At 26.1% G+C, this 53,043-nt stretch overlaps 2 protein-coding genes and 2 non-coding genes across 4 annotated transcripts; 1 reads left to right on the plus strand and 3 right to left on the minus strand.

Annotated features, from left to right (window-relative positions):
• The first annotated feature begins 8,405 nt into the window (after positions 1 to 8,405).
• Positions 8,406 to 45,908, plus strand: LOC114127669 (cationic amino acid transporter 4). Its single transcript, XM_027991984.2, has 10 exons — positions 8,406 to 8,813; positions 14,591 to 14,759; positions 19,859 to 20,107; positions 37,719 to 37,886; positions 39,822 to 40,109; positions 40,984 to 41,234; positions 43,396 to 43,611; positions 43,703 to 43,925; positions 44,306 to 44,467; positions 44,557 to 45,908. Exons 2-10 carry the CDS (start codon positions 14,612 to 14,614, stop codon positions 44,757 to 44,759), a joined length of 1,908 nt encoding a protein of 635 aa, XP_027847785.1. The 5' UTR covers positions 8,406 to 8,813; positions 14,591 to 14,611; the 3' UTR covers positions 44,760 to 45,908.
• On the minus strand, positions 22,119 to 22,190 carry Trnae-uuc (transfer RNA glutamic acid (anticodon UUC)). Its single transcript has one exon. It is a non-coding gene; the product is annotated as a tRNA-Glu (tRNA).
• On the minus strand, positions 32,220 to 32,291 carry Trnae-uuc (transfer RNA glutamic acid (anticodon UUC)). The gene has a single exon. It is a non-coding gene; the product is annotated as a tRNA-Glu (tRNA).
• Positions 45,909 to 47,509: 1,601 nt separating the features above from the next.
• Positions 47,510 to 50,342, minus strand: LOC114127712 (uncharacterized). Its single transcript, XM_027992035.2, has 3 exons — positions 50,177 to 50,342; positions 50,035 to 50,109; positions 47,510 to 47,903 (listed from the first exon to the last, which is right to left on the minus strand). The coding sequence occupies exons 1-3, from the start codon at positions 50,207 to 50,209 to the stop codon at positions 47,673 to 47,675; spliced, it is 339 nt and encodes a 112-aa protein (XP_027847836.2). The 5' UTR covers positions 50,210 to 50,342; the 3' UTR covers positions 47,510 to 47,672.
• Positions 50,343 to 53,043: the final 2,701 nt, after the last annotated feature.

Here is a 53,043-nt window from a genome sequence, read left to right on the forward strand (position 1 = left end):
TGAGTACAAAATATGTAATTAGAATTTTAAAGGTATGTTTAACAAAAAATACTCAATGGTACTATATGGTAAGCTACATTGGATACACATTTCATATTATGTTCATTAATGTTTCTTTTGACTTTTTCTTATTTATGATGTAACAATGTGCGTCGAATGAGTATAGGTACTAGGTAGGCATAATGGATACATTATTGTTATTTCTTTGAAGCTATATGTTAATTTTATTATACGATCTACAATGTGTTTTATTTTATTTAAAAGAATATTTATTCTTTTTACAATTTATATTTACAATAGCTCAATAGGTACATTAGACGAACAATAAACAGAAATAAATATACACATATATTATATATGAAAAACGAGAGAGGGGACAAATCCAATAGTAGCAATTCTGATATGTGTTTAGATTAAGAAACACGATAAAGTGATCAACCAATAATGTATTTAGGAGATTTTCCAGAATTATTCTAAAGAAGAATAGTGATCGCTAGTCATGTAGAGTTGACCTAACACTTATGTACAATTATAATATGTAGCATTAATGTGGGTATATAGGTGCATTCGTTTTAAAGCATAATATTAATTGTTTATAATAATATTACATAGTTAACTGTTCTGTAGTTTTTGTTATCAATAATATCTATAGTTGGTACCCTATTTGGGTATAGTATGTATATTCTATTTTATTTTTGAATTTATAGTTTTCGAGATATGTGGAGGGTGTGGTGTGTCTTCTGTTTGCGACAAAGTATATTTAAGAGTCTGCGCATTAAAATTCATGAGTGCGCAGTGTGAAATTTGTGTCCTTATAATTATTACACACAAGCATATTATAACCTAAAATATAAATGTTAGGTATTATATTATATTATAGTATATTATGTATAACGTAGTTATTTATACTAAACTATATATTATATTATATTATGTAAGAATAACGTTGTTATGTTTATTGTATACTAAACTATATTCTGGTACTATAATACATCGAAGGTTTTTTTGTAACAAGTGCTGGTACATTACAGCAGTTACTTTCAAATAATATATTAAATAATAGTTTTGTTTTTTTTTCTTTTTATGTATTGTTCGTATCAGAAATTTTCCAAATGTATTACAAATGTATTCGTATATTATATTATTCCTTGGCGACCCGCAGTGATCTCTCGACCACGACTCGAGTTTTACGTCCCCCTATTGAATCGACCATAATATTACGTACCATTATATTCCCTGTAATATGGAACACATATGGTTTATAGGTGCCTAGACATATGAAATGTGTTGGCTGTATATACTTATACGCTTGAAATAAGAAAATTATGATTTAAACCGTATACGTTCACAAACGAATGAAATAATTATCTTAGTTGTTATTTACTTGACATTTGACGAACCGCAGGTTAACCGAGTGAATAATATCATCACATTTTACGTTTTAAAAAAGAATACTATTGGTAAGATAGTTTTTTGTGTCAATTATAATATAGGTAATCAATTCGCAGTAGTGAAATATTGTAATCATTTCCATTGATTCGTATGGAGGGCACATGTGCAGCATAAATACATTTTATCTATATATTTTGTGTTATACCCAATGTTATATTTTTATTGAATATATTTACAATAAATTATCATAGTTATCGCCTATCAGTATATTATGTTAAAATTATGTTAATATATTATATACGTATTCATTATTTACACATATATAGATATTATACAGGGTGATTCACTGTATTTGAATGCGGTCAAAAACTTATTTTTGAACATTTTAATGTTTCTGTGTATTAACAAGCTATTTCACCATTAGTTAAAATGTACTAAACAATTTGAAATCCTATTACTTGAAATTAAAGATTTAATTAGCCAATTAGGTATAAGGCTATAATTGTATATATAAATGTCCTAAATTGTACATAGTTATTTAAATTGTTTTAATCAAATATTATGCAGTTTAAATATAAAGCAGATAAAATGAGTATAGTAGGTGGATAAAGTTTATATAAGAACTAAAATACTATGTCTATTAGTACCTATAAGTATATTAATTACGTATGTGAAGTTTAGAAATCAAAAATTAATATTTTTTTTTTTTAATATATGCTTACATTATAACTTATAAGTTATAACCTGTAAAGTAATGTATTACCCATCAAGACCTATAAGTGAATCAGTGAATGTGATAGGCACTATTATGATATAGCCTTTTATTTTAAACTAAAATTGGGCAAGGTTATATAATGCACTTTTTTAAAAAAAAAATAATTAATATTATTGGTATAATCAGCTTAATCAACGACTTATAGGTACACTGAAAATTGTATAAGATATTGTACAATTATACCTATGTATACTCAGATCTCTGTATACCTAAATAAAAAAAAAAAAAATAATGATGGATATTTTTTACTTTTTAACTAGAAAAGAGCATTTTCCGTATATTGATTTCAATCTTATATTTACTTTGAACATTTAAATAACGTTTATATATTGATTATAAATATATACCATATTAAACATTCATGTATTTCCATGTCTATATCATATATACATCCACTTATACGTTGTATTCACTTACCTATTCGTCAAAATAAATCTTGCTCTTACATTAATTTGATCTGCCTAATGCCTATATAACTCATAAATACTAATATATCAATAATATTGAATTATACGGTTTATATAATAGGTACAATGTACATAATATGTCCTACACAACTTCTTTTCTGAGGTTAGCTATTAGAATGTATTAGTTTTACAATGTAAGAGTTTTATATTGATTTTTTTGTTTTTATGTATGTTCACTTATCACGTTCTGGAGTAACAAAAATCATCATTGGAGATGCTTTTTGTTAAAAAAAAATTGATCTTGTTAGTACTTAGAAACGTCTGGTATAGAAAATTCACACTATTTTTTTCTTATAGGTATTTAGAAAAATACAGCAGACTACTTTATAACCACGATATTTCGTTTGTATAATCGATATAATAAAATATAATCTAGACTATCATAATGCATAGCGGACGAGAGTCAGGCGCGCGTTTAAACACGTTGAGATGATACATTTAAACGGGCTGTACCAGTTATGCTATGCGTATACGAGCAATGTTATATATTTAAATATTGTCGTTACAGCTTTTTTTTTGTTGTTGTTCATAAATAGGTACCTATTTATTAGGTTCGTAATGGAAGTGAAAAAAAATAGTATTTAGTAACTGGAAGAAGTGCTCAATGATGAAGGATATAACTATCGATTAATTAGAATTCTTAAATAAATTAAATAAATCATATCATCTTTAATTAACAAATTAAAAAAAAAAATAAAAATTAATAAGTGGGTCTCACTCTGGTGTACATCATACGGTTTCGAATGAATCACTGTTATGGATGTGTTAAATTTGAATTCAATGATACATTATTGCATACGAAAAGTGATTCTGAGTGGAGACGGTTTGTCAGAGTGTCAGCTTTTAGCACTAAGTATATATTTTCATGATATGTTTTTTTTTTATTCATTTAAGTGATTTATTTTAATTTCAGTATTACCTCATGCTTATATCATTTTTTACATTATAAATATTTAATTATTATAATAATATGTATTTATATCAATTTATATTTTAAATGACTCAAAATTTAATAACATCTTTCTGAAAATACCATAAAACAGTAAGAGTAGGTTTTTAATATATATCATAAAACAAATAAAAAATATCATTGTATATAGTTAAATTCATAATTATACATATTTTAAACTATACCTAATATAGAAAATGATAATATAAACAATTTTAAGTTTCTACTGTTATTTGTTTTTGAATAATAAAAAATAATAGTGAATCAATTCTGTCAAAAACTGGTTTAATATAATTAAATAATTTTTTAATTGGGCCAATATATTTTGCATGTTCTCTTTTTTTAAGCTACTTATTGTCTATACAGTTATAAAAAAGATATAAGATATATTATTGTAAAATCAATATATTCATTGCTCCGCTTGGAATCTAAATAATATAGGTAATATATATATCGGCACGCATAGGAATGAAGTAAGAAAATGATTTACTTAAAAACATTTTTTTCTCTTTTAAATAATTCTTGTGTATTGTCTGAAACAAATCATAGTAAAAATCCGTGCCTAAAATATACACTATACCTATACAAATCAAGCTTAAATGATCCATTGTAATTTTTATACTTAAAAAAGGTATTCGTGCTTAAATTAGTTAAAAAGTAAAATAAAACAACCTTTGGTGTAATTTGAAAGTTAAAAAATGTACCTAACTCGAACGAGCAGTGCTTGTGGATATATTATTGATGTACTTATCCTCTTTATAGAGTGATAACTGATTTGTAATAAGAATATCATTTTTCACCACAGTATACAGTATAACTCTTTGAAGATTACATTGTTACTATAAATGATTTTTGTGTTAATAAAATATATTATCCTCACAGAATTATTTTGATTGTGTAAATTGTATGTTTGACTATCAGTAATACTTAACAATATCCATATAAAATTATAATAAAATTTATGATTTCAAACTTTAAATTTTATCACTCGTTCTAAAATCGGTGTGTTCTGATATTCGATTTTAAAACAATGACAATAACACATCATGTTAAAAAAAAACTATACCACTCTTGCTGACGTATTCTCAAATATTTTTAGTAGCTATCACTGTAATTTTTCATTATGCTTAGAAAATCGAAAAGTTATCTATTAAAAGTAACGCCCATGCTGATTCTATAGCAAAAAAAAAACATAATGTTCGCAGAAAGAGTAAAAAAAATTAAATAAAATCATTATAAAATAAACTCTTTATGCAATTTGTGAAATCTTGTAAAATTTGTAAAATCATCTTAAATGCAATTACCATACTTATAGTTCATTACAATAAATAATATAATGATGATAATAATAATATCAATTATATTATAGCCTATAGATAAAGTTATAAATTTGTAATATTTTTCATGGAACATTTTAAACCGTTTGAATATTTAACTTGTAAAACAAAAATGTATACATTATTAATATTTAATCATATTAAAACTTATAGATGAATATGGCGAACCATGAATTTAACATTTAATACTTAATCAAGTAACTACTCGCCGATCATAATTATACTGTATTCAAGGTTATTTTAAAATACTAAGCTAGTTACCATAAAGCATTAAAACTGTATTATGCTAAAACATGTTACAATGTGGAAATAAACAAATGAAAAATAAATAAATAAATTTAATAATTAATTAGTAAATAAGCACATTTTTTCAGCTGTATTTATTTTACTGGTATCGCTTATTATTCATCTTATGACATTGGAATTTATTGTATTCTTATTAATTTCAATATTTTTAAGAAAAAACATTTTAAGACCACATTCTATTATATTTGCTGTAATATTTGAATGTAAGATTATTCAAAATTGTATCAATTTACTAATATATTATTTTTATATTAAAATATTAAGTAGGTAATCTATAAATAATTCTGATATTTTAAAATTATTTAATTACCTATAACTTTTCCAAAAGACATAATTTATTTTTAATTTTACTCATCTTAAAATAACAAATATAAGATAGTAAAAGTAAAACAAATACATGTGATTAAAATATTTAGTTACTTATTATAGGAGGTAACCTAAACGAATAAGTGTCATATATTTGTCTCCTAAAAAAGTATATATTAAAATATTGGAGATACCTTTGAGTTTCTTAGTTCATTATTTTGTCAATTTTTAAATTGAATAATGAGCTTCATTTATATTTATAAATACATTTAACTTTTCCAAAGTAAACTTTGTTAAACTTAAGTCAACAGAACAATATGTCAGCATGCAACAGATCACTTCTAAAATATACTGTAAAAATAATCGATATAATGATCTTCAATGCAGTCTTTCGGGTGAAATAATTCATAATACCTATTTATAGTGTTATATATCCACAAAAGATTAGATAATAATCTAATAAGTTTGTCTATTTTTACAGTTTTTTTCTTTTCCTTTTTAGATTTTGAATGAATTGATTTTACAATGATGTTTGTCTGTGTCTGTGTCTGTGTCTGTGTCTGTGTCTGTGTCTGTGTCTGTGTCTGTGTCTGTGTCTGTGTCTGTGTGTCTGTGTTTGTGTCTGTGTCTGTGTGTCTGTGTACAGCATAACTTGTCGAAATAAATGAAATAATGCTTCAAATTTAAACTTCAGGGGGGGTTTTCAATGTTAATATGAATATCCTTGGTGCATTATAGAGGTAAAAGTAAGAATTTTCTAATAGCTTTGAAAAAAATCAATTTTTTATATTGTTCTAACTCAAAAACTAAACTAATTTCTGTAAATATCTGAAATTGTCACCAAATGTTTATATTAGTGTTATCTATACATAGTTAAATTTTCATAATTTTTTTTAAACTATTTATAGACGACCATTATAGTGACCTATTATAGGTACAGCAGACCGTTACTCACTTGATCACCTTTTTTTCAATAATAATAATAATAATAATAAATATATTCTAAAACTTGTGTATATAATATATAATAATTTTTGGTTATATAAATTATTGAATTATTTCTATATCAAAGTTTATAAACATTAGTAACATTTTTAATATGCCAGAATTGTATACATTCTACATCTGATAATTTTATAAAATGACATATTTCAGTAAATTTTGTAAATAATAGTTTAACACATATTACATAATATATTAAATAGTTTGAAACAACTCAGTAGTCTTTATAGTTAATTTTAATCAACTATTCGAGTTCGTAACGCCAAGTAGTTGGTATAACATGTTTTCTAGAAAATCAATAAATACCTAGATTCACACGGTTTCAACAATAGCTTCAAAGTCGAAATAATAACATGACAGCGCAGATATTTGTTTACTAATATCAACTCCAATCATCATATACCTCTATTATGGGTATATTAATTATTAGTACATATTTAGTACCTATTAAACACTTTATTATATTATAATGGGAGTTGGTAATGCTATACCATAAACAATAATATAAACGGTTGTAGGCACTTATAATACGGTTACCTACATAGAAAAAAATTAAAACCTCTGACAGTTTGTATTATTTCAGGTAGAAAATAAATATATACATTTTAAATGTTCACATAATTTATTATTACACATTTAAATATACAAATAATCCTATTCCTATAGTTGTATTGTACATTTTTAATAGAAACAAATAAATAATCATTAATGTCAGTGTACACATAGGTAATATTTAAATTATTGGTTTTTTAGAAATCATGAGTTTCTGTGAATAATTATGAGGTATGATATAAACACGAAAATTCAATTGATTTAATAAATGTTTTATTTTAGTAGTATATAATGTACCTATACAGGCTTTGTGAACTATTGATACATTCACTGCTGTCAATCATCATTAATTTAAAAGTTAAATGTATGGCAAATTATTTCAATCGTGTTTTTATTTAATTCTCTTGCTGCATTCGGAATTCGTGAATATATTTTAGAACAAGGTTTTGTACAATTCAATCTTATCACATATCTTGTGAAATATATTTCTTGGTTTGTTTTCGCCGTAAAAAGTGTCCGCAGTATGCAAATCAAACAATATCGAGAATACATTGTACAAAGTGTCTATATGTTTACTTCTATATACTAATGTAAGCATAACGACAATCGCACCCCGTACAGTATACTGCGTGGGTTATCCGACGGTACGATCATGTGCCTTGAGAGTTTGTTAATGAACGAGAATCTCAATCGATTATATTATTAATACTTTAAAAGATATGAAAGAGGGATGAACACGTTAGAATATACGTCGTATAGTCGATATCGCGTTATAATATGATATATATTTTAAGCAATATAATATAATTTTTGTCGCTGCATTCGACTGAAAATGATGTTATGATATAGTAATTATTATTATTTTGTTCATGCATTTACCTACCTTTTCCGAGTACCTATATACCTAATAATAATACATTACGATCGTGCGTGCGGTTACTCAAAGGTAATAACATAGGTAGAGGTATACGTCTTATCTGTACGGTGGTGTAAAACTGCCGCCCGCGGCAGTGGCGTATACACATATATATATACGTATACGACGTTCGTTCGGCCATACCAACGGTTAGACGAGACCCAAGTTTGCCCTCCCTTAGGAAAAAATCCTGTCGTAACCATTGTGGTTTTCGGCAGTGTTGGCATCGGTCGCAGTCGCAGCAGCAGCAGCTGCTGTCGATCCATCGCGATTATACGATATCTATGAACCTGTGCCCAGAACTATATACGGGTGATATTGTGCGACCGTACGCGGCCGGCGACACGATGGAGCCGCGCATGAACGGAACGAACGACCCCCGGACCGCGTTCGCAAATCGATTTTCCGGGTCCCGCTGCAGTACGTCACGCAGTGCGTCCGTACCGCCGTCTAGTAGTCGTCGTTTAAAAAAGAAAAAAGAAAAGAAACTGGAAAAAAAAAACAACGAAAATCCCACGACTATTGTGCGCCGACGGTCGCAAACACGCACGAAAAAACCGCGGACAGTCGTCGACGTCGTACGCGATATTCGATAATATAATATATATTATAATGACGTCGGATTAGACACATACAGTAAATAATAATAACAATCGACCACAGTGTGTTGTGGTGGCCGCACGACGCACCCGCAGTTGCAAGGACGGAAAACAAAATATTATAAATGGAAAATATTATGCGTGTCGCCGATTTGCATTGACCGTCGTGCCATATATATATAACGCGCTTTATACCGTATAGTCGTTGTTTGGTAAGTAATTTTGAACCCTTATTTTCTATATTATACTTACGTTTGTCCGCCGCGACGACTCGCGCGAAGTAGGTATGGTTATTATTAAACCGTCTGTTATCGTAGTTCGCCACACTGTGCGCCCTGTGTAATATCAATTATGCGTCGTGTAGCTTATCCGTACGCGGGGTGCATTCGTAGGATTTATGTCCAAGTATTATAAACGCGACTTGTCGAAATTCCGTAGAGTGCACTCTGTATGCATCGATAAAAATGCCTATAATGCATATTAAGTATATACTGCACCTACACTGTACACCTACACTCCATTTTTTCCCGTCGTTTTAACTACCTATCTTATATTTAATATTATTTTCTCTCCACTCTCATGAATAAAACCCGTTCCGCTCGCTGATTTTTGAATATTATAATGTATATTATTTTGATTACCTTTTGGAACATGATAATAATACGGTTATGAATTGTTTCCTCCTAATAAGAAAACGTTACATTGTTTACAATGCTTCGTGTTATGGCTATAATACGTAGGTATGTGTAGGTATGTTTGAGCTTAACTACCTATCTGATGGCGCCTTTTCAACCGTTTCACGTGTGGATGTTTTTGAAGAAATAGCGTGAATCCGTTGCGATTTTTCTTTTTTGACCGATGGTTTGTAGTTAGTTAGTACAGCAGTTCTTTGAGAAACACGTATTACAATAATTTCGATAGATACGAGTAATGTTAAAACCGGCAGTTCTTAAACTCGGGGTCACGGAAAAATAAATAAATCGACATTTTTTTTTTCAATATTAATTTTACAAAACGATATTAACTATTACAAAATTATAATTTGAAAATTGATGTTAATATTAAATCGGTATTCGCTATTTTCTGTAATGCTTTACAGAAATTATGAAGTCGATTGTACCAGTACAACCTATATCTATTATTTAGTTGATAAAAGTGCTCGTCGGATGGCAGAAATTAAATAAATTATGATAGCATAGTCATACGAAAAAAATATAATATATCATTTATATATATCAAGAGAACATTTAATTCCCAAATATTTAATGCAACATACGAAGAAATAATGAGCTCATATATAATACTACAAGAGTTTACTCAACTATTCAGATAGGTATGCGTTCGCTTTCTCTTCGTAAAATATTTTTTAATTAAACATTTTAAATAAATCATAAAAAACTCTATAAAAGTTTGGTTCTGTTTGATAGTTTCTTATATAAATATTTTAATATTTTTAAAGTCAGAATTTCAAACATTCCTCTGTGCAACGTCAATGGTTATAACAATAGTTGTAATATTATGCATAGTTTTTCTTTATACTTAAACATTAAACATGTTTAATACCATGTTTTATGTACATTATTGCTATGGAAACACTTGGGTATTTAGTGGCTATTATATTTTGTTTTATGGTTTCGTAGTTACAAAAACTTATTTATATGAAAGAAATGTTTTTAATAACCATATATTTTGAATCATACTATTGATAGTAAGGTGATTTAATATTATTGTATAAGTAAATCCTGTTTTTATTTTGTCCATGCAAAGCTACCTATTAATTTTATTCTCGTGTTTTTATCCCCATGATTGACCATTATAGTTTTATTGTTTAATGACGGTAACGCATCACACTAATTGCCCAATAAAGTAATTTATACATTAATTATAAAAACAAATGCTGTTTTAATTAAGATTTGTATACAAATTTTCCTTATGTAGGGAAATTCTTAAAGTTTATAAAAATATTTTCTTATTCTAGCCAAAAATAATATTTTTAATCAGTGATTTGAGTATTTAAGTTGACTCGAACAACGATAAAAAAAAAATGTACTTATGTAGTAATAGATAGGTACAAAATAAAATACAAATATAATTCATTTAATGTTTATTAAGTACAGTTATTTTTTAAAAATTGTTCGACAATAATTTAAGTCAGTGTTTGCAAAGCGTTTATAAAAAAAACAATTCAAAAATTCAAAAATGCTTACTTATAGAAGATTTATTTAAATTCCTATTAATAATATAATAAATTATATAGGTTATATATATTTAATATGTATACACTAAATTACTAAATATAAGTAGATGTGGAGTGTACTACAAGGTTTTTTTTTTATGAATACTATATCCTAGTTTATCATAGTATATATGATGTATTTTTTTTAATTAATGTTAACTTAATTATGTATTTATAAGTTTATATTTTATATTTTTTGATAATATCAAATTAAACTATACAATTATTCCACGCAGTAAATGATACAACATTATAATAATTTAAAAGGATAAAACCTTATTTACATAAATTAATATTAGTTTAGGTTCTTAATTTTTATTTATTTATTCATTCTTAATTGTATTTAATTAAAAATATTAAAAAATCGTTTCTATTGCTAGACAACAAATACTATGCTTATTTCGGATAAAAACATTTTATGTTACATTACATTTTTTACTTAAAATCATTTATAAATAATAAATAATTTATAATAGCTAATTAAAAAATTAAATAAAAAAAAATATATAATAAAACTAAAAAAAGAGCACCATTTGTAATAATTTTTGGTGCTTAATTAGATTTAGAAATTATGGCATTTACACTACTATCCAAAAAAGGTGTGCTATCTGCATAAAAATAAGAGAATTTATTAGACAACCTATGTAGGTTTTAGACTTTTAGCGTCTCCACTCTCCATAGCATGTAAAGTATGTTTTTTATTATTATATATTGGTATAATATTACTATGTCTGAAATACAATAGCTTCTACAACACACTTTAATATACTTAATGCATTTACAAACATATAAAATATAAGTCCCTTGAATGAAATCAATTTTTCTATGACCTAAAAGTGAATATTCTCATCTCTAAATATTTTTTTGATTGGGGTAACTATTTTAACATTTTTTTATATATATAGGAGTTGGGGGCTATGCTTCTTTATAAGCCACCTCTTAATACGCCTATATGGTTTATAATATTTAATATAAAATATGTAATAATAACTATAATATTTTTATTAGTACCTATATAATTAAATAAACGTAATAAAAATCAACAAAAAATACAATTTTCACAAGAAAAAAAACCATACGTTAGGCTGGCTAATTCTGATTTAAATATATTGACCGAAATATAAGTACTGTATTTTCTTACAAAGCTAATAATATATTAACTAAACACAATGTAATAATATGGATACATATAATATAATATATTTACATTAGTATAAATGCAGTAACGCGTCCTCGTACAACGTCTTAAATATCTCATCAGTTACATGTATAAGACATATGGATACATAATTTATGTAGGTACCATATATTTCCGAATCTGTTAAATGCATTTATGTATTGATATAGTATGTATGATATGTAAGTAGTATGACATTAATTGAGATTAAGTATACTTATATGTGTTACCACTTACCATAAAATAGGTGCGATAATTCAGAATGAGTAGAATAAATAACAATTAGTATTATCTACAAGATTAGATACAACTACCTATAACTTAACCTTATACCTGAACTACGCATAAGCATGGAGTCATAAGTTATAAGTTATAAGTCATTAATCATTATTATTTATATCAAGTATAATATGTATGTATATTGTATGTAATATATTTTATTTACTTTTTTAATACTAAACCATGATTATATACCGGATACATTATAGGTAATCGTTTTTATTGATACACAGAATTCCGAGATATTATTAATTTTTCTCTACTAAGTAATCAATCTTAGGTATATGTATATAGATTTTAAATATTATCCAATATTCATAATATATTATTTTAGTATTAATCATTATACTCATATGTTGGTATAGCTGTGTGTGGCATATAATATATTATTTTAATTTAAAAAAAAATACATTGATGCAATAAGAACCAAAATTTAATAAGTAATAACAAGTATTATGTACTAAAATAAAAGGTTTGACAACGATAAGATACTATTAATCCTCTATGATCGAAAAAACTTATATTCTAATTTCTAATGCTTCAGTCTTTATACATGCATATATAGCAGAAAACGAGTAAAAACGATCAGATAGCAACTATAATGAACTCATAATTAATTAACCTAATGTTTATTTTAATTTTTAAACTTAACCAAAATTTAGGTTAAGTATTTCTTTTTTTTGTTGTTGATTTTAAAAAGCACACAGTCATTCACGATAAATTTATCTTAATAGAACAGTAACTATAATTTCATTCCACACATTGTTTATTGATAGAATACAATAGATTTTATTTAATTGACTTATCTTATAAAATGTTTGATGATGGATGTTTAAAACAAATATATACAATGTAACTTAACTTATTATTAAAATATTCTTATAATGTATAGTACATTATTTAGAATCGTTTGAAATTGAAAAACCCAATAGTTTAGTAATCATTTACTATATTCAATATTTCAAATTAGAATCTGAACTAAGTAAATATACTATTGTTGACTTGAGTTTTATAAGCATAAAATGTTCATTTATTATATTTTAAATCCAAACCTAACCTTTTATTGATTAGATATTATGATTTTTATGACTTAGAATTCTCATTTATAACAATTTTTTTGGACACAAGATGTGAATAATCAAAAATAAATATAATCATTAATAACTAATTAAACACATAAGTATTTTATTGAAAATTTCATTTTTATTACTCATTCTCCATCGAAAATTCACATTGAGATTAACACTGCCAGCTACTAGCCAGAATTAGCGGTACTGGAATTCCAGAACTTGGTCATAACTGAATATTATTTCAGAGAATTCATTACCTAAACCTACGTAAACAAAAGGACGCGGTTATGCTCAGCTTATTGTATCACCATACAAACATAATAATATGCATTATCATTCCACCATGGCAAGATTTAATTTCAAATTATAATACCTCATAATAACGTCTCGCCGTTTGGATAATTTACAAAATTGTATACTACTGATGCTAGTGCTAGTAATTGAGCATTTTTAATCTGTTTCAACGCTATGGTCTATGACGCATATTTATGAACTGTGTAAAAATAAATTTATTTTAAATTTGAGGTTGGGGAGTAAAATCAATAATAGAATCAATCGAATTTGACTTTAAGTTTACGCAGGGAATGAAAAACCTAAGATCTAAGATACATATAATATGTAGGTAATGAGATATTTCAAATTCAAAATCCAAAATTTTTATATGAAAAAAGTTATATTATATTCCTACATAATACCTATACGTTATAATAATTATTTTATATCGTCAATAAAAATGACGCTAATATTTGATAAAAATAGGATAATCGAATGTTAAGTGATTGTTGTTATATCATACTCAATTCAAAATTAAATATAATTTTAAATCTGGGACTGAATTGTCTTTAATTACTCTAACTCCTCTATAAGCAGATATCCAGTTCTGGTTTTTTAGGCTTCTATAATATATGATACTTTGTCACTGATTTACAATTTAAATTAGATATTTCAAATTTAATTTTAGTAAATATTTTAATATTTATTTTGTATTGTACAATAAAAAAAAAAATTGGCAATTATGTCAGTTATATGTATTTATATATTCATTTATTAAAATTAAGTTGTCGAATTTATAGCTTAAATTGATGGTGTGTTACTGTGTTATATTATAAAAATATTTTTCTCCAAAAAGAAAAAATTGAAATCTAATTTTTGATAATTATTCAATATATTATAGTATAAAAATATTTGTTATAACTATTTAAATAAAATGTTTATTTTATTTTTCAGAGTTAAATAAGCTTATTCATCATGCCGGGGTCAAGGCACAAAATATTGAGCCATGTGTTCAGTGGCTTTTCCGAAAAGATGGGCCGTACAAAAGTATTGGATATCGGCACGCAGGCTATCGAAACACCACTAAAACGATGTTTGACAACATTTGACATAACTCTTTTAGGTATATCCAAGTATTTCAATATTTTAATACCTAACGACGTCTCGACAAAATCTACATATTTTATTGTACTGAATTTTGTTATTTAGTTACATACATACAATATTCAAACAATATAATACTTCTACGGTATTTTAATATTAAATTTATAGCGCATGTTGAAAAAACCAAATTATGTATTGTATTAATATACAAAAACAAAATTTGGGCACTTATTCATTGGCACTTGAGTAGTGCAGTTTGAATGAGTTACGTTCAATGAGCAATTCTCATACGTGTATTTCATTTTAGCTTTCGAAAATTGAATATTTTTTTGTTTGTAATATAGAGGATTGTTTTTAGTTAGGTACCTACCATGCGGTACTATGAGATTTTTTTTTAAATAAAATAAAATTTAATTTATTGTTCATTATTCAAAATTTATACATAGTTTTTGGAAATCGATTAAAATGGTGTGAAACCAAAAGTTTAGTAGGAATTTATTACCCATTATTATATATATATACCTATAATTATAAAGTCCTAACTGGATATTCTTTTATAAGTGGTTGTCTACACACAAAAAATATAATTACTTTTTAACAGGGTTCGGAAGTTATAGTACCAAAACAAGCTCATTTTTAAAGCTTGAATATGCACTTAAAAATAGAAAAATAATCCATAAGAAATTTCGTTCACATATAAGTATATTTTATTGGAGTTATATTGTATATTTGCTTTATGGTACAAAAATATGCTATTATAACTATGATGTTTTAAACGCCAAATCAGAAAAATACATTTTTCTCATAGGAATAATATCAAGAAAGTATGAAAGAAATTTATATCTTACTTTTGGTGATCTGTGACCAAATTATGCATTTGCTAGAACTTCCTAGCTATTAGTTACCTATTTTAGACTAATATTATCCGCTATAGGTAAATTTCCCATCTAGTTTTCACTTATACAATATCCACTAGGTCAAAATAGGGTAAAACCATTAGTTGTTTATAAGCTTTAAAAGTAATTAAAAGTAATCTATTATTATACCTAAAAATAGTTGATAGTTGAATTTTTTCATTCTAATTTAACTTAATTGATAAATACGCTCTAAAACTTCAATAAATGTCCTAAAAAGTAAAAAATTAAAAACTACAAAATTAAAGTTAGTTATACAGATTCATATGACATGTGTTATTAAAACACATTTTAAGCTAGAAAAGCATCTTCTATAATGTTCCAAAAACACATGAAAATCATATATTTATTTATCAATTGTTTAACATACTTGATTTTAACCAGTACAACACTTTTACAATACACCTATAGTATCTAAACAAGAATTAATAGTTAGATGAAATTACCTATAAATGTATAACATGTACCTATATTGTATACTTAATAAACTATTTTGAATCTTCTTAATTTTCTTAATTACCTACTATTTATTATAGATTGGGTTTTAAACAGTGAACGCCACGCAATAACATTTTATTTTTGTACTTTTGTACCATTCTATATTTAACAAAAATAAATAATGTTTGTTATTGATTAAGTAATGGTTTTTATCTAAATACATAAGTGTAGATTTTATTATTTACGCTTTTCAGAACATTTATATCTGTAAAATAGTTAACAATAACATTCTTCAATGATTGTATTTATTTATTTACTAACTTATTTCAAGATAAATTCTAATAATACAAATAGTAAAATGGTTAATGACGATAATAACAATAAATATATCTATTGTATTATCTCGAAGAACATAATTCATTACAAAAATACAAGATATTAGGTATTATTGTGTAATATTATATTAGCTATATCTACCTATTGGTACCTACTCCTTAGTCGTTGATAATGAATTATGTTCAATAAGATATTAATAGTAAGATAATACGATTTACCTAATACTTAATAGCATTTAAATATATATTTTATAATAAAAAAATCTATAATATAATATTTATTGATAATATAACAGAAAAATTTAATTAAACTTATCGCAGAATTTATAACAATACAAGTACTATGCAGTGTGCCACACAAATTTAGTTATATGATTGAAGAAATTGAGAAATACCTATCATTATCCGACAGTCACCAAAGTATATATTTTATTATTTTTATTTAATACAACCGTTGACATTTTAAAGTTAGTTGGAAAATATCTCTCATTCTTATACTCACATATTATATTATACTACTAGGCCTTTCTATTTTATGTACATTTGGTGACCTTGACTTAAGGAGTAAAGGATAGTTTTGAAAAGATTAATGCAAAAGCGTTTCTGATATACTTAAATAATTCTAACTAATTGTGTTTTATCAAATTAACATTATTACAATAACGTTTTCGTATAGGTACATCGCATTTCAAGCAGTGTTTGTGCTCTGGGAAATTCAACAAAAAAGTACCTACTATATAGGATTAAAGGGTTTAATCTTTATTTGTAAATATCTTCAATTACTGGTAGGTAGGTATATAATTTCGTATAGATAATTTTTGGAAAAATTCTGCGCTACAAATTTTGGTGAATATACCTAGTACCTACCCTGGTAGACAGATGACCTATCGATATTCCACAATTTAGATCATACACCTAAATGTGTTTTATGTGTATGTTTCTTATTATTGATCCGTAATAAGTGGTCGAATGCAACCAATAAACATATATTATTATATTAACAATGTTAGGCATAGAAATTTATATAATTATCTATAGATAAAACCATATGTATGTATCAATATAATCATCTAGATGAGATGAATAAATAGAATAAATAAATACAAATATAATAATACTTTAATAACTGATACAATAACTATAGTTAATTATACAAAATTAATGATAAATAGAAATTGAAATAATTATTACATTGGTATTTCATATATTGTTACATCATGACGTGTACAATACATTATTTAAGTAGATGCGATACAGCATTTAAATAGTAGGTATATAATAATATTTTATTTTTATTTCGTCCAAGTTGTGCATACAATGTTGTCAAATATATCATGGTAAAAATGATTCCTTCAGGACACTAGGAATTTTACTGGCTGTATTAAATTACCATTCAACTACGACTGGGGAGGAGTATAGAGTAGAATTATATTTTAGAAATATTTGTCTAACTATATGAAATATTAATTTAATACAATTATGCTGGGTTGGATGAACAATCACTAGATATTTATTGAATCAATAGCGAACTTATATGGTCCCACGAACATAATTAAGTGTGCCGTGATTGGTCTATTAAATTTGATTGAACCATTAAATTCGTCAATTTGTTCTTGCAACTCGGCAGTAGTTTTAGAATATTTTTTTTAGATCTAAAAATGTTAGCACTTGTGGTTTTGTAGATATTATGTTTTAACTACTGTTATATAAATATCTGATAACTATATGAAAAATTATAGTCTAATGCTTTCAAAAACTTCATTACAATTTTAAATATTATTATTGAATATACCTACGAGATTACATTATGTGAGAAATAATGATATGAATATAATCAATAATCAATGCGTATACTGTTTTACTGCATGAATCTATAATATAATAATTAATTTATAATTCAAAAGATTACAAGTTTTATTATTTAGATAAGATAGTGGATAGAACTTTAAAAATTATCAAGATGAGATAAAATATACGAAAAAAGTATCTAGGTATACATAATACCAAATATTGATCACGGATAATTATACATTATATAGGTACATCGTAATTTATAGATAAATCATATTATTAATATTTTTAAGAACAAATATTATCGATCAACGATATGTTTTAAAATACCCATATAAATTGGACATTTATCTTATGTTATCGTCATTAATCGTTTTGATATTTGAATTATAATAATTTATGTTTAAATAAATTAAAATAATACCAACACTGAATAATGGTTTTTGTTAACTGCAGTTTTATTTATGTAAATTATAAATGTTCTGTAAAGTGTGGATGAATATTTTTGTCGTACCTATATAGATAGAATAATACAATATTACTTTATCAATAACAAAAGCTATACATTTTTTATCAAAATACTTCAGATACATATGTAAGTGCATATTGCATTATTGCATAAATGACGTTATTTCTTACTGCTTAAAACTCAATCTACAATAAACAGTATTATTAGTATTGGGAAGGTTTAAATGCATTTATTAGGTATATACAGTGTGGATATACCTATATTATATATTACTATTTTAATTTGTAAATGGGTTGTGATTTACATACTTAAATATATTATTGACAATAATAAATTATGCACTATATTTTTGATATACCTATATATATGTATATTATAATATAGAAATCACAACATTTTTTACAATATTATAAATTGAATTGTTTATAAAAACATAAAAATGTGTTTTAATATTGTTATAATACCAGATTAGTTACTTATATTTACAAGTTCATAATAAAACTATAATTTTAAAGTAAAAAATAATTACATATATCTTTGTACTGCATAATAATATAGTTAAATATGTGACAAAATTATTACCTTACATATTGTATCGGCTTCAACGATCGCCGGAAAATGTCGGCATTCTTATTTAATATTTCATTATTTATATTACAAATGCTTAACAAATTAGTAAGCTCATTATTCGCGAAAATTGCTGCTTTTTGGTTACATTTGTAATGTAATAATACTTGTAGGTACATCTGCATAGTAGGTAAATACACTATAAATTATAAAACTGAAAAGTATCAAATCGATGTGTATAGGCACACCATTCGTCTGCGTTAAATGCAAAACTCGCTATAGGTAGATATTCTCCGAACAGTCCAAACCATAATATCGGGTACAAAATGATAATGTGTATGGGTTAAAGCCTTATAGGGACCTATCTGTCGTAAGTTCGCCGACAGAGTATAATATACCGCCTACCTACACATAATTATTATTATCATTATACAATATTATAATTATTAAAACACTGCAGTTGTTATTAATATTAGCGTTAACCAAGTATATTTTGTATTTTTTTATTTTCGTGATAATAACATAAAAATATAGACCGCGTTCGTCAACCGTATATACCTATTACAAACAATATAATCATTTAATATTTTACTCTGTTTCGCAGGAATCGGTCACATGGTCGGTGCCGGGATATACGTGCTGATCGGCACGGTCGCCAAGGAAATGGCTGGTCCTGCGATCATCCTATCGTTTATGTTGGCTGGCGCTGCGTCCATGTTGGCCGCATTGTGCTACGCCGAATTCGGGACCCGCATACCAAAAGCCGGTTCCGCGTACATCTACACGTATGTGAGCGTCGGCGAGTTTTGGGCATTCGTTATTGGATGGAACATCATACTCGAGCACATGATTGGTAATGCTTAGTTGGAGCGAGACGATCCGAGGGAGAGACCGAGACCGCTATAGACCGGTAGTGCATGTGTTTGTGTGCGTGTGTGTGTGTGTGTGTGTGTGTGTGTGTGTGTGTGTGTGTGTGTGTGTGTGTGTGTGTACCGATCGTTTATCTCGTGTTTATCGGTCGTGTGTGTGTGTGTGTGTGTGCGCGCACGAGTGTTTAGATCTTTTGTGTTTGGGTCATGTGAGTATATTATATAATATCACATGGGTAGCACAATAATATTATTGTTATTGAATTCGTCGTTCTCACAAAATGTTGACTGTACCTACACACGGTTATAAAAAGAAACTGCATAGTTGTTTGAAAACGACTAACTATATAGGTACATATAATATTTATAGTTATTATAAACGAAAAAGTATTAAAATTAAAAACTGAGAAACTCGTAGATAAATTATTGTACGTCTATGTACCTACTTCGTTTTAAAGTCGTTGTATTATCGTACGTAATAGCAGATTTTTATTTTTAAAGATCTATACTGCAAGGGTAAATATTGTGATGCACTACTGCTTACACCTTCACAGCATCACACACTGCATTGTGTCAAACAATTTAAACAATTTTCAGTCATTAAAAAACCTCGTTATTTTATAGGATTTTTTTCATCGTAATCGTTTGTTTGTTTTTACTAGTTTTAAATCATTGATATACCTACGAATTTTAAAATTCAAACTTCTAAGCAGATTAATTTGTAAGGATGTTTATGCATAGAAATCGATTATTGAATCTACAGTGACCAGTGGGACTGTATGTCTGTATACTTAATAATACTTGTCATGTAATATAATATTTAGGTAGTTATTATTAAAACTATAGTTGATCAACATTTCGTGGAATACAACATTTTACTCATTTTAACTTTAATAAGTAGGTACTTAATACTTACAGTAGAACCGGAAACTTTGTAAAATGCAGGAGTCGATGGTGAATTTTTGATAATTTACAAAATTATTAAAATAATTATAATATTAGTTTAATTATTATAGATGAATGGCCTATTTATAACTACAGTAGTTGAGTGTTGCATTGTTTGGTATAATATTCATCTGTGTATATGAAAAAATGATTCTGAAAACATTTCGGTCTAAACTGTGGTTGTAGTAGTGCATTTATTTAAAATTCTTGACTGTTAACGAAAGTTTTTCCCAACTCTCAGAAAAAGTCGAAAAACAATATCTTGTTCGTTGTATTTGGCAGTAGGCTTATTGATTTTAAATTCCTAGAATATATAGTAAACTAAGGACACAATAAGTATCTACACTCCTTTTACTTAGAAAAGCGTTGATAGACAAAATCGAAAAAGATAAAATGTTATTGAATATGACTACAGGTCGGTAAGTAATAATAAATAGGTGAATGTGTGAATTTGGATTCAATGAATTATTATTCTATACGAAAAATGATATTAAGTGGAGATATTCTGTAGTCAGCTTAGTATATTTTTTATGTTATAGTTTTTGATATTATTATTAAATGTTTATAAATAATTTAAAAATAGTCAAAACATTTTGAAAATTTTATAATATTGAAAATGATCATATACCTAACTCATAAAGTATCTATATATTTGGTAAAAATGTATAGTATATCTATACAGTTAGGTATACGTTTTTAAATTACAATAAAGTATAAAAAGAAGAAAAGTAATTTTACCAATGAATATTCAATGTCGTAAAGATTTGAACTGAATTAGTGGGACTTTCCGATAGGAATTTCTAACTACAAAATAATTTTCAATATTTTTTAGTTGGTAAATAAACAACATGCCTATGAGGAATCTTTTATTATAATATAAATACCTTATATACTAATATACCAATATAATTACCTTACAAAAAAAAAAAAAAACATACAACTACAAATTATTGTTGTAAAACTAATTTTTCTACATATATATTCTTCTCCTTCCGCATCTCTTAGAATCTAATATCTTAAAAAACATTGTAATAAAATTGAAAAAATTTATTCCGGTACCGGGAATCGAACCCGAGCCTCCTGGGTGAAAGCCAGGTATCCTAGCCACTAGACCATACCGGATTGGTGGCTACTTGAAGCTAAAATTAACTATATTAAAGTATAAATATATTAATATATATAGATATTTTAATTCATTAATTTGTCTTTTTATAATAAAAAAAAAATAAAAAATTGGATAATTTACTAATATGCCTACATATTTTTATTTTATAAAATTATATACTTACTATATTAAATCTTTATCTAATCCACGAATAAAATTATAAATAGCGGAATGATCAACCATCGTTATCGAGAACTATTTGGATATTATCATTTATCAGGCACTCAGTGAGTAGTGACTAGTGTTATCTACACTAGTCGCTGTACCTATTTTCAATAAATAATTTTACCATAGCAAATATTATGTTATAGATCTATATGTATACTTATTATTGTTGTGTATTAGAAAATCAGGTATATTGCTTTTAACTTTAAAGCATTTACAGAACCAGGAATTAAGACTCAATGACACTATGGAATAAACAAATTTTTCATTTCAATGTCTAAAATATACCTATATTAATAGGTTATTATAAACATTTAAAAAAAAAAAAAAAAAAATGAAAATATACACAAGTAAACTTTTAATAAGTTAAATAATAATAATAGATAGCTAGGTCTACAATTAAAATAGTTAATGAAGTTTTGGTTTCTTTAAAAAAAAAATTAATTGTTATAGGTAGGTACATAATATGTATCTATATATTTCTATTTAAATAGGTATCTGATTATGGCAAATAGTTTTTTATCTTTTCTTCTAACTTAATATCTGTAGTCAAATCAGATACAATGAATAATATCTACACATTTTTCATGAATAATGATGATTTCAAATAATTGTTTACACGTATTATAGACAGAAAATATAATTTTACATTATTTGTATTTATTTTGACTAAGGTACTGGTACACATTACACATAGGTATATTATGTTAAAATTACTTTTATGTTTGGTAATGACGTTTCTTGAAACAGTAAAAACCATGTGATGAGTTATTACTTTTTTTTTCAACTAATAAGCATTTGATAATAAATTATTAACGTCACGATTTCAATTTATAAATTATTTTTAACTGTGTCATTGTAATTCTTAAAAAAATTAATAATTTGTATAAATTTCTATTGTATGTATCATTAAATTTTTTTGGAATAATAATACTTTAAATGTTTCCGTCCCTCAACACTCACTATTGCCGCTTACAGTCAATGATCCTTTTGTGCCCAGGTTAAAGCGGCCTTGAACATTTATTATTATAATACTAATATAATATACTATCTATTATACTAGGTAATATTTCATTTATTATTTATACTTCATCGAGGTACATATTGTGCCTATTATACCTATTACCCATACAATACGGATCAGTGATTACCAACTGCCAAGAGAAGACTGAGAAGTGCTATGATAAATTCTTTTTAACGTGTATAGATTGTGTGAAAATCAGCAGATTTCTATTTCTCAGAGGCTGTCGTAATATCAATAATACCTGTGGCTTTCTTATTATTATACCTATAGATTTACTAGGTATTTATTTAATATACAACCTACCTAGTACCTAGTACCTATATAGTGGCTACTACAGCCTATAGGTTATAGGAAATACGGGCGTGTTATAAAGAGTGTACAGACAACTCGATTGCTCTCTTTTGTTTATTTTTTTACTCGGAAAAATTATATTACGATTTCATAGCAATCTAACAATATTTTTCTTCCCCAATATAGGATAATTTACTAAGAAGAAATATAATAATGTGTACTGGGAAATTGTTTTCACAATCATAATTAATAGTTGGAATAGATAGAGACGAGTGGACGTAAGTATTAGATGTGCAGTATATCAAGTAATGGGTAATGGGTGTGTGTAGATGTGAAGAAACAATGAACATAACATATTATTTTATTTTATGTATTTTAATTTTTAAGCGCAAGTTATTGTTGTGTATTTTAATCTGTAGAAAGGAAAGACGAGAATGCGAGTAATATCAAATCTAAATAAATGTACAATAATTTATTTGTTCATTGAATAATTAAATTCTTACCAATAAAAACGCTTTCATTGAGTGTTTCTCGTATCATTGAGTAGACATTATAATAGTCAATATTTATAAATTAAATTAAAATTAAACGATGATTAATTGCATATGAAAATTGATTCTGAGTGAAGACGGTCATCAAATTATATTAGGTACCTATATTATCTATATATTTGCTATTAACTATATAGTAATTTATTTTACCGTTGTCTATTAGTAGAGTACGGTAATTTAAATAATTATTGCCAAAAAATTACATTTATTATATTATTAATTTTTAATTATTATAATAGTAGGTAGGTATATAATATTTTAGTATATTATATTATAAAAATATATTATAATATAAGACTTTGGTATATTGGTATAAATATAGGGAATAGCCCTAAATCTATTTAAGACATTTTGAAAATGTCATTGTAATATTGTGTACCTATTTATAACAAATTGATATAGTTACCATGGAGTTTTAAATTTCCACAAAAAATATTTTTGAATTACTTACTAAAAGAAAACTAAATTTAAATTCATGATTTATTTTTCATTTATCTAATTATATCTTATTGTATTCTCTACAATTTGAACCAATTCTGGAGTTTTAGTAAAAATCATTTTGGAGGTTTTTCATCGCTATGGTTGTTTCTAAGTTAGAAAAATATACACCTGTATCATCTGCAAAAGTAGCTAAGCAAGTGTGTTAGTAGTTTAAGGAATATCAGTTGTACATAAAATATGTTGTATAATGTAGGGGTGAGGACACTGCTTTGCGGTAAACCTGCTTTCATAATATAAGATGGACTCCGGACAGTTCTTCTTCGGAACGTATCATAAATGTACCTATGATGGTCGAGAAAGGATTTGAGGACGTTTTTGAGTTACATAGAAAAAAAAATAAATTGATTTAGTCTTTCCTTAATTTCTGTTTTATTTCCCCCCCCCTCCCCGTTATTACGACAAATACTGCTGGGAAGTTTTTTTTTTGATCTTTCTAGAGTATAATCTAGATCTAATTTTTCTACAAAAATCACCGTCTACGTTCAAAATCTAACCGTTTAAAGTTTCTTCCCACATGAAAAAAATAAAAATGGAGATTTGAATAAATAAATACATTTATTCCCCTGAAATCTAAAAGACCATAAATTATTGTAAAATGATATACGTAATGATAAATATAACATTTGTTTATTTGTAAAAATAAAAAATATAAAAAGTAAAATACATAGGTACAAATTTAAAACAATATATGTATGGTTATATAATATATATTATTCCTTATATAAATTATAACTTATAAGCATTATATAGCTTATAATGAGAAAAATATTACTACATATTGTGTGGTTAAAAAAGTAACGTTAAATATAATTAAGTAGTTAAATGTAACTAGATAAGAAATAAGTATATCTTCAAAATGTTGTAAATAATAGTTATAACTGTAATAAAATAAATATCGGTGTGGGTGCGTACGTTATTGAGTTTACTGACTTTATGATTAAACAGTAGGTACATAGAAGCAAATTTAACAATAAATAATAATTTTATCAATAATTGTCTCTTCTTTCAAAATAACATTAGATAGAATTATATTAGATTTCAGAATTTTGGAATTATATACAAAATGATTATTTATTGTTATTATTCTTTGTTGACGGAAAAACACAGTGATGGATAGAAATTAAATTGCGATCAAATACGTATTTTTGAAATTCTAGTGGTCCAATAGTCAACAAAAAATCAAAGTATTAACATACTATTTAATAGCTGGTATTCATATTACATTTAATAAATTTGTTCATTATAAAAAATAAAAACATTTAAGTATTAGGTACAAAGAGTTTTTAAAAAAGTTAATAATTATATTTTTTTCTATCCTAATTAACTATAGTTTTAAATATTTAAAAAAACCTACGTTTGATTTATTTAGATGTCTTAAAAAAAATCTCGATTTAACAAAAATCTATGTTTTCAAATGTCTACATATAGCTCAAAAAGATAAGCAATTATAATATCATGTAATTAAAAATGCTATAATATAAATAATGGAGTGATATTTTCAAGTACCTATCTATACTAATTTTTACGATGCTAATAAAATTTATATTTGGTCAAAAATTGACGTATTAATTAATAATTATTATATATATTTCGTTTATAATTTTTCACTTTATTCTATTAGTTATTTTCAGTTATTTTATGAATGTACTGGGAATTGTTTTAGTTGACAAATAGAAAACTACTGTATATAGTGTATACCCATTTTTATAATAAAAATTACTGTATACTAGTATACCTACATCTAATAACATTTATTACCATAATAATAATCAATAACAAACAAAATAATAATAAAAAAGCTAAGAATTAAATATTTTTTAAAATTTCGACATTTAGCATTGGTGCCACATTTTGGAAAATTCTAGAGGTCTTCGGTTGTACTTGTCTGGTGTACCTATATACCAGACGGACAAAGTATACGCGAAGCATTGATAATCTATTACCATTTTTTATAACATATGTGCTTATATTGTTTGTAATTTTTTTTGTATAGATTAAATATTTGTTTTCAAAAGTAGTTCAACATTATTGTGTAGCGTGTTACAGTTTAGTTATATCTGTATCTATACTGATAATTTTTGTCTTGATAATATGAAGGTCATCAATTAAATTAGGTGCCTATATTAAATTTTGTTTACTTTTGTTTTAAGCCTACTACTATCTACCTGGCTAGTGGCTACCAACACAACACACACTGCCGAAAAATTATCTAGACATTATAGAGTTCAATAATTTGTTATTTTAATATAAGTTAAATAGTTATTTGCATGTGTTTGATAGGTCATTTATCGATTGCGGGTTCAATCATTCGCCGCCAATACTGATATTGAAATAATTGTGGACCAGTGTTTCTTAAACTTTTTGAGCTCACAGAACACTAGACAATAATATTATTTTATGTGGAACCCCTATGAAAATTGTTTTCAAAAAATGTGGGTATATTAAAATATTATACGATGATAAACGGTAACAGTAACCACTACACGTGGAATACTTATAAATAATCTCCACAGAACCCTCATAGTTTAAGAAACACTGTTATAGACTTTATAGAAATAACAACATTATTAATAATGCACGTGTCTTTAAATTGTTCGACTATAGAAACAGTATGCCTAAATGATCCTAAGTTTGCACGAAACTCAGCTAAGGCGCTGATATAATTCCGTCGTTGAATATAACTGACCACCGAACTTATACTCAATCGTAGTTAGTATTTAATGGCTTGGCAACACATCATTGTGCCGTTCTTGCTATTTTTTTATTATATTTTTGTCACAAAATATACAGTTATTATTCTATAAATTGAAAAATCAAATGATATAAAACAACAAATTTACTTCTGAAATCATTACAAATTATAAAAGCAGATACTTATAGGTATTTAAAATTAAAATTATTAGGTGTAGGTACTACAATATTAATACTCTATACTTTTACAAACATATTATATTTAGGTGATTACATATTGTAAAATTATCGAGTAACTTAGCTTTATTAAAAATATATCTGACGTGACTTATTTATAGGTATAACTTTGATAATAATTTTTGATAGAATTTCAAGTGTGGAAATTCAAATACTTCATGTTCTGCTGTAGTCAACAACGGAACGAAATGATGCAAATATTGATAATGTGCTGGACCCTGTATGATGAGATTTTTTTATACTTACCTATACTTAATATAATAATATAATATAATCATTAATCACCATAGATTCATAGGCCACAGAATAAAACGTTTCACTTGTTTCTATATTTTGTTAATATTGTTTGGTAAACTCAATTAAAATGTCTGTCATTACTCATTCCTACCACCATAATAATAATAAACTCCAATGTAAAATATAATATACATTTTACATTGGTATTATTGTTTTTTAAATAAAATAATAATAGGTACTTAAATATAAATTAAGTTGGTACTTACAATAAATATTTAAATTTCTATTTTTTTATAATGTGGATGGCAAACATTTTTGATTTATCATGTTAACATTTAGAATAGTGCAACGCGATAATGCAATGTATAGGTACAACCAATATAGTATAATATATAGTATATACCTATATTATACCTATGTTTTTTTTCAAAAGTTATATTTTAGATATATGTTAAAACCAATTATAAATTGTTTTGCTCGTTACAGAAAAACAATTCTGAAAACTAGTCACTGGATAAACATAAAATCTGCTAAACGTATATTTTGTCACGCATGTAGATATAAAACTTTAAAGAAGGGCGTCAATTTCTAAGCTATAATGCAGTAAACTATAAGTGAACCTTTTAAGTATAAAAATCAGATTTCAAAAGAGTAATTACTTAGTTAATTAGTTACCTAATAGTCCTATTATAAGTTATTTAAAGTTGTGAATTTTTAATAAATGGAGTAGCAGACCTGCAATATTTTACGAAATTCCTACCTAACCTTTGCTTACTCCACTTGACTTCACTCGTAAAAACTTTAAATACCTAGTTATAAATTATAATAATAATTAACTGCTCATTTTAAATTAGATTATATATATATTTATATATAGTATAAGTACATACCTAAATCTAAATTCTCAAAAAAATAGTCTGATTTAGAATATGAAACAAAAATTATACTGTTGTCATTTAGCAAAGCAAAAACCTAAAAATGGTAGATTTGTAAGGTTAAACATACTATTTTTTAATGAATTTAAATTAGGTATCACCCAATTATCATGCGTTTTCAAAAGGATATAAATACTTTTTGAGGCAATGAATGCTATTTCTTCTAAAAAAAAAAACACTATAGGTACATTATTTTCTCTCCATATATTCATGATTTATAGATAGAATATATTTTTGTGTACATTACGATATAGCAAGGGAACCATGTTTACTATTGCAAATTTGAACATTAAGAAATATTCTGTGTAAACAAGTTTAATATTATTTTTCATATAATTTTGTAAAAGGTAGACGATACATGAAAATTTCAACATATTATTATAATCGCAATCTTTGTAGTATAATATAGTTTGGTCGAGAATGGTTGTTGACTGTTGTTTATTCGAACAGCGATTTGTGCGCAAAAGTAGGACAGAGGCGGCAGTCATATATATATTAATCCACTATTTTGAAACTTTCAAGGCTTCAGGAATAAAGATTTCTTATTGGAGAAAAACATAGTACTTAAATATCCCTACTTATATTTTACCAAAACTCTTACTGTGTCTATGATCAACCAATTATATGTGTACATATTAAATGGTTATAGTGTTTACAGTTTGATGTCTTGTACTTCTGCCAAGGATATTTATCGAGAAATAAATATTAAAACATTATTGGCCATTACGAAAACTTAAATTATTCTAATCGACGAGAAAATATTCAAAATAAATTATGTGTATAAATATAATTCATGATTAATATTATTCAACAGACTTGTTTTAAATTTGTGTTTGTATATTTTTATTATATTATTTAATTTAACTAGCTAATTTTTGGGCAGTATCAGAACTATACATAAATGTTTGCTATAAATATATAATAGCTAGGTTTCGAGTGTACCTCATCATTGAGTGCTTTGGTCACTGTGATTGTATTAAAACTTAAAAGGTGACCGCTGACCATATTTATTAAACAAAAAAGAGGGAACAAACAATGCTGACTTAACTCTACAAATTACATTAAAAAAAAAAATTATTTAATAACCTTAGATTCCGAGAAGGAGAATGAATTTATAAAAAAAATTGTGGTCAATTGGTTAACATTTTGCTGTAGGTATAGTACTATAGTATAGGTATAGGTATCGACTGGACCTAGAACATAGAGTATATCATCGTATAATAAATGATCGGGTAATAGATGTGTTAAATTTTAACGCAATGATAGGTATCATTGTATAGGGAAAACGATTCTGAACGGTGATTTTTCAGCCAAGGATATTTTTTCCATTGGGTGGTAAAAAAGGTGGTTTATGTTTTGATGAAAAACAATAGGTGCACTGACGTATGTTTCAAGTCTAATGACTAGTAATTTTAACTATAGCAAAAATCTAAAGTTAGATGATAGTAAATTTTTATTTTACTAATGAATTTTTGATTTCGTAAAAATTTAAACTTAAAATAATTTTTTTTTAATTGGCTGACACAACTTCTTTTATAATTATTATAAAACAAACTTATTGAAAATCTTGTATTCAATTTTCAATTCTTAGCTACTTGTACAAAATTTTTTATAAATTTTTAGTAACAAAATAATTTGCAAATATTCATGATTTTTAAGATTTTTTTAATATATGAATTTCAAACGCTAATAAAAAAAAATAATGTGCCTAAATTGTATTTATCGTTAGGTTTTAAAATTTCACTTTTTTGTGACATTTTTTTGAAAATCGGAAACCACCCCTGATGTTTGAAATTGAAGGACTATTTCGATAAGTATTATGGTATACACAGATAAACAAAAAAAAACCCACACACTCACATTGTAGAATCAATACATTCATCACTCCGTTTAAAATCTAAAAATTAAAGAAAAACGGGAAATTTTATGATAAACCAGTTCAATAAAATGTATTTCTTTATTTGTTATAATTCAAAAATTAATAACCGTAGAAACTTGAAATTTTCACTTATTATTAGTATTTATAAAATCATTTTCTATGTATGATAAAATTTTCGAAATATGTTGACACTCTGAGCTATTTATAAATATTATAAATTTTTGATTTTTTTTTTTTTGATAAATGTCAATTAAAATTTTTTTGCAGTGTAGAAATGCTTGAACAATGAACATGTATACAAAACTCCCCATAATTCTAATTACCTATTAATTACTAAATATTATTCAAATTAACATGCCTAGCATAGTTTTTTACTAATAGTATATGTAAAAGTTACAAAAATTATAATGTAATAACTAGGACTCGGATTTTAAAGCATATGCTTCTTTTTTTTTATACATATGAGATAGAAATATAATTTTTATACATAAATTTGTTTTACATCGTTATTTGATTCCAAATAAACCAATTTATTTTTATTTTTTAAATTATTTTAGCCGTGGGTTTTTATATACGTTTATTGTGCTATTGTAATACAAATAAATTAATTAATAAGAAATGTGAAAGCTCAGAATGCAGATATTGGATTACCTATTATTGTTTTCGTTATCGGCTTGTTTATTAAATGTATTAAAAGTATAGATTTAAGATTATCTATAAATATATTACCTTTAATAGCCCTCAGTACCTATACGGCCAGTATGTCTGTAACATCGATGTCGACCATTTCAAAATTTAAGATTTAGTGTTGTAATTTGAAATCTCTTGTATGATGTATGCATCTATCACTTCAGAAGATGTAGAGAGTTCGTTTTTATGTATAAAAATATTCTGTCGGACAATAGAGTCAGTTTCAACACTAATACATGGTAGTTAATCATTTTTTTTAAAATTTAAATTAACTTTTCAATTTTTTTTATTCATTTTTATAAGTAGTTTATGATAAATTTTAGTCATGTTTTTTTAAAAAATAAATATACTTCCTTTTTGCTTTTTTAAAACAGTTGTGTGCTTTTTTTTGTTGCTTATTATGTTTTAAAACCCGAGCCTTAGTATAATAACTAATAATGAATAGGTACTAACTTTCTAAGTTGTAATCTAATTCTAATAGTACTGTAAGTGGATTGGATTGTCGAAAGTTGGGAAAAAGTAAAATTGTTATTTTTAGATAACTAGAGAGAAAAATATTTTTTAGATAAATATTAGTGTAAATCACTTATAAATTATAATTCATAATTACTCCGAGTATGCAGATATGTTAATTATAGATTCTATAGGAGGAATTTCGTTTAATTAAAAATTCTAAATATATTGTTATTTTAATAACTTTATAAACACAAAAGTAAAATACTGTGATTAATAAATTATTATTAATTTACTGACTTATAAAATATAAAAAATAAGTAAAAAATATATTCCGGTACCGGGAATCGAACCCGAGCCTCCTGGGTGAAAGCCAGGTATCCTAGCCACTAGACCATACCGGATTGATGGGATCCCTTTGTTTACTAATTTAATTTAATTATATATTTTAATAAATATCTATAAATTCTTTTATTTAAATTTGTCTTATAGTTTGATAGTTTTACATTTTAACCTCAATATAACTGTTATGAACAGTAAAAATTAAGTAGATACAATTATAATATCGCAACGCTAAATACCCAAAGTACATATTTAAAAATGGTACTATTATTCATTCTTATTATTATTTAAAAGGACGTCATACTCACATGTGTTACTCCGTCTTACAAACGATGATACATAGAACATTTACGCTCAGCAGATCAAGTGTAGCTCCATTAGTTTAAAAATTAGAGTAAATCGAACTATTATGAAACTTGATGGTATTGTCTGTGTCCGTATGTTGTATTCTTTTACGATTATTCAATTTTATAGAAAGTTATGTGCATATAATAGAGCGTAAATTATAAACGCTCATTAAGTACTTACTTAAAAATTGAATAATCGTAAAAAAATCCAACATACGAACAGTAACTTTACTATGTAATGTACTTGTAAGATGGAACAACACACGCGGGTATGGTGTTCTCATAACAAATTGGTGTCTTCATAAAAAAAAAAAACTTACAAAAAAACTACTTCTAAGGTAATAATAACGATTTTCCTATATTTATATTCATATATATTTTTTATTGGTAGCCCGCTTGTGTATCTATCAACTACAGGGTTAGATAAAATAATCAATACGGCAATATCCATTGTGTGATAAGACTAACTTTTCTGGGTAACATAACTCGGGTATAACTGTATAAGAATAGAATTAAAATAAAATAACAGAATACAATTCTGATTTTTAACATTTACAATAAACCTAGATACTTATCTAGAACACAATATGTAGCTTTACCTATAGTAATCTAGCTTTTGTAGTACCTAACGTATAAATAGATATTTACACATCTATCTACTCGCTTAATTCACAATACTAAAAATCATAACTAATGTTACTATAGATTATAGGTATCTATATATATTTGAATATTATCCAATTTCGTCAACATTTAAAAAGCCTATGTTTTGAAAAATCTAATATAAATATTTAGTGAACACTTTAAACACCTATCCAGGTTATCAGAGCTGGATTAAGGGGAGGGGCTATAACCCCGGGATAAATCGTTTTTTTTTTTATAAAAATAGAATTAAATAAATAAGAGGAACTCATCAAAAATAATAGCCCCCCTTATATTATGTCCACAATCCCGCCCTTCAGGTTATTATTATTTTTTAAATACATCAAACAGAAGAACATAATCAATTTTGTTGAGAACTGAGTAAGTTGGTCCTAACCTTTGTATTTCAAATAACTAATAATAAAAATGTATACTGTTAAAATTATTTAAATATATAAATTATAATGTTGCAACTGCAGTTACCTCTATAATATTAACTTAGTATATTCACACATCAAAGTTAAATTATTACCTACATTAATTCAAAGGCTCATCAAATATTATTATAATTTAATTACTTATTATGAATTATTTTACATGTTGTATAATATTTTCTTATACTAGATTCTGAACGGAGTATTGATTCTACAATGATATATGTTTTTTTTTTTGTTTTTGAGTCTGTGTATACAGCATAAATTATCGAAATAATGCTTTAATTTCTAACTTCAGGAGTGGTTTGCGATGGCATGGTGAGTATCCTTGGTGCATTATAGAGTTCAAAAGTAAGAACATTCCAAAAGCTTTCAAAAAGTTCCTCATGAGTTAGTTTTATAGTCATTCAAAAATTATAAGAATACATAGGTAGGCACAATTTTTTTATTAGCGTTTGAAGTTCAAATATTGACAAAAATTCGTAAAAATAATGAATTATTTACAAATTATTGTAATAACCAGTTGATTAAATTGGCATCTTCTGTACATGATTTAATTTTGATTAAAACATAAACTACCTAAAATATTCTTTTCACCACCCACTGGAAAATACATCCTAGGCTGACAAATAATATTTCATTTCCGCTCAGAATCGTTTTTTGCATACAACAATGATACCTATTCATTGGATTCAAATTCAACACATAAAATATAATAGTGACCTACTGTACAGCAGAACGTTACTCACATGACCGTCCTTTTTTTGATGTTCATAATATTTTATTATATTAATTATTAACCTTAATAATTGTATATCTACTCTATGACCTATGAACACTTATTATTCAATTATTGGTGTTGCATTTTATTGTACCTCGTTACTTAATCGTACATGCCTACAACTATATTACACACATTATTGTAAAGTTTTCACTCATAAATATTCCTAAGATATTTTATTTTTAAATATTTCCTGTCAGCTATTATTAATTATTATATTTATAAAGACTTAAGTATGAAATGTTGAAATCATTGTTATTGATAAATTAATTATTAGTAATATGTAAGGTCAAAATTAGATTTTAACTTCAATGCAATTATTGATGTAAATAATTTATTCAAATGTTGAAACTTATTTGAATGAAAGTGTTGTACTTATAACCGTATATAGGTGTAGGTAGAATTAATTTGTGAATTATAAAAATAAGTATAGCAGTTAGCATTATCATCATAATTATTTTTAATGTAAATTTTGTATCAATAATAGGCTATAATATTATTTTAAATAATTAATTTAAAATCGAAAAGATATAAGCTTTTTTTATAAACTAAAAAAAAAATGTAGGTCTTATAATTTTTATAGTATTATTATAATGAGTATAAAAAGTAGATTTTTCTTAATTTAACGATCGAAATTATTATTATTATTATTATTTTATTATTTATCAGATAACAACATTATAATTATAATTTTTTTTTATTTATCAAACTACGAATTTATCTTCATTTAGTCTAATAGCTTTTTTATATTTACATTTTAAATATTTCTTTTTTTTATTACGTCGTAAAGTTGTGTTTTTTTTTTTTAAAGAATAAAATAATTTTTGGTGTTTATCTAGATTAGGTCTTAGCATCGTATTCAAAGTCTGAGTTACTTTGGACTTTTAACCGTTGAGGAGCATTCCTCAGATTTCACATATTACTGAATTTTCTTCTTTTTCCATTAGGAAACCACGTGTTATCCTGGTACGTCCGATTTAGATAGTCTATTCCGTATTATTTATTTATTTTTTTTTTTTAACTTGAGATTTTCCATTTAATTTTAATTTTATCTTAAATTTGATTCATTGTTTGTGTTTAGTTATTATTTCTTACGGAATAGTGTATTTATTAAAAAATTATATCTTATATTTTTAGTTTTGGTTTCTTGGTTTTCTTTTTCGTTTTCTTTTGTGTGACCTGTGGTAATTCAAATATGTAAACGTATTATGCCGTTTATTTCTATGGTATATATTTGTATTGTTTTTATTTTATTTGTTTTGCAATATGTGTTGTGTTGGTTACATTTTTTAAACTTTTTAATGCGAATTAAGTGTATGGGTAAGAATAATATTGTTTTTGTACTTTATTTCCAAGGTAATTCATGTATCAACTGTATTGTAAATTATTGTGTCGTCACTCATCATTAAAATAGTTTTTTGAAATAGTATAGATAATATAGTATAGTATATATAGTATATATATATATATGTATATTATATTATATTATTTACTTATATATTTGGATTTTGGACATCTGGCTGTGAGGTTATAATTGATACTTATAACATCTTAAGCTATAGGTATTGTACATTCGACATGTATATCATATAATGGGAAGTTCTATATTAAATAGTGGAACAAAAAATAAAATTGATACAAAAAAAAAATTTGGACACATCCACGTGTGTCATTTCAATCCATCGTTATCATTGTATACTCATACTTATAATACTTATACGTATCTCATGCCCTATATCAGTGGTTCTTAACTTTTTGTAGATCACGGACCACCGATGAAAAATTTTTAGATATCTCGGACCCCTTGCCAATTTTTTTTTAATACGAATTACGACGTATTAAGGCTGCCGCGGACCCCGGACATGAGTATTACCTACGGACTCCCAGGGGGCCGCGGACCACAGGTTAAGAACCGCTGCCCTATATTATGATTTAGGTATATGAAACTAATTACACGTGACTTTAATGGTGTATACTTAAATTAATCAAAGGAATTGAAAGTCTTATAAACAATAATACATTTTTATCATATATCTAGGAATTGAAAATATATAAGAATAGTAGGAACGTAATATTCGTAAACGGTTTAATGTATATTTCATCGAAATCAAGTATAGTGATTTACAATTAAATCATGGACTGAAATCATAATATCTATATAAACTATTTTATGATAAATATTTTTAAATTTATATCATGTAGTCATAATATTTATAATAAACTGCTAGGATACATTACTATATAGTCATCAGAATTCTTTCTGTTTTGACTATAGTATACTGTAGACTGCAAAATGGTACATATTATAGCGAGTTTCCCGACGAACTTACTAATAGTAGATTAATTCATATTAACGAAATATAAACTTAAACATCTTGCGATCACGTGCACAATTACAATTATTTTACTTCTATTTACTTAGAGTACTATGAACTATGAACTCAGCTGAGATTAATCACACATATGTATATATACATATTGTATTATACCTATATGCCTACTATACATACAGAGTGATTCATCAAGCATGCACGTTGCTCATTCTCATTTTAGGGCATTTTGTCCTTTAATATAATCGATTTAGTCAAAATAGGATTTTTGGAAGTTTTATTAATAGATAATTAAGTACTAATTTTTCAATTATTTAGATTTTGTATGTATTAGAGTGCAGTACATAATTATATTATCCAAATGAGAACCAAGCTTTTTACTTGTAAACTGTGAAGCAGATAGTTGATAAATCTAAATAAAAATTCAGACGAGTAATTTCTGAGTAATAGTATTCACTAATATATAATAATGATAATTTTAATTATGATTGCAAATTATAATTTGCATGCATTTTTAAGAAGTAAAAAATATCGATAAGTTAATTTTAATTACAAAAATATTCAAATCATCAAAGCTCCCATATCTTCCAAACATATTATAATGGACTTACTATCCAACTATCTAACAAATCATTAAATAAATCTAGAAATATCAACATTTTTAAAAATCTTAATATCTTAATTAAAAATAAAGTCGGTATACCTCTTTAAATAAAGATTTTAGAAAATTAAAAATTGTGGTCCTAAAATATAGGTATAGGTATACCTACCTATGTATACTCGTATGCATAAAACCCAAATTTTAATAAATTCATTATTAAAGGAAACAATGGTGGCATGAGCATGATTAGTGAATTACCTAATGAATAAAAAATTTAAAAGGATCAGTGTATTAAGTACCTTAATGTAAAAAGATAAATAATAATTTGTTATTTTACTTATTTATGTTTACCAGGTGCGGCATCCGTAGCTAGAGCATGGAGCGGGTTTTTCGATTCAATGTTTGATAATGTTATCAGAAACACAACGATATCCGTGTTGGGTGAACTTCACGAAACACTATTTGGAAAGTATCCGGACGTGTTCGCGTTTGTCGTGTGCTTACTGCACGCATGTATTCTGGGTAAGTGAAACCAGGAAAAATCGCATTTGATGACTCGTCTTAGTGATGGTCAATGGCAGAATTTACTGACTCGACACCTATTATACAGCATTTAAATCATGGATATTTAGTATTTATATGGTATTAATACATGCATTCTTTTACTGGAATTTAATATACATAATATTATTATTAATATTCGTTTTTCACTTCGAGGAATCCAAAATAAATTTTTGCGCACAATTTTTGCAGATCTATTTATTATTTTTTGTGTTTTGTCTTTTTATACAGTCATAATCTTTTTATTTTCGTGTTAACTGTAAACACATGTAATATAATGAATTTTGATCGTAATGACTATCAACCGAGGTTTTGGTACTTAAATTTGTTATTTACACTAAGGCGTATTAATGCGCTGTTAAATAAATCGAGATGTACCTATCAAAGTACCAAATATAAAATGATTGCCTTGTAAATTGTAAGTAACGAATGTCCATATAATTATTATTTATACATACGTACGTACATGCGTACATATTCCCCTATGTAGATAATAATGTTCTTCGTGGAAAATATTGCTTATCGGATTTTATTTATCTATATTTCATTTTGGATATTAAAGACGTTAAGACGATAAAAATCATAAATCATATAATTACATATAATTTATATATTATATTATATAATTATTGCTTATTAAATTTAACAATATAACACTAGGCGATTACTTCAGTTATTTCTAATGTTGAAACATTACATATATATACGTCATATAATCATATGACCATTATGACGCATTTTTTTTTTCATTTTTTTTACTGTTAAATAGGTAGAGCAATAATTACAGTGCTCCGAACAGTGGCGCGTAAATAGGAAAACTTATCGGGATGGAAGAAGGCTTAAGCCCACAATGTGGTGCCACTGATCATTTATATTATATACTGGGTGATCCATTTAACGTATGACATTTTTGAAAATATTTTTTTTACATATATAATTTAAAGACTTTAAAAAACATTTTTTCTAAAAATAATGATTTTAAATCATTATTATTGTTTTTTTTTTAATAAATTGTTTACCTTTTTTAACGCCGACTTTTAGTTCTCATTCCAAAGTAGAATATTTTTGTAGTACCTATCTACTCCGATGTATAGAGTTTTATCTTGCAAATGTCGATTCACTACTCCGCCACTACACGTCTAAAGTTTGATTTTTGTAAACGGAAATATTTCTAATAATATTGTTCTGCTTATAGGAATAAAAATGATAATGATAATAAATAGTAAAAATATTGTTTTTAACGACTTAAAATTATGTAAAAGAAATATTTTCAAAAACTTTAGTGTTTTCTGATATAATACGAGTGTCTAGCGTTAAATAGATCACCTCGTATGTATAGTATGAGTTATGACCTCCAATAATTCTTCGATATAATATGTTTATAATACCTATATAGGTAGTATCGGTACTTATACACATTTTTTACACGCCTATGTCAGTATGTAAGGTTAAAATATTTAATTTTTAACACAATGAATTCGGTTGAAAAAAAAAAATTAATCGTTCATCGTTAATATCACAGTTGCGTAAATATAGTATTATAACTACAGTGTAAATAATTGTTATTACAGGTATATTTGTTTACAGTAGATATCACTGATAGTATTTAAGTACTATATGTAAAATAATTGCATACAGAAAAATTATTCAAATTCTATACGTAACAATATTAATATAATAGCTTCAGGTATATAGAGGTGCACGAACAAAAAAACAATTTTTGTCTCAAGTCCTATAATATTTTGTTTGTCGGGGGCTATATTTTTTATATAGCTGCGGACGTGTCGAGTTCCGATCAGGACGACTCGTACCTATATATGTTATATATTACTGCAATCATCTGCAACAGTATAATGTTATATAACGTCGGAACCGTATGTTATGTTTTCGTCGCAGGGGTCGGCGTGAAGACTTCGTCGTACATGAACAGCTTCTTGACGCTGGTCAACCTTGGCGTGATGACCGTAATCGTCGGGGCCGGATATTATTACGGAAACAGCGACAATTGGTCCAGTGACGGGGGGTTCATGCCGTTCGGCACGACTGGCATTATCACGGGCGCGGCCACCTGTTTCTACGCGTACGTCGGCTTCGACAGCATCGCCACCTCGGGCGAAGAAGCCAAGGACCCGGCGTACTCGATTCCCGTGGCAACGATAATCGCGATGAGCGTCGTGTGCACAGGTTTGATGATAATATAAAACATATAATATACAGTTTACTATTTATTCTACGTTAACAATGCACTTGCCGGCTCACTACATAGCACTCGACAGCAGTATCTGATCTGTTCGTGTGTGTACACACAGACATATTAATATAATATAATATATATGCACATGCCCGTCCGTAGAGGTATAAGTACGCGTATATAATATCGCTCGCGTTGTTCAATAATTAATATTATATATAGGTGTAGGTAACTGGTAGGCATCGTGTTATAGATGCATTTACAAATGCAATACGTTCACTTTTAAAATAATAACAGTTTTCAAACGGTACATATAAAAACACGTACGTTTTTGATAAAATTATATCGACTAATATACTTAACCTGGGGGGGAGGCGTCGGCCGACGATTTCCGAGTTTCAGCGTTTATTATAGATACGCGTGATAATATATACTAACTGATCTTGTATACGGTGATGACCGCGTGAAAAATATAATGCCCGTGAATTTACATCCACTTACAAACTCCGTTAAATGTAAATAAACCAAACGCCAACCGTAAAGAAATCAAAAAAAAAAAAAATAAGTATTTACTTTTTGCTAGCAGACAAATCCCCGTGGAGTCCCTCAGCTCTGGTACAGCGTATATTACCTATATGTACCTAATTCGAATTTCAGACAAGCGACACATACAAACCTTTTTATTTATATAAATGGATAAACTATAGCTGTTAAATAACTAGCTGTACAATAATTCTTTGATAATCTTTTTCTTTCGATGCTTATTTAATATTTTACATATTATTATGTTACTTCAAGAAAGTAATTTATAAACTATATAATATATAGTAGGTAGCTATTCGCAGTTAATAATTATTTTATTTATAGGCTACGTATTGGTGAGTGGAGCATTAACTTTCTTGGTCCCATACTGGGCCATCAACCCCGATGCAGCATTTCCAGCGGCATTTGCTGGATTAGACTTAAACTGGATTAAGTATTTAGTATCAGTCGGAGCATTGTGTGGAATGACTACTACTTTGTTTGGATCTCTCTATTCATTACCTAGATGTATTTACGCTATGGCCGATGATGGATTGGTTTTTAAGTTCTTAGCTAAAGTCAACAAAAGAACTCAAGTACGTATAATGAAATAATAAAATTTCAAAGCGTAATTGTAAACAAAACACTAAAGTGATTATTATTAAAATATTTAAATTAAATTCCAAAGTAGCGAAATACAGAGTTTGAAAATAGTTAGGTACAATATAAATTAAAATAAATTAAAACATATTATAATGATAGTACTATAGTATAGGATTACAATAAAAATTATAGGCATATAATTAAACGAAAGAAAACATTATTCATAGTTTATAATTATTAAAAAATTATATCATGGCACACGAAGCATCCGGTGTAGTGAAGGATTGTGTACTTGTGACACGAGAAGTGGTGTGAGATCGTATGAAAAATATTTTCGGGTAGTGTAGAGTAAATTTTAAAATGTATATTATAAAGAAGTTTAGGGGCATCGATAGCGTTGGGAAGAAGAGACCTAAGAAAGATTGGTCAACAAGCACCCATAAGCGTGAGGATTGACTTTAATATGTAAGAGATCTTATTAATATGCATAACAGTGATGAGAGCATAGCCATGAAAAAGAAATTGGGTCTTTAGTTTAAATGATATTCAAGCTATGAATTAATTTTTAATTCGTTAGATTCAGTCTATATCCTTAGATAGATAGGATTGCAATAAGACAGACCCTTACTCAAGCAGGGAGCGTACTAGGAAATAATATTAATAATGAGAAGCAATCATCGATGACGGTAAATATTTACAAGTGTTGCGTTTGATGTATAGCTTGTGTAATATTACTAAAATATTATATTAATGAAAACATTATATTATGTTTTTATAACTCAATAAGCATTTAATTGATTTTTGATAACTGATCAAATATGAATATAAAAACATCAATATGAATTTGATAAAAATAAAAATCATACATATACAGGAAAGAACGCTATCAACAGGGTCGACTTTAGAGACTAGGTTGGGCAGTAATAATATTCATAATATATATTTTATAATTATAGCTTACGAGACATTTTTTGTTAAATTAACTATGCTATTTTTTAATTATTAAAATTAAAAACTATATACCACTAATTAAGAACGATCGCCCATCGATAACAATTTTACAAATATTTTATAATCACTTACCTCATTGCAGATAACCTAATACTGATAGGTACAATGTTTAATTCGCACGATGTACGTGTATGGCTATCTGTCTGCCTCCGATAACGGATACCTAAAAGAATCCAAGTACAAATCAAAATAATACATTCAAATGTTGTTGTCTAGACAGCAACACATATTTTTTAAAACAATGAAAAAATAAATGTCATAAGTTATTTTGTATCAGTAAAACAAAAAAAAGATCTACTAAACTCTAACTTAAAGGTGGAGCGTGAGAGTTTTGAAGATGTACAAGAGGGGCATAGAATAAAAAAAAGGTTAGGAACCACTGGTATAGATAAAGATAATAGATACTTACCCGTGACTATATACACTTGTATGTGCTTATAACAATCGATGTATGATATGTTTTTTTTTTTTGTAATTTTATTTTTAACAATATACGAAAATACGGGCTTATGAGGCCCCAATAGAGCGCATTTAGCCACCAATGCAGTGTTTAACTTTTTTACGAATCTACAGCACATCGAATTTAAATTTAATAAAACTTATTTTGTGTCATTATATAGTTTAAATATTAGAATGAATTATTAATCTAATATCAATCATAAAGATCAAAATATTATTTGTGCATGAACATCGGATTTTTTTTTTTTTTTTTTGGTATTATAACTTTTACGTGAGATACGAGTATTTGCAGAAATATCATAAATTGCTAATTTTTCGTTTGAAAATTAAAATATAGCGAAAACGCTGTCGTTCAAGAACTAATAATATTTATGTTCTAACTTTTTGATGGTGGGCCGGAATCACTTTAATATTTAAGTTAACAATACAAAATTGGTTCTGCTGAACTTACATAGGTTCGATATTTTTTACGTTTGTAAGTGTAAGACAGAATAAGTACATGTGCATAAGTGGTAACATCTTCTCAAGTATTTTATGTTTAAAAATAATTTTATTTTATTTTATTTTTTTGTATTATTGTTTTAAATTATAATCATAACAAACACATACACACACATAAATAATATAATGTTTATAATATCGACAAATTAAAATGTTAATTTATTCTTAATTCTTATATTACAGATACCAATAATAAATTTAGCTATATCGGCCTTTTTGTGCGCATTGATAGCTTTATTCTTCGATTTGGAAAAATTAGTCGAATTTATGTCAATCGGTACATTGTTGGCCTACACTATTGTCAGTGCCTCGGTAATAATATTAAGATACCGTCCTACCAACCGTGGTCTAGTACGTGATTCTAGTAGTCTCTTGGAACTTCCTACTTCACAGGCAGACGTAAGCATAAATAATACGTTTATATCTATTGTTATTAAGGAAATGGTATCTTAAGTTATAAATTAAAACTGATTTACAATATTCTTTTCAGTCTTTTGAAATGGATATGGGAGGACGCCTCAAGCCATCTTATAAGTTCCTAGAACCTTTTCTGGGAGACTTTGAACCGGGTTACGTAGTTTGTGTAAGCATTGGTTGGTTTACAAGTTCAACCGTCATTTTGTGTGTTTATATCCAATATTGGTTTAATATTCAACACGTGAGTTGGATCGATGGGATTGTTTTGACAGCCTTGGGCAGCGATTTAATTTTATGTACGTATATAAAACAAATAGGATTAACATATTTTGAAATATATAGAATTATAAAATTTAAGTACAATATAATTTATATTGTATATACCATTGTGTATATTATAGGCGTATATTAATATATTTTTCTGAATATCTAAAATATATTTTATTAATAATTGTTTTAGATTATTCATGCAACAATGTTCAATATATAATTAAAAATTAAACCATGAGATATTTTAAAGATACATTTTATAATTTTATGTGTTTCCATATTAATAGATAATTATAGGTATATCTATTAAAAATATTTTAATGTGATTGTATTAGTATTTAAGCATTCGTATATATATATATGATGACAATAAAAAATGTTTACATAATATTATATATTTATTTAGGTCAATTTCTGATTGAAGCCCATGAACAAAATTCAACAGAACTACCATTCATGGTACCTCATGTGCCTTTAATACCATCTCTTAGCATTGTATGCAATATCGTGTTGATGACCAATCTTAATTTGCTTACTTGGATACGGTTCTTCATATGGATGGTTATAGGTAAGTTAAAAATACTGAATTTGTATGTTTATGTATTATTTTATATTTTTATAATGATATTTTCCAACATTTTTTTCGTGTACCTATAGGTCTATTGATTTACTTCTTATACGGAATGCACCACAGCAAAGAAAATGACGTGACATCTTATTCAGTATTGCTCTCGTCTTCTGAGGCAGGAAAGACACCTTGGGGAGCTATTAACAAGTCTAGAAAACGAGTGAAAACCGATGATGACCGGAAACCAATTATTGACAATGAAGAAATCGCGGAAAACGGTTATTACCACTAAGCAAATTATAGACGATCTGTTAAAATCATTATTATATAGTGAGATATTTCATCGTGTTGCTGAAAAATACTCGTTGAGGGGGGTGCCATTCAAATATATAATATGTTCATATATGTAATAATAATAAATAGTATTAACAATGGGTCGATTAAAACTATGTGCATGTTGTTTTTAGTATCCTCGTAGGTATTTAAACCATTGCTATGGAGCGTTTGAATGTTTTGAATAATATCATAATATTTTTCATTTTTGTTTTGACTTAAAAGGTTCTTATATTGTTATAAAAAAAAAAAAGTATTTTCCTAAATGGTAAATTGACAATCGTCATCCATATGAAAATTGTTTATTTCAGCACAATGTGTATAGAATAACTGAAAATGAAAATTTTATTATGTACTTTGCTATTTGCAAATATTCGTGTATTAATTAATTATTGTTAATGCTTTATAAAATATTTCCTATGTCGTAGTCGTTTATAAAACTATAAACCAATAAATCGTGTTATGAAGTGTGTTTGTACAATTAGATAACCGTTCAATGTATACGGTTTCAAAGAAACACACTTAGATAATATAATATCACATTTATTATTTACCAGACAATTATGACTATATTATGAAATTCAATTACTTTAATGCATCCCGATTTGGAGTGGCACCCTTTAGTTGTACAAATAAATAATAAGATTAAAATAACCATCCTATGTTACATATATTTTTCAATATTATTTTTAGTTTTTAACCTAATTTTACATAAAAACAATTAAATGTAAAATTGTTTTTAACGCACATTTTATGCTTTGTTATGACTTACGAGTCTATAATATATATTATATTTATAATATATATAATTTATTGTGCAAAACTTTTACTTATCTTACCATACAACGTGTATTTTAGGTTGTTCCAGCAGTGAAACATTTTTAATCTAGACGAATATTTGTGTTTATAGTAAATTTTAATTAATATTAGCCTACATTGTATAGGGATCATCAAGTGAATTGTATGACGAAATAAATGTCTTTATCGTTATGAGTAGCTTCAAAGAAGAAATGGCATGTAATAAAAAATATACTTAGTAATATTATAAAGGAATACGAAATAATTGAATGTTATAATATAATATATGTTATAATTTTTAATAATCAAATATGTCATCATTGCGACTAAGCCACTTTAATGGGTGTGTATACGTTTTAATATTGTTAAACGGAAAACTGGTACGGTATAATTTATAAACGCGGAATACTGGTACAATCCTCAACAGTCAAGGTTTCTTAAACTATAAAAATAAAATAGACTCATAAGCCAGTCTTGTCGTCATATATAGTAAGGAAATGAAAAATAAAAAAATAAATAAAAGGAGTAAAATAATTATTTTTATATTAACTTTTTTACCGACAAACATTTATGAAATATACACGAAATCATTTTAAAGTTTAAATTATGGCAACAACAACAAAAAAAAAAAAAAACAATTTTTGTGTTAGGGGTCAAGTTCAAAAAACTTGTAAGAACATTTAATTTATAATTTTGGTTATTGGTAATTAAAATATGTATCCAACAAGATGAATCGACAAACATTGATTGAAAGAATCGTTATTCAATATACCTATATACCTACGATACTTCAACGTCTAAAAAGTTCAAAAAATAAATAAATAAAATATTTTGCCAGACAAACTACTTTAAGAATGCGAGAGCTACTTAAAAATAAAAATATTAATATATACAGTAATTTTTTGATAATATAGCAAAATTTACAATATAATTATTATTGTTTATAAATTATTATGTATATTTTACCTATCAGCTACTTTTTATGTATACGTATCGGTCATAAAACCTATACTATAGGTATATGTATTTTATGTTCATTTTGATTGACTATTTAGTAGGTACTAATACTATTATTATTTTTTTTTATTATTTGTTTTCAACATATTATTTAAAATTAACTAGTTGACGAATGGTTAACTATATAAATATTTTTGGACCCCTGACAATGAAATTTTGAGTAGTAGTACTAAATATTTCACATTTTTAATTTATTTTGTTATAAATTGTATGGACCGAACCAATATTCTGATGATCATTTTAATTTAATGATATAAACCATCGTGTACGGGAAACGGGTTTGACCAAAGGAAACTTGCGCACAATAGGTATGTACAACTAAAGAAGATCTATTATATTAAGATGTATTATATTAATATTATTCTTATTGCTCTTATGATTCAGTTGGTTTCACTGATTTTTTTCCAAGCCATCGTATTTGAATAATTTATAAAGCCAATGTACCGCAAAATAGTGTGAATAGGTCCATGGTGTAATAAATAGCTTAAAATCAGTCAAAATATTTTGAAAATTGCATTGTGTAAAAAAAAATTATGATATAATCAATGTTTTAATTCTATATACGACTAATATTTTTTGAATTACAGCGAAATAATTAAAATCGTTACTTTACGTTTAAATATCTGTTCAACTTCATCAAAGTTTAAACTTCAACCAAAAGATTAACATAATATAGTGTATTAAATTTTAACTTAAATGTATTGTTTTGTACGGGCTGCTTTTTTGGACTCAATTTCTTGTACATAACTTCTCAATATAAAATGCACTATATATTTGATCTCACAATAGTATTTAAATTATTTTCGAATTAAAGAAATAAAAAATAGTACCGAAAACAGGACAAACGTTAAGGAGGATTGTACGTAGTATAAATAATAAAATACACATGGTATGTAATTGTTCATATTATTATTTGTTTTATTTTATTTTTGAATGAATTCGAATTGGTTTATTTTATACAAATTTATATAGTAACGTTTCGTCTAGGTATAAGTTTGTAAATTTTTATGGATGTTTAGCAGCAGCTATATAGTAAATGTAATCCGTCGGTTTTTCTTTATTCAATTTTCGAGGCTGATGGATCTGCGGATGGTGGTTCTGTGGTTGGTTCTGTGGATGGTTGTTCCGCTGTCGTTTTAGACGTTTTTTTACTCCAAACAATTGTCCTATGATGATGCTTTTTCGTTGGACTAGCTGTTTCTTCAGTTGTTGACGTAGTAGGTTCGAGCGTTGTTGTATTGGACATAGTTGTTTCAGACGACTCGATTTCGGATGAAACATCAGAATTCTGTTGTTAAATACATTTGATTAATTTTGAGTTTAGTCTATAAGGAGCTAATAATGTTTCCTCGTTTGTCTGTGCTAGAGGCGTTTGCTACAACACCATGATGGTACACTGTCATCGTTATAATAGCAGATAATAACTATGTAAACCGTGTACTTAGGCTTAAAATTAATAGTGATTACATTTTTTATTAATTTACATCAGTATTTTTTAGTAATTATTAACGCTTGGTATTTGCTGTTTGAAATAATTATAAAGTGTAAAATAATAATTTTACAAAAATGGCAACAGTGTTTTTATTTATAAACCAATTTTATTATCTCTATGTTGCTTATAATTTTATTACTGTTTAGTAATTAGTAGGTGTTCTGTATATTCATGTTTAAACATAATATAATAATTTCCATAAATTATTATATTAAATAATGAAAATTCTTCAATCGACTCCGTCGACGGTTTACCTTGGACAAAGTGGCGTGCGCATATGTGTTAAATGATAATTATGAATAATCGTATTACACTTTAAAATTTAAATTAGCTAATTATTAAATGAATATCTAAACTGAGCTTATTTTATAAGGATAAGCAACGTTCGATTTATAAGAAACTAATAATCTATTATTGTAATTTCGTTTCAAGTTGTGGCTATATACCTACTTTACATATAAATATAATAAAATATATATATTATATACAGAGTGTAACATGAATAGCTGTTTAATGCAATTAACTTACAATGTATATTAACTTATTCGATCATAAAAATAATCTTTTTTTTATATACATATATAATATATAATTTACAATTATCATATATATATTATTAAATGAGAATAACAATTATTACTTATATATAGTTCGTTAATTGTATCTGTCAGTTTTTTATGTTACACCCTGTATAATTTAGGTATAGATATACAATAAAGTATAGTATCTAATGCACAAATATATTGCTGCATGTCATACTTATAGTTGATAATTTATTATTCTTGACAAACAACAAAAATATTTTTTTCTCCTTAAAAACTACCAACTTATTGAGTACCTACTTGATAATGTAGATAGTACGTTACCTAGATGACTGCACAAATATCAATAATTTCTAAATTACTTTTATCAAGGTTATATTTTTGGTTTCTATGATTTTGTTTATAATTGATACCTACTCATTCTCTTATTTCTTAAGTTCAAATGTGCACTAACAATTTATTATCAAAGATAAATGACAAAAAAGTATTGTATTTCATGATATAAATTATACTGATTGTCATTTTATACTTCATTAAGTATACAAAATAAAAATCAGCAATATTAAAAATTAAAAACATTAAAAAACTTCAAAAATTAAAACATAAAAATTTAAAATTTTTATTAATTATTTTTAGAGATAATAATATAAATTACCTATATGTATCATGTTATGAATAATAATGCTTTCGGCGTATGATACATTCATATATATTATAATAATATGTAGTCATCCTTTTTCTGATACACCTAATTGCATTGTTATCTATGTAATTACTAACATAATACGTTTTTTGTGTCAGATGATTTTAATTTAATACATGCACATGAAAATTAAAATTTTATATTCTCTCCATAGTCCAATTATATTTTATTTCCTAAAATGTAATATTTTGTTGTTGATGCTTATAATAAATTACGATTCTAATCTGGTTAATGTATATAAAAAAAAACTTAAATAGTATAAATATATATATAAACTAATACTTATATTATGTTATAATTAATACCTATGTGAAAAAAATGATATTTTTAGGTATTTAAACAGTAATACTAAACTTTAGGAGACTATATATAATCCAATGGTTTCAATTATTGAAGTATAGTAGCAAACGATTTTAATGATATAGATCAGCGGTTCTTTAACTATATGTTACACGACCCTTTTGGGATTACATCACTCATGTCGATGGTCAGACGGAGCTTTATCGGCAGTTCCGACAGACTGGACAAATAACATGAGATATTTTGTAAAAAATAATACCATTTCAAAAGAAAGTTAACAAGGAGGGTTCACGATATCTAAAACTCTTTTATTAGTAGTCCGTGTATTACAAATGTTTAAGAACCGCATATATAGATATGATATTATTTTAAGTTTAATTACCGGATAGTTATACACTCCACGAATAGATGATCCGACAGTGGATTCAATACAGCAATAAATGACTAATACTCCGACCTACGATTACAAACATGATTAAAATTAAAATTAAAATTTTGAAAATGCCATTTATAATGATATTTACTAAAAGTCGAAGATGTTCTTTTGAAACAATCATATTGTATTATAAATTTGTAATAGTATACGATACGTCTGATTGAAATACAATTATAAATGAAAATAATTGATAAAACAAACGATAGGTAGGTATTTTATAGGAACGTTATTAGCTGAATAACACTTAAAAGTAATCTGATAATTACTTGAAAGAGTATTGTCTTTTTAAAAGTGCCTACCTATGTTATATGGAAATGAAATAGTTATATGATAGGAAAGCACTTTAATATAAATATAAACATATTAGTCATATACATTTTTAATTAATTTAGTGACTAACGAACTAATAATGTGATTTTTTTCATAATATTTTTGAATTTATCTTATTTCAAACAAATAATATTCATATAAAAATTTCCATTAAGACATTATGTTTATTTATACACGAGATATTTAAATTAAAACACAATTTATTTGTTTTTTTTATCCATATATTAAATTGAGGATCATGATCTATTCAAAAAATATTTTAACACTTGAAACTCAATTAAAGATATAATATGTTATGCATTTATGCATTTAGTAATATTTAATAGCTTTAGTAATGATAGGTACTTACTCTGGAGTGATTCGGATTGTAACTTACAATTACTATCTCAAACCGAAAAATCAATCATCTTGTATACTCTGAAGTCCATTTTTAATATAAACGAATGTAGTAAGTGTGCATTCTGATGCACAAATAAATAATTAAAAGAACGTAGGAAATCTTACCATTAATCATCACGAGGGTTGCAATTGGACCATCTACCGGAGTATTTGAATTTTTGGCTGTTTAATGTAGAAATTGATTATAGGTATTTAAACATAGATCCATTAGGTTTTCAAATTTAATATTTTGTAAATTTTCAAATATAAAATAGTACCTATACAATTTTTTGTGATTTTCATTTCATTAAAAAAAAGTTCTGGGATTTTTGATCTTTCAAATTATAAACTAGATCCAATTTGCTATCAAAAACCACCATCAAAGTTAAAATTTAAAAAATTTTATCAACTACTTATCGTGTACACAGTGACATAGACACGCAAGAAAACACATCATTTTAAAATCAATTTATCTAAATTCATCGCTTTATTCAAAATCTAAAAGATGCCAATGAGCAATGGCGTTTAGTTTTTTCAAGAAGTGGGTGAGGATTTCATATAATATACAAGGATAACAAAAACAAAAATTAATTTATTTCATGCAGTGCTATCTTTATATCTCTGTAACTAAGTATGGTCCAGTGGCTACTAGTTTTACATAACAATTATATCATATAGTACTATAATAGGTACCTAGCTCTCACCAATGAGTATTGCCGGAATACATTTAATTTTGCTGGGCTTGATTTAAAAATTACAAAATATTTCTAATACAAAAATAAAATTTACAAACAAATAAAATATACCTAAAATGATTAGATGTGATATGCTTTTAAAATAATATTCATAAATGAATCTTTTATAAATCGTGTTCATTTAAAAACTTTATAATTAGGTACCTACTTTATCATCTATATTTTTCTAGTATTATCCATTTAAAATAAAACAAAAATCATTATTATTCAATATTTTTGGAAATCAATCAGCTGCTAGTTATATATCTACACATTTACCAATATTCTAAGTTTCCTTTTCCGTTTTTTTGCAATTCTTTTTTTGTTCTTTTGTTTTTAAGACAAATTCATGTTAAATAAATAAAAAATATTTTTTCATGTTTCTTTTCTAGTTCAATATACACACATAAATATACGAGGTATATATGAATAATTAATGTATTAATAACACGCCGTTTTAAGATAAGTTTGTAAATTGACTTTAAAGTTAAATACAATATAGTATATACTATTAGGTACACATATATTAATCAATAATATAAAAAACGTTTTCAGTGTACAATTATATTACCAATTAATATTTAAATAAATAATAAAATGTACTTAGTACTTAGTAATAACTAATAACTTATTACTAAGTACCTTATTACTAATAAGGCTATAACCGACCTCTAATCAAAATCGTTATTCGTATGAAATGAATTATCATTGAATTCAACTTTAATGCATCCAACTATCCAAGGACACACTCAATGACGAGGTACACTTTACATACCTACTGGCATGCAGAGCGTTACCTTGTCCGCAGTTTGATTTTGAAAATAACTATATTTTATGTTAGTTAGTGAACTTAATAAATAGTTAAGTATTTAATAGTTTATTGAATCTAAAATCAGAATATATAAACTGCAGTGTCCGTATACTATTATATCATATCGTAATATCATATTTTATGAAATTATTAACTTTTTTACAAATAATTTTTCCGAATATAGACCAAACTTATTTTTATTAAACACAATCATTAATTTCATATGCATTTTTAATGATTTTGTTAATTGCCTGGCATTCTTAATCTATCTATATATTTATTATTTTATTTATAAATTTATAAATATTATTAATTTTGTTCATTATCCGAAATAGACTGTTGTCTCCTATGTAAATACAACTTAAATTTATAATATATTAAATGTGTATTATATGTTTACCTTTTAAAACGCATTTATTTCCCGAACTTATCAGTGATTCCACTACAACATAAAAATAGTTAATTAAATTAATTTTACTTGTAGGCAGCCGTTTTATAGTCTCGTATAAATATATGTAATATACTACATAGGAACTATATTATAGGTACTCATGTTAATTTATTTTTTATAATTTTGCCAAATATTTGGTGGTAGGATTTAAGTTTATAGTTTATGGTTAGTTCATTAGTAATAATATATTATTTACCGATGATCAATATTATACTATATAATATAAATTAAATTTTGAATCGATTTGTCCC

This window comes from Aphis gossypii, chromosome 3, assembly GCF_020184175.1.
Source record: "Aphis gossypii isolate Hap1 chromosome 3, ASM2018417v2, whole genome shotgun sequence".
Classification (NCBI taxonomy): domain Eukaryota; kingdom Metazoa; phylum Arthropoda; class Insecta; order Hemiptera; family Aphididae; genus Aphis; species Aphis gossypii.

Excerpts from the sequence above, each read along its gene's own strand:
- LOC114127712 (XM_027992035.2), bottom strand. The coding sequence starts at position 50,209 with ATGATTGTTTCAAAAGAACATCTTCGACTTTTA. Across the intron at positions 50,110-50,176 it reads AAGAACATCTTCGACTTTTA|GTCGGAGTATTAGTCATTTA; the intron begins GTAAATATCATT and ends TTGTAATCGTAG. Across the intron at positions 47,904-50,034 it reads GTGGAGTGTATAACTATCCG|AATTCTGATGTTTCATCCGA; the intron begins GTAATTAAACTT and ends ATTTAACAACAG.
- LOC114127669 (XM_027991984.2), top strand. The coding sequence starts at position 14,612 with ATGCCGGGGTCAAGGCACAAAATATTGAGCCATGTGTTCAGTGGCTTT. Across the intron at positions 14,760-19,858 it reads ATTTGACATAACTCTTTTAG|GAATCGGTCACATGGTCGGT; the intron begins GTATATCCAAGT and ends TCTGTTTCGCAG. Across the intron at positions 44,468-44,556 it reads CTTCATATGGATGGTTATAG|GTCTATTGATTTACTTCTTA; the intron begins GTAAGTTAAAAA and ends GTGTACCTATAG.